This window comes from Stegodyphus dumicola, chromosome 9 (assembly GCF_044657685.1).
Source record: "Stegodyphus dumicola isolate Sdum_Otavi_A_Nest chromosome 9, ASM4465768v1".
NCBI classification, from domain to species: Eukaryota; Metazoa; Arthropoda; class Arachnida; order Araneae; family Eresidae; genus Stegodyphus; species Stegodyphus dumicola.
The window spans coordinates 181,201,197-181,267,937 of record NC_140776.1 but is presented as its reverse complement, the minus strand read 5'-3'; the positions used below and the strand labels follow the sequence as shown (position 1 = coordinate 181,267,937).

The 66,741-nt window shown below is 32.1% G+C and overlaps 1 protein-coding gene across 1 annotated transcript; it reads right to left on the bottom strand.

Annotated features, from left to right (window-relative positions):
• Nucleotides 1-9,366: 9,366 nt before the first annotated feature.
• LOC118191311 (dnaJ homolog subfamily C member 5-like) lies at nt 9,367-48,445 on the bottom strand. The gene is made up of 6 exons (XM_035362112.2): nt 48,252-48,445; nt 41,187-41,268; nt 36,880-36,936; nt 31,556-31,708; nt 30,454-30,585; nt 9,367-21,947 (listed from the first exon to the last, which is right to left on the bottom strand). Exons 1-6 carry the CDS (start codon nt 48,275-48,277, stop codon nt 21,759-21,761), a joined length of 639 nt encoding a protein of 212 aa, XP_035218003.1. The 5' UTR covers nt 48,278-48,445; the 3' UTR covers nt 9,367-21,758.
• Nucleotides 48,446-66,741: the final 18,296 nt, after the last annotated feature.

Genomic DNA, 66,741 nt, shown 5'->3' with positions numbered 1-66,741 from the left:
TAAATTTACAGACCTTTTTTTGAATATGCAATATCTAACGATATGTTCTTGAGTAAAAAGTATGCAAAAAAGTAGTTTGTATGCATAAAGTAGTTTATATATATATATATATACATATAAACTACATGGACATTTTGTTTTTAATATCCATGCATTTATTTTATTAAGACACATATTGTTTTTTGTACACACGACAGAATACAAATAAAATAAAGCATCTACAGTTAGGAAATTTGAAACCACATTTCATATTTTACAAGTTTCCTTCGTGGTATTTTTGCTGTTATCTCCTTATTCAAAATTCTTTCTCTAGATGTTATAATATTTTAAGCCACCACCAGACGGCGCCACATGACTTAAAGATCGCCAGTTTTCGGCGACGAAATAACGCGCTTCTTGTTTTCGGTGATGGACCGCGATGTAAAAGGTGACTAAAGGTCCTAGCAAAAATCCTTTTGATTGCATGCTGAAACAGAAAAGACAAACTAATTAACTGTCTTGTTATGCTATCGCTAAGGTTTTGGCCGGAGCGATAAATAAAGCTTAGGGGTGAAAAAAAAAAAAAAAAAAAAAAACTACACAGGAAAAGGGCTATTTCGCTTGAGAATAAAAATAATTTTGTAGAACTTGATACGAAATGTAAAAGGCGAAATAAAAAAAGGTGGTTTAAAAATATAGTTAGAACAGTTGTATAATAGTTGTATAAGAATAAAATTTTAGTACATGGTAAGTAGTTAAGTCATGATATAAAAGATTGCATAAGAATAAGAATGGGGAATAGAAGAATGTCCAACTGCTAAGAAGCAACAATGTAAGATAGCAGTAGTTGCAAGCTATGGCAGTTTTATGCCAAGGCACCAGATAAAGTCAGAATAAAGATAAAAAAGTACATCCATAAATCAGAAGAAATCAAGATAAAACCAAAAGGTCCATAAATGTTAATTTTAGGGACTTGGAATTCTTAAACTCGTAAAAATGTGCCACTTCGAAACAAAATTTTATAAAAAATACCAAAGCCTTTAATCAAAATATGTTTTTATCATTGAAACAAATTTTAAATGAAGAAACTTAACGTAACATGGGAAGGTTAACAATATCTTAGGTGGAGTTTGAACATATCTAAATATTACCATAAGTAATAGAACCTGGGGAATAGAGTCACTGGCATGTAGAATCTTCGTAAAGTTTATTCGGTCTCTCCATGACAAGGTCACATTCTTACAAGAATTCACTCGGCTACTGTAGTATCTACTCAACTAGTTGATTTAACCTCAATTGCAGACTCCATTCGACTTCTGGACTTGACAGAAATTCTGATAGGAAGGACTCAGCCTTTCTGGCGGTACTGGCAGCCCACCTACTTGGCTTGGAGCTGCTATGCCTTAAGCCTGTATTGCGCTGTTACAGTAGAAATTTCAACCTTTTATACTCGTGGCGGTTGCCGGTATTTGGACTGAATATTCAAACTTCTGTCCAATATTTAACAATAAATCAGATCAATATCAGATATTTCAGAAATTAAAGATACTCTAGATGCTTAGGGAATGGGAGAGGAGGATCAGAAAGCAAATTCATGATAACGAACTTAGCTACACATACTCAATGAATCATGACAATCATAATTTTTTTTAAAAGGCAGAAAGAGGAGACAAATTTTTTTTAAAAAAAGTCAAATACCATCAATGTGCAACACCTTGTTTTATCATTGCAATATGACTACTAATTTACCAATATAGACTACGAATTAATTCTTGTAAACTAATGAACTACTGCTAAATCGAAAATTACATGTTGTAGAAAACATAACAGAAAATGGAAAAATAAATTAAAATAAAAAATGGCTGACAGTACTTGAGAAAATAAATTCTATATTATTAAACACTCTCAACACTTGAATAGTCTTGCAGTGGATTCCTGCTCATTTTGGCAATGAGGGAAATGAAACAGCCGATTTCCTGGCAAAGAAAGGAAAGACTATTTTGCAAACCACTAATAATCATATGACTTTTAATTCTACAAAACTCCTAATTAAATTAGAATGCAAGAGGAGGTTTGCCTTCTACCTATCAAATGAAGCTAAGGGTAGGCCTGGGAGTGTCTCACTAGTTCAAAGCCAGTTATTCCAGATTTTGCTCGTCCTGTAGCAATGGCACTATTTCGTCTTTTGACTGACCACGATTGTTTGAATGTCCACCTTTTTAGAATTCGACTCAAAGACTCTTCTGCCTGAACTCTTTGTAAGTCTGGACAGTCCATGGATAAGGAGCATATTGACGAATGCACTACACTATTATCTTTTAATTCTACTATTCTTAACACTAGAAAGACTGAAAATTAAGTACACCTAATTGCCCAAAAGCAGTCAAAATGACTGCATTGGAAAAGAATAATTAATGTGTAAAGAAATTTGTTTAAAATTCATTTTTAATATTTTTATATTATTTACAGTTATATAACAAGTTATGAGTAAATATTAACAACAAAAAATTTACTTCACTTGGAAAAAATAATTTATCCATTATTATTTGTACATTTTTTGCAAATGAAAGTGGAAATCCTTTTATGTGTACTTCTTCCAAAAACATACTTTTGACTTTTTCACATATATTTGTTTTATTGTTGTGGCAAAGTCGTACTTGACAAATTTTGTTCAGTTCTGTATTCGGTGAAAAGCTGTTCTGCTAATTTGAAGCAAGAACTCTTTTCGTTGTATTTGTATTCTTGTCGTTTTTTTAAAGAATCGAAGCATTTATAGCAGCCAAACGTAAAATATTGAAAAATATTTTGGAGGGGCCATCTATTATTAGCTTTTACGGTATATTTTCTGGCCATTTGATCCCTCATATCAACTCCAAATTTTGTGCTGTTATAAAATTGAATAGATTCCGGTAACAGTTTTCTATTACTTTTATCAATTTTCAGAAATTTATGCTTAGAACTTAGAACAGCTACTCTTTTATTTGGTTTGCTTTTATATATTGTAAAAATACAATTCTCTGATTTATATAGCAGAGTGGAAAAACGAAGCATGTTATCCTTCGTTTGTTTGGCTGATTTGGGTAGTTCTCTTTTGTTTCCTTTAATAGTACCAACTACAGTTGTTTTTTGGCCAATATTTTTGTCGCGAGTGACATGCTAGTGGAAAGGTTATCGATCGTGATATTTCTTCCACAGCTTCTATATGGCTCGACAAGTTCCAGAAGAACGTGTTCACTGAGATTCGAATAACAAGTACTACTTTAGCTTATTGAGAAACCGCAACTTATCAAGTATACGCCCAAATCGACAGTTTTTCATGTACTTGTATGTTATCACGTGACGGTAATCGAAAAAAAAAAAAAAAATAAAAACTGTTATTTTAATACAGAGCTGAACTGGTCATAAAAGAAATTTGCTCAATTCAATAATTAGAGTCATTTGATTATTTAAATTTTCCCAAGCAGTCAAAATGACTGCTTTTGGGCAATATAGTTATAACATATATATATATATATATACCGGAAACGAAAGAAGGGGTAACTACAATTATTAATAAAAGCATTTATACGTTGTACAAAAAGTCACCAAATTCTAAGAAATTGTGTCATTATATACATAATTGTTTTTTTAATTTAAATTAAAAAGCAGTCAAAATGACTTCCTTGGGCAATCTAGTGTTAAGTATTGGGAAGCAATATCAAGACTAATAGCTTAGTGGCCAAATGCCTGGCATTTGTATAAATAAACACTAGATTAAAAAGGGAATTTGATCAGTTCAGAATCCAATCCACCAAATGACGTTTTCGCACACACTTTGATAAGTGATAAGTGACGGAGGGCGTGGTCACCATCCCTCTACCCTGATGGTCAATTGGTTTAGCGCCACCCACACACACACTTTGATACAAGATAGTGATAGTGATAGTGACGGAGGACGTGGCCACCACCTCTTTACTGTTAAGTTAATTAGCATAAAGGGCCACGTCCGCCCTTATACAAAGTAAAGCCAGAGAGGCCACATGGAAGGCTTGCACAAGGCGCCCAAACACTTTGATACAAGATGAACTCCTTGTAAGCACATCATTCACACATTGCGTCACGAATTAGAAACCACTACCTTTTACTTTGTATTGAGAAAATTCGACGGCGCATTTCCCAGGAGTCCTCACATATGTAAATCCCAATAGGACTGCCTTTATACACTTACAGCTTTATGCAAGAAGGAGCCAGTCCCCACACTACAAATACTGGTCTTGATTTCCTGTATGAGTTGTTTAATGTTACTATAATACCACATCGGTTTCCTGAACGTTACGAAAGTAAGATACAGTGGCCCACGCATAGCTCGGATATTAATCCACGTTATTTTGCTGTTCATGGGAATTTTGAAAAATAAAGTATTTGCAAGGAAGTCTGTAAATGAAGCGCAGCTCAAGACCCTTATCATCCAATTTAGGAAAACGCGGGATGGAGAGTTTTGACCGATGCAAACGTTCGCTTACAAGAGATTGTGAAAAAAAAAATTTGGATACGTCTGAATACATTCTGTACTAAATTCCATTCACCAGCTCAGTCAGTCAAGTATGCATTCATTAAGTAATATTTCGATGTTAAATAATAGTGCAATAAAATATATATATATGACACTTCATGCGCCACCCTGCAGTTATAACGCTTGTTTTATAATAGGGGGACTGGAAAGTAATGCCATTTCTGCGCATGTCGACAACAACATGCTAAGGGCAGAAGTGGAAGCAAATCCATGCTAACACTCTTAACCAACCTTGGTCGACCATCCAAGAACATTTAAAGCAGAATAGAAAAATAAGCAAAGCAGGTGTTTGAGTCTCCCCATAATCTGTCCGAAAAGAACAAAGCCAACCTATCCATCCCATGCAACGTATTGCTTCAACGGCACCCTACAGAACCGTTTTTTTGATCGTTTGATGAGTGGAGACAAAAAAATAAATCCTGTATGATAACCCAAAACTCAAAAGGCAGTTTTAATAGGGGTTATAAAGGGTTTACATCCCGAAAAGGCGCTTCTGGGTGTTTGATGGAATATTCGCGGAATTGTTCATTTTGAATTGCTGAAACCTGGAAAAACTGTTAATGTAGACCTTTATTGAGAACAATTGGATGGAGTGAACCAATCTTTAATCGAAAAATATCCGGAACCTGTCAACGGAAAAGGCGCATTCTGCAACACGACAATGCAAGACCACACTGTGTAACACGAACACTGGAAAAATATAATGAATTGGGGTGGGAGGTACTGCCTCACCCACCATATTCGCCCGATATCGCACCCTCGGATTCCCATTTATTCCGATCCCTACAACATTTTCTAAGTGACATAAAATTTGAAAATTTGGATGATGTCCAAAATGCCATCTCGAGATATTTTACTCAAAAACCAAATGATTTTTATCGGCCTGGGAATGAAATCGGCATACTAGATGGCTAAAGGTTGCTGATAACGAGGGTGATTATACGAGATTATAGATTAAAAATAAGAAATTGTTCCAAATGTATTCGTTTGAATTTAATGTAAGAAAGCGACATTACTTTCCAGTCCCCTATTATATTTGTAAATACAGTTAATGGAAACATATATCAGAAATACCCTTTACTTGACATGGCATTTTAGCATATGTAGCAAATAACAGAATATCTTGAGAAAATTCAATTTTATGAAATACCTTTGTGTATTTCATTTGTGTACTTTTATTCGTGAACTAAATTTAGGGCCCAATCCATATGCAACTTTTACTATTGCAAAAGCTATATGAAATGCAATGTAAATAGAATTTATTGAAGATATACCCCTAGCAAATTGCTACATTGTGGCCACTTTCAAGGGGCCGTAAACTCTTCACAGCAAAGATAGCCGAAAGATTTCTATTAAGTATTAGCTAAATTATATTACATTATATATTATATATGATATGTTCAATTAAATACACGATTCATTATTATTTTGAAGGAAAATATTATTTTTAATTTATTGCTCAATCTTCAAAATTGACAAAATCTTTACCTTTCTTAAACATCACTTAATATTAAGTAAAACGGATAACACACATCCAGCAATGTTCAAGAAACAGGCCAATTTACGGTAGCGCATCATAGTGACGCTGGGACATCTGTAAGATCTCTACAAGCTCATGTACAGTTACACGAATACTTCGTGCGTTCGACATTCGAATGCAATCTTGAATGGAGCTGAACTTTAAGCTACGTTTTGCAACTGCGGAAATGAGGAGTCAATAGCTTATTTTGCATTCACTTGTGAACACTTTTCGAATAAGTTCTAACATGAAAATTCCAGTCAGCAACAATAATGGCGTTAAAACAGACAGCCGCAAACAATGTGCTTACTCAAATGCACATCGGAGTTTACGTTTGAGTTAAGCAAGATGTTTATGTGAGTATCGTTTGCTTCATTTTGTTGTTGCAAACAGCGTAAAATTCTTTTGCTTTTCTTCCTTTAGTTTTGAACTTTATGTGTGGCAACAAGATAATTGATTCATAGAATTGTGTTTGTGACAGCCATGTAGAATGGCTCGCTTATTGTGTATCAATTATTTCGCATCGCTGACATATTATTTATAATTAGTGTAATGAAATAAAAGTGAAGGAATACAGTCCATGTGTTACGTATTTATTGTTTGTGAAACATATTAAGTAAAGAACAATTAATACATGATTTCTATTTCTTTCCACCTTGTAACCACCATTCTTTCTTGAATCCTTCAGCAGAAACTTAAAATAAATTCTGCCAAAAAGATTTTCCCATCCAGCTTTACAAAGGCCAAATTTCCTATTTAGCAACTCGATAATTTTACACGCATCTTCCTTCCCTAAGATTTTACATATGCCGTTAGCTTCTCCGCACGCACATTAAGTTTGCTGGAAAGCAGCATATACAGGCAAACATATAGTCCGTAACAAATACTGGTACTAACAACCTTATGTTATATTAATGTCCAGTAATGTATTGGTTGATAGCTTTCTTTAGAAACTAAGCATATAAGCTAACTCAACACACAGCTGTCGTTCCTTATTTTTTAAATTGGAGCTTCAAAAGATATGACTTTTAACAGCAAATTTTAAACATCTTAATTTTACGATATAGCAAGTGAAATCTAACTTTCACAATTACAATTTTCTGCAAAGCGTCCATTATAGTGCCAACCTGTGTTTAAAGAGCATGCCTTTAGCAGACATACGGCTCATCGCTTGAACTTTTGCTCTTTATTAGGTCAAAAAATGTTAAATTATTTTGTTGCTCGTCGCCAGTATGGTAACTTATAACAACATTTTGCCGAAATTGTAAGACTTCGTGTATGATATTTGTTTTGGGTGGGAGGAGAGTAAAATTTAAAACACTTTGTCGATTTTAAAGCTTTGTGTACAATAAATTTGGGGGGGAATAAATTTAAAACACATCTTAAATCTGTCATACTTTAAAAGATTTTTATTTTGGCGATTTTTGAATATCTTGATTCTGAAATTTAAACATGGTAATAAATGTTATGATATTTGTTTTGGGTGGGAGGGGAATAAAATTTAAAACAATTTGTCGATTTTAAGGCTTTGTGTACAATAAATTTGGGGGGAATAAAATTTAAAACACATCTTAAATTCTGTCATACTTTAAAAGATTTTTATTTTGGTGATTTTCGAATATCTTGATTCTGAAATTTAAGCATGGTAATAAATGTTATAATATTTGTTTTGGGTGGGAGGGGAATAAAATTTAAAACACTTTGTGTACAATAAATTTGGGGCGAATAAAATTTAAAACACATCTTAATTCTGTCATACTTTAAAGATTTTTATTTTGGCGATTTTTGAATATCTTGATTCTGAAATTCAAACATGGTAATGAATGTTATAATGGACAATTTCTTAATTACTTTTCAGCAAAGGATGAAAAAAAGCTACTATAAATACATTAAAATCAATTTCATTAAGCTTAATTTTCATTTCTTACTTCCTTGTACGAAGTAAAAAGGAAGTATTGTAATCGCGAAAAGTTTCAGGCAGCATATTTCAACGAAAATATCCATTTTGATCGCTTTCGAATGCAATTTAACGATGTTTTTGCGTGATATCTGTACGCAAGAACAGAATAAAAGACTCGATTACTCCAAAAAAATTATAAAACTGCTTTAAAATTAGTTCTGAAGAGAATTTTTCGTGGCGTCTGTACGAACGTATGTACGTACGTATCTCGCATAACTCAAAAACGAGTAGCCTCAGAACGTTGAAATTTTGTATATAGGACTGCTTAACATGTAGATGTGCACCTCGTATTTTGGTTGCAATTGGCCGCACCAAACGTATATAAATATATTGATATATATATCCACTCTGTTACCCGGCTCAGTAATCTCAGTTTCTTTACTCTTACATGTTTGTAAATTGTACATTTTTTTGCTTTAAAAATGATTGAATTATGTTGTTTTTATCTTCCGATTAAGGTTTTTATGCCTTTAGTAAATCTGTATGCAATGTTTTTAGAATTATCAACAATTTTAAAGTTGTTTAATTGCCGCTAAGCCTTTTTTTTTATGGCGGCAATTGATTGCTTACATTTGAAACAGCAGACTAGCGGATTTGTTGCCAATCTAGAGAAACTTAGCTTCGCAACAACAAAGATAACGCCTTCATTTATTATTGCCAATTAAATCATGCTTAATCCTTTATGGAATTTTTTCGAGGAAATAAGTGTTTAAGATTTAGTACTTCGTAATTTTTAATATAGATATTTTGAGTTTTTATGTATTTTTGCCTTCTCGCGAAGTGAGAACTGAATTAATTGAATGAGAAATACCCAATCGTCTGTGAAAAACTTTCCTTTTTTGTTTTGTTTGCTTAATTTCTTTTATACATCATTCTGGCTTTATTATAGTATTTGAATAAAACATGTGATAATGATTAGCTAATTCTATTCTTTAAATGATATAAATTTTGTGCATTATGAGTTATAATATGAACGAAATATAATACTGTTAAGTGAATCTAGTGCCAGAGTGTCGCTATGGTAAACAAATGTTAGAGTAAATTTTAAAGAATGCATTTATTCTATTATGGTTTATGCGCTGTGGGCGAAGTAGATTTAATTCAATCCAATACGTTTAAATGAAATGCTAGAAAAAATGCATATAATTTAATATTCCGTACAAGGAAGTCATGTGGTGTACACATCAGATTTTTATCATTAATATTTCCTCCTGTGTAATTGTTTCAAAATATTCAGATTATGTGTCAGTTTCCTACACAAAATTCATTTTAGGTTCTTTTTCTGATTGATTTCCAAGACGCTCCAATGTAGTGTACATGCATGTGAACTAAATCGAATAAAGAAAACACTTGATCTAAAAAATCATTATCTATTTATTATTATTATTATTATTATCAACATACAAGTGCAAAGGTGGCTGTTAGGTATATTTTTTCGCATAGGTACTAAGAAGACAATAAATTTTCATTCATCATCGTTTTTATCGCTTTACAAATTTTAAATAATTTTATATCAATTACAAGAGTAGGGTATTTCCCCATATGATTAAAATGGGTAAGATAGTTAATTGATATGCAAAGCACATGATTACAATACATTATCAGAATAAGTAAAATATCTATATACGTAAATATTATGCAATCTGAATAATAAAATATTCAAGGTTAACAAACTGTATTGCATATTAAATGAGTGAATACATGACTTCAAATATATCAAGTTTTGAAACTAATGAACTACAACAGAAATTTTACATAATTAAATTTAATACTGTATTTACATATTCACAACAATCGGCAAGTAACAATATAAAACTTATTCAATGGTATCTAATTTTATAACTACACTTTTTGAATACTGCAACCTTCATTATAATTTTATAAATGCCTTGAAATATGCTATACCATTGTCAAAAAAGCATGTCAACATTCGCAACAAATAATTAGTAAACAGACTTTTGGAACCAAAACAAATTTTTCATTTGCACATTCATGAAAGACACATTCCAATCAAACAGTTCAGAACAGCTTTACTATAACATACTATGCTATATAAGGAATTTTAAACAAACCATAAAAACAAGAATAGATGCAAATAAACAAAAACTTCTCCTAGAAACTAATAACCAAATAAAATTACCAGCATATAATGATATAGGCAATTTAATGTTATGCAACCGAGATGATCAATTTCATCTTACTTAATATCTTATTATGCAACCAATTAAGACACTTAATGGCATACCAATTAAACAGCCTAAAACAAGCTATGCAATTAAAAAAACACAAGTCACAAAACAAAACTGTTTCATAATGTTAAAATTTCTAGGAACTGCACAATCGCAGGTAGACAATGTGCATATATTATGAGTACCAATTTAAGATGCCAATCTAAGATGCAGGCCCATGAAATATTTGTTTCATCCATACTTAAAAACATATGCTGGTAATAAAAAACAAATATTTTAAGTTTTTATTTTAATTAATGCATTATTTCTTATGTTAAAATTTGCCCTGACCTTCTACTGTTTCTCCTAACGCATAGAATGTGCAAAATGAAGTGAGGTTAAAGTAAAAAGCAAGGATCTACATTTAAGAGAAAGGCAACATCAACCGGCTGTATTGACATGGAATCATTGTTTCTGTCCAAACGTTAAAAATTAAAGTAAGTTTAGTTAATTGTTTCAGTTTGTAATTTCAAGTTAAGTCCAACAAGATCCTAAGTTATTATACAATGTTGCATTTACTTACTCTTCTAGTACAGTTAGGAAAAGATGAGATAATTCCTCTGGCAGTTTAGAAGGTTAGACTTCAGTTCAGATTACGTTAAATTGAGTTTAATTTTATAAACTTGTTCTTTAAAATGTGTGTTAATAACATAGACCTTACAAAATGCTTTGTTTCAAAGGTTATTTCAATAGAATAGAAATATATATATATCAAATTATCTTTGTTAACAGTATAAGAGAAACCTAACATTACATATATCACAAATTTAAAAATAAATCTCTATATGCACTCTTTAGTAAAATATTTATGGCCTTAAATTTTAAGGCTTTAATGTTTATAATTAATTTTAAATGTGAGTTAATAAAAAAAAATCTGGAGGCCCAGAGGAAATAAGTTTACCAAAAATCTGTTTTCAGCAAAACAGGTGATACTTCAACCAAGTTTCAAAAATAATCCAAATGTGGCAAAAAAAAGTATGAATAGTCACTTTGGTAAAATCTGCAGTCATTTATAATAATAAATGTCACTGACATTACTCCATGCCAGAGGAGAAGGGTGAAGAGAAACTTTTTATTCCAATGACGCTGAAAATGCTCGTAAAAGTTATGACTTTAAGCATATTTGAAATTAAGTTGGCTTTAAATTATAAGAGTTAAATATATAATTAAAAAAAAAACAATTCTGCAACATATAACATTTGTAACATCTTTTATTACTTCTAAAAATAATGGAAACTTTCATAATATTGTTAAATATATCAATTAAACACTGTAAAATGTAGAATTCAAACTAATTACAAATGTACTTGCATATTTTAACTCAGATTGTTAAGCAAGTAGACATTGATTAAATAAAATCTGGCAGGTAAATCACAATATTTGCATTCACATAAATGGTAATACGTTTACAGTTTTTTTTTTAAAAGGCCTCTATTAATTAACTTTTTTAAAAGAAAAATCCCTCTTTGCGCAAAATGGGGAAAATAAACCGATTAATCCATAACTAAGTTCTGAATGCAGGAAAATTTTGAATCTAAGTCCTCAGATATAAATTTTGTCTTTTTAAAAGAATTATTTGCATTTAAAATTCCACAATAATGAATGATTACATTTTATTGGAGATGAATAATTATTACACACATAGAAAGAGACTATTTATTTATCTTTGAAAATATTCTAATCAATAATAATAACTTATAAATTTAAACAATTATATTTTTATTTCAGTTTTAGGATTACCATTTTGAATTCTATGATGAAAAATGTAAATTCCTCAAGTGAAAGGATATTTTTAAAGGAAGTTAACTATATTTCATTTAAATTATGGATATCAAAACATCCAAGGATTAAGGAACTTAAATTACGAACTGCTAAATTACTAAAATTTTTCAATAACGAATGATGATAACAAACAAATTTCAAACTTTAACAAAAATTTAAAATAAAATCGAATTTGCAGTTTTGGAAAAAAATGAAATTAGCAATTTGTTCCATGAATTTGGAGGAGGGGATCTATTTCAGTAGTAAATTATTTTACACATACTTTTATACATACACATTATAATTTGCTATAACATAAATATAAATGGCTTCCATGCATAATATACTGCCTTTTATGATTCCTTGCAAGACAGGAAAATATATGATGATTAAACTTTTCAAATGTGATATCTTTTATCAACTACTAATAAATGTAATGCTACATGAATCTCTAAAAATTGCAAGAGTTTAAAAAAATAGCTGCATTACAACACTTACTGCCATGTTAATAGCATCAAAGTAGTCAAAGCTATTCATAAAATAACAATAATAATTAACTAATAACAACTGAATAGAAATAAATTTCTTTTACTTCTAAAAAAATAAACTAGAACTGCACCAGTTCCTTAACATCCAAAATAATAATAACATATTAAATTACAGCTGCAAAGAGATGAAATTTATGCTTATGCTTCTAAAGAATAAGATTAAAGTAAATAACTGTAGAGACATGAAATTTACTCTTTTACTTCTTTAAAATAGTAAAGTAAATTACAACCACACAGAAACAAAATCTATGTTTTTACTTCTAAAAAGAATTATAATTTAAACTACAACTAAATAAAAATGAAATTTATTTTTTCACTACGCCCAATTTCTCTATTGCAAAAACATAGCAAAATAGATAGCTATTGTCTTTAAAATGTGCTAGATGGCAAACCATTTATTTTTATACATGCATATGCATAAAACAGAACATATGCCTCTTAAATATTGAATTTACATGTACTAGCAAATACATTGGAGAAAAGCACACAGTGAACTAAATTTCCAACAAAAAAGGCAAATTTAACTGATCAAGAAGTATTTTCCGTCCACATTTCCATTAAGATTCAACGGAAAAAAGGAAAAACCTTTGCAATGTACGCAACGATGAAATTTAGAATGCATGGAAGTTTGAAAGGCGCTAGTGCTCTTAGATTATATTTCTATTATAGTACCTGCATACAGATAAAAATATCCTTTTAAATAAAAATGTCATTAAAATGTTTCATAGTTGCATAAATATAATTATTCAATAACTCATTTCATACTAAACAATGCTTTAATCACAGATGGCTATCAAATGAATTTGATTATATTTTTTATGCAGATGTTATGAAAAAATTTTAATAAAATTGGAAGTTTAATGCAGAAATGGTTGTGATTCTGCAGAGTAAAGTAAAAATAATTGTTTTGATTTGTTACACAGTGAATCACTGAAAATATTAGCTGTAATTTTATTTATAACCTGTAAAGATATAGTAATTTTTCAATTAAACAAAATTTGGAAAAAAAAAATTTTCTTCTCAAAATGAAATTAAAAACAATAAAAATGCAATGTTTTCGAGTAAATTTCAATGTAAGTGAGAGGTTTTTATGAACAGTAAATTTAGTACACAGCTGCAAATATACTGAAACATGTTACTCTTCTATTAAATCCTAAATTAAAAGTGTTACAATAAAATAACTACTAGTGTGATATATTTTTTGCTGTTTCAATTTTTTTGTCCAAACAGAGACCCAAAGTGAATTGAGCTACTGTTCTCAACTGAGGTAATTTCAAATGCTGCCATACTTAGAAACATCATTTAATGCAGTTCCGAGTAAAATTTTGACTGAAGAACCACTTTTAAATAAAGGTACACGAATAACATAGGCTTTTTAGTTATATATAAAATGCTGTAAGTCAGTTCTAACAAAATTTTGTAAATTTCTAATGAGACAAATGATAGTGTTTTACACCTTTCATTACTTTTTTTAATTTCAGATGTTAATTTTGTAATGGAAATACGTAAAGTCTCCTTACTTAGATTTCACCCACTTATGATACAGAATTTGTATTATTTTTTCACGAACACCACAAGCATCTACTTGATGACAAGCAAGAAAAGGCCATTTTAGGACAGAATACTTAACAAAGGATGATCTATGATCTGTTGTATGCTATACTGATTTTAATAAATTTAGAAGTTATAAAATAGTTCACAAGCTGACAAATCCAGAGAAAGCAAAATTTATTTACAGAGGCATTAAAACATAGAAAAACTAACCTATGACTATTTCTCATAAACCACATAAAAATACACAACAAGATGTATGCAGCTTATAGGCTGTAGTTTGCTCGAGCCAAGTTGGTTAGCTGCTTATGGCCTTAGAAAAAATACATTCAGTTCATTTAAATAAGCCAGCAATATCTCCTAAAAATTATCCAATCAATTCACACTTTCAAAATTCAACACTAAGTGTTTACACATTTATTAATTTTTCGGTTATACTCCAAGAATTATGGGTCAGACATGCCTTTTTATTTACGTACTCTTCTTTTGCAAAAGAAGCACGTTTATTGCTAACCACTTGACACACAAGATACACAAAGAACAACTGGTCTATGTATTGTATATACTAGTTCTTTCATTAATTTTTAATGACTATGCATTTTTGAAGCATTGTTGCATCAATATTCATGTAAATTCATGTAATAGCTTCTTAAAAATGTATACAGTACTGTAGTAATCTTTTTTATATTGCTATTCAAATAAAAGCAAGGAAACAAAAACATAGATAATTTATCAAAATGCTTAATTTTACTTGGTCTAGAAGAAACAGGTTACTCTGACCTCTGAAGTATAGATAACTGAAGCATGATGCAAGGCGTAAGAAAAGAATAACTTTTTTTAAATGCAGAACAAGTAAAGGAGTAACATTACTCATGTAAGGAAGAAATAAAAGAATATTACTATTCATGCAAGCATTAAGTAAAAGATTATTATTCATGCAAGAATTAAGTAAAGGATTATTATTCATGCCAGGAGAAAGTAAAGAAATAACATTACTCATGTCGAGAATGTACAGCTAAGTCCTACTTATTACTATTCAAGAACTGAGTATATATATTCATTACAGTTTTATAGCATTTATTATATTTTGTTGCTAACTAAAACTGTAATAATCAAGTTAGTAAATTAACAAAAGATGGCTCAGATGCAAGTTATGAATTATTTTAACATGTTTTTTATTGTATATATAAGAGAGTTTATTGTACACATTTTAAGGGAAAATGTTTACAAATTCCTTAATAAGATGGCTCAATGATTATTCTGTATGAAAGTAGGAACTCAATGACTATTCAAGCTCACATTTTTATGGCAATAACTTTTATGACAACAAGGCTTGTTTCTTTTTTGGAAGGAGTGTCAAAACATCTTTGATGACATAAGGGACATACCTGGAAACAATTATTTGTAATTTTCTTTCTGATTATTCAGTACATCAATTTCATTCATTACTTTTCTTTACTTTAGCAGCTAAGGATTCAATTAATAATAACAAGGAAATGCAGTTTGTTGAATTTACCATAGAAAGCTTATAGAATTTACTGCAGATCCAAAACGTATAGCCATATTTCAAGAATATATTTCAAGGATTACCAAAATGTCACTAGAGATGTTTTGCTACCTAAAAAATTCTTGTTGCCAAAAATTTATTGCCAAGAAAATGTAAACTGGATAGACAATAAATATCCAGAAGTATACTATATGTGGCATTAGAAACATCATCTAATTACTATAATGATGGAAATTCATATAATTACTAATTAGCTAAAATTTATAAATATAATTATTGGGTTATATGTGTTATTAAATAATAAAATGAATTACACCAATTATATATATTATTAATAAACAGAATAAAGATACAAACTATTAAGAAGTGTTTCTAAATCACCTTTAGTTTGTTAAGCAGTGCATAGATTTAATTTCAGTCTGAAAATGATATTAACAATATAACACGACGTAAAAAAAACAGAAAGACTAAATTGCAGGCATTTTTAATGCCTAAAACTGAATTTACATGATATTCATTTCAAGAATAAGTAATGCTTCCTACAACATACAGACAATATTATGAAATAACCTGCACATGCAGGTATCCATTCAGAGGATAAAAACACTTTAGAACTGACATGGCACAAGATCAACACAGCTTAGTGTTGACATGAAACATAATAGACATTTGCACAGGATCAACACTGGCATGGGTTTTTGATCTGCTGTGTCAGTCTTGTGCATGCCAAGGGTCTATGCAATATTGACCTAGTGCCATAGTCAACATGAGTAACCATTTTCATCAAAGTTAAATTCAAGATATTTACAATGGGTTCACCTAAATTCCTACTTTCACATCTTCCACAATTTCACTCATATTGTAGCAGCTGGATATGAGATTAATTATAGACTAGAAGTTATCTGCTTCATAAGAGGATCACATGTGGAAGTTTCTTAATTTTTTGTAAATGAATATAGAGGTAACTGGTAAATAAAGAAAGGTTTAAAAAAATTCCAGAACACTTTCTTTCATCAGTAACACACTAAGATCAGTTACTTTTAAATGGTACACTCTGGGATATTTCAATGTAAAAATTATACATAAATGAGGAATGTCTCAAGTTCTCAATTTTAAGTGTTTTATTATACGGAAATCTATATCAATATAAAATGATCCAAAAATTAAACATAGTATTAAATACAGAAGTTTAATTCATTTCTTAAGAAAAAACCAGAATTTCAGACATTACAAATATAAATAATTGATAAGTAATGTATTCCAATCTCATGCACAAAATATGACTGAATACTTTAAGGAAGATAGGATGAGAAGAAGGTATAATAATAGATGTATCTTCTTGCATTATGTATCAATAATGATGGAAAAAACTTAATAAAAAGGGTTGGGAATGTTAAAAGTCTTTTCTCAAACTCAGCTGCATTTATTCTATACAAATCAACATTTTGCTTCAAGCAAAATACCACAACAAATGTAAAAAATAAATAAACAAAACCTTGAATTAAAATAAAATTAGTGTAATGAAATAAATATTTGTTCCAGTAATTTATTTCACTCAACCGACTCAACAGTTGGGAAAGCAATTCAGAAACAATTAATAGTAAGAACACAAAGTAACTAACATAAATTTGGCAATACTAGCTCCAAGTATTACGAAACAGCATTGAATTTGGCATAAATTTTAAGAAAATCAGTGACTGAAATGACATTGTGATTTCCTTTATTTGTTGTAAAATTAATCTGGGAAAATATCAAATACTATAATAATGTTAAATCAATAGAGCCAAAGTTTGGAGACCAAGGGCAAATCTTTTACGAATGCCTCTCTTTCATCAGTTCATTTTAATGCAATAAATACTGCTGATACGGATTTTATACTATAGTATTTCATAAAATAACCTAATAATTTATATTTTTTCCCTTTCAGAGTTATTTAAAAAATATATTTCACCTGTCTGTATATTTTTTCATTGATTCACTTAAATACTTATTACATGAAATAAATTATAAACAATGATCTTCCCCTGCCCACAGAAAAAATTTGGATATGCTGGAAAAAAACAATATACTCGAAAAAACTTTAGTTGATTTTTGTTTACATATTAAAGAGACACAAACTAAATTAAAATATAAGGTTTAAAAGTTTATTCTTGTTTTTACCTTGAATTCTTAAAATCTAGAAATGAAAACGTTTTAAAAAATTTTATATATTTTAAACATTGCAGAAGGATTTTTTTTAAGGTTTTTTTGGAGACCTCGGGTAAATGCCTCTTCTCCCATACATAAATCAGGCCCTATAAACCAAAACTTCTATTGTCATACATTTCTCTGTTCTGTGCCATTGAATAACTTTCATTTATTATTTTTCATAGAACTGAACATAAATAATGAATACAGTCCCAGGATCACTCATTTCTGCACTTATAACAGATTACATTTAGGCTGGATTGGATTGGATTATTCAATTATAGCAAAGCACACGAGGGCTATCTGCCTAAAGGGAAGGATGCCTTCATGGAGGACTTTCTAAGGGAAACCGGCTCATATACACGTTACACATGGAGAAAACCACGAAAATGCTCATGCAGCCAGACCGTTCACGGATTCGAACCTAGGACCGAACTACCAATGTTCAGCGGCTTTACCGCTCAGCCGCTGGTGGACACCATTTAGGCTGGAGTTGACACAGTTTGCTATAATGATGTGAAGATGAAGTAAATGAGAGAACAAGAAATATGTAATACTGGATATTAAAGCTATGGAGATGCAGGTTGGCACATCTCTGCCTCTTTTTCTGTTTTAAACTTCACAGTATTATTTGTGGACTGATGTACCTCCATCTTACCAATAATTTGAGCACAATCATGAATAAATGATTCCTCTTCTATGCCTACACTATTTGCCTACTCATATGATTAGTCAAATAGTAAAGTCATAGAATGTCTGACAGTTTGTCTTGACTATTTGTGACTAGTCACATGATGGGGAGAAAGATAAGAATTTTGAAGTGGTATACAAAAGATTGAAGTATAACAAGAGAACTATTTGTTTAACGTTACTAATGACAGAACTATAGTGAAATAACAATAGTAGCATGATTATTAGCTGCCCCTGTATTAAAGAAAAAAACACAAAACCTTCTAATTTTTAACAACATTCAGTTCTTGCTAAAAAAATTCAAAGCCCAGATATAAATATGCTCCCTCCCAAAAAATAGCAAAACAGTTTAACACTACTCTAGAAATAATTAAAAAGAAATCTAATTTTTGGTCAAGAAATACCATATATTCCAGTCAATAACATATACCACTAGTGTATAATGCACATCTATAATTTCAAACTATATTTTTTAATTTTTAGGTTTATTCACTGTATAACACGCACACTTTTCTTTGCAAAGAAACCTGAAAGATACATGTGCCATGGTCTTATCTTTTGGATCCATTCATTCGAAGATTTTCCCCAGGCTTTTCAACAAAGGTATACTGAATTAACATGCAACACGAGGAACAATAAAAGCTGCATTTGCTTTAGTTGAAATACAGTTGATGTAGTGTCCCTTTTAGTAGAAAATACAGCTCCTACCAAAAAAAAAAAAAAAAAAAAAAAAAATACAGTGCTTGTGTAACCCACTAGCCGGCCGAGCATTCGGTCCCAGGTTCGAATCCTGCAAACAGGCTGGCTGTATGGGCGTCTTCCCCATTTGTAACATGTATATAAGCCAGTTTCCCTTAGAAAGTCTTCCATGAAGGCATCCCTCCCCTTAGACCGATAGCCCTCAAGTGCTTTGAGATAATCGAATAAATCAACCAAACTAATAGCACTGGTGTCAAGTGCAAAGTCATTTAATCTGCAACGAAAAATGGGACTTGTGCTGCAGCAAGGAATTTGGTACTAGTGAAGGCTCTATACATGACAGGAACAAAAATGAAATTACAATAATTAATATGCGAAAGAATAAATGTGCTTTGCATAAAGGAGTAACAAAATGGCCTAGCGGAGAAGAAAGTGTTGCAATCCAGAAAATCAGCAGAATGGATTAATTGTAACAAGGAATGGATTAATCATATGTTTATTTGCCTCAACCTGGGCAAAACAGAATGCAAATAAAAGTGAAAACTTTGAAGTAACTTTTGATGGCGTAAAAATCTAATTTTTGTATACTCTTCTTTTCCTCATTTTTAAATCTATCATTTTTATATCTGGCATATAATATGCACCCATGAATTTCAATCTTTTTTTTTTTTTATTTAAAGTGCGAGTTACGCACTGGAATATATGGTATATTCAACCTAATTCAATAATTTTATTATATAACTTTATATTAGAATGAATACTAAAATTAATTTTTTACAAGTGCTGAAAGAAATAATATTTGTATAAAACTGATTTACAGCAACAGAAAAATATGTCACAAAATACTTACACATTTTACTCTCCACATTAAGCTTTCTAATTAGAACATTTCATTTTTCTCATTTTCATTAATTTTACTACAACTTTTCTACATTATTTTAGATATTAATTCTTTACCATTCAAAGATACTTGACATATCACAGATCATTAGTTTCTTAATTTTCCTCCTCAATATGCTTGAAAGAATGTCATTTATTTCACTGCTGCTATTGATACTGTAAGTTTTTGATTTTACATAGACAGTCTGCTACTAATGAGGCATAAATGCAAAGTGTTCAGAAAAATGCTCAAACTTTCAAAATTTATGCCAAATTTAACACTGTCTAATAATGTTAAAACAGAGGATGAAAATGAAAGAGAAATTTTCCCCAAACACTATCTACACTTTTTTTAACAGAAACTTATTTGAAAATATTTTTCTCAAGCTGTAAATTGACAATGCCAATTACCATTTTTAAAACTTTCTGTGTGACCACATGGTTATGTAATCTGGTGAATGCAATACATTAATCACGTGCAATGGTCTTTTCATTTCTTACCTAAATATCACTCATAAAACCTTTACTGGAATTTTGTATCACAAAAAATTAATTTGCTTGTCATTTCCTGCTGCTTGTTTTTGCTGAATTTATATACTTTTTCTCAATAACTGGGAAAACTGCTCTGTCTCAATGGATGCACATTTTATATATAACATAACATATGCACATGTGTGATGCCACACGACACAGAGCATATTCATTTATAGTGGCATATGGCTGATTAAACATTTTGTGACTTACCGTCCAGCCATTAATAATGATGCATTTTAAAGAGGAGACAACATCATATATGCCACTGTTGTGCCACAGGTATTTTACAAATTTGTGACACAATATTAGGCTTCTGTAACACATGGCACTCTTTGTACTGAAGAATATAGAATTTTCTTAATTAAGAAAAGCAGCCACCTAATCAACAGGTATACTTCATTTCAATCTAAATTAGCAAAGAAAATAAAAATTCGCAAAGAAAATAAGTTCATTTGATCAGAAACCAGCTGATCATCAAGAAAACATTATAGCTACCTATCCAGCTTGCATGATTTGGTGACACAATTCCAGTAATTTTCTAAAGTAGCTTTAGAAAAAGGTAAAAATGAACTTTTGTACATAAATTTTAAATATTCAATTTTAGTAGTTATAATATTAAATTATACATATATATATATGTGTGTGTGTGTGTGTGTGTGTGTATGTGTTTATATATACATTTAATAATAAATAAAGAGATATATCTAATTATTAATATTTTTAAAAAAAATTCACACTTTTTCAAATAATCATCAAACTTCTTTATAACTTCTTTTTACCACAAGATTAAAAAATTGCATGCAATGTTTCATTACTGCACTGCAAAAATTTGATTTTTATCCCCCATTTTTCGTAACAAATGTATATAACTTTAGCTGGGAAAATTTCAGTCTTCAAAAATGTGTGAAAGAAATTAACCTCAAATTTAAAACAATTTGTAAATTTCACACTGACAAGATCTGAAGACACACATGCAAAAATCAAAACAATTTCACATACTTTTTTTTATCAATACGATAGCGAGCATTAAAGAATCAAGAAGACATGTACATCATATATGCTCACACTGACTCCAAATTATCCATCATGAAACCCTAACCATGATACAGGACATCCATCAAATACTTTCTACATTAAGAGGAAGCTAAAATAAATAGCTATAAGTTACTGGCTTTGTAACGTAGCATCGTGACCTGTCATGTATGTAACAGTCTGTGCACTTTTTAGTCCAGTCATTTCTGTGGCATTTTCTCCTGGTGCAGGCATTGCCATTGGAATTTTAGAAGGATCAGAGCTCTGGGGCTGTGTACGGACAGGCGAAGGTGGATTACTGCCGCCGCTTTCGTAATCCTCCTGGAAAAGAATTGATAACAAATTATAAATATTTAAAATCAAGAATAGATCTATCAGTCTTGTTCAATTAAAATAGAAAAGGGTTAATTTCATTTATAGATACAAGTTCAGAAACGTTTAACAAAATAATTAGGCAAAATTAAAAAAAAGAAAGTTAATTAGATTATAACTGCTAGTTTCATACTGAATGAAAAAAAAAAAAAAAAAAAAAAAAAAACCTATCAAAAATCACCTGCATCTGAGAAAGAATGTGTAGACTTCAAGCATTAGCAAACCTTTGTTGTTCTACTATAATATGTTATGAAATACTAAAATTTGTTCAGTACACTTAAAAAGATCAAATAAATAAATGCACAACTAAATAAAATACATATTAAAAATATTTCTAGTTCTTTAGTTATGTACACTGAAAAGTTGGCAAAATAATTTGTTTAGCAATTATTAATAATGAATAATTTGTTTAGCAATTATAGCATTTTTGGTCTGCTGCTTCCTAAAATTTTGTTAATGCGACAATTCAGAGTCAACACTGAAATTCAGTGTTTATTATAATTTCCCTGCCCTTCTGTAACCAGTTTCCCTGATGAAGAAGAACATATTAATTAAGTATAAGTAACTGAAAACTTTTATATATTTACTACAGAATTTAGAGAAATAACTAAGTTCTCGTGCCGGTTCAACTATACACTGCTTGCTTCAATAATGCTATGAAGAATTATCCCTACACAAAAATTATTACCAGTCATTAAGTATCAAGCATTTTCTTCTTCAACAGCACCACTCTACATTAGGGTGTGCCGGAAAAAAAATTTCGTATTTTTCTTTCACTATACCCTGGAAAAGTTGCCTATTGCCTATGCAAAATGCAATAGAAAGTTTTTATGTAAAGATATATCTTCCATTCATGCAGTGCACTTAAAATTTTGAAAAATAGTGAAATATTTCTGTTTTTCACCAATTTGCTATAATTACTGAACTCACTACTTTTGGAATGCAGTTGTTCCTAACGTTAATGTGAAGGCACTAGTTTAAAAACTGTAATTTCATACCATTTATTCCTTGTACAAAAAGCTAACAAAAATTGTAAAAATAGCAATACTTTGCAACTTCTGATGATTCTGATCTTTCATTTTTGTAAACAAACGAACATATTTATCATTTTTAATTTTATTGTTAAAAAAGAGTGCACCTTAAAGTTAGTTTTCTTGAGAGAAGTGTCATCATAATCAAGCTCTCTCTTGTGACAGAACCACACAACTTTTTAGGTGCTTCAGTCACAAAATTGATGCCAGTCTACAACCTGTTTCTGACAAAAGAAGCTTTGCAAATCCAACTACAGCAATGTACCATTCTTTAACTGCTTGCCTGATTATCCCGAGTTATCTCGAGTTCATATATATTGCAGTTAATTATCATCATCAGGGTTTTATTCGGCCTGGAGGAAATGAAGCGAAATATTCAGCTTTGATTGGCAGTTTGCCAAGTTTTGTTGGTTTCATGGTTCTTTTGGCCGGACTGGTCACGTGTTTTCCCTATTGTATAGTATACGTCAGCTTGTGGGCTAATAATGTATAAAGAAGGATAGTTGCATTGAACAAAGGTAAAATAATGGCGATGACGCAAGATAGCGAAAGCGATGATTTTTCAGATAGTGATTATGAAGAGGTGGATACTAAAAACAGTGGAAGTGATTCTTCTGTATATAGCCTTTTTGAAGACTTCAAATGACAACGAGAGATTGTACGCTGTGCTCCCACAAAAGAGATTCTAGAGGTAAGCTAGTAAGGAAAAGAGACCAGATACTAGTGTACAAAATGTAGGGTATCCACTTTGTATTGTATCTTATTTCAAAAACTATTATACAATGATTAATATTTAACTTTTTTTTATTTGCCCGAGATAACTCGGGATAGTAAAGTAATAATAAAATTAAATGCTTTTACACCTGTAAAAAATTAAAAATTCAACTTGAAACGTACATATTTTGTTTTGTTTCCTTGTATTTAATAATAAAATAAAATAAGGTGAAGATTTTTTTGTAATTTTTTTTCAAAAAAATTTGTAAGGGAAGCGGTTAATAGATTTTAAAGAAGGAAAGCTACTGCAACTATCCCACCAAAGCATGTTGACATAGTTCGTTGTTTCAAAGTTGAGTTTTGGCATGGTGAGGATTCAAGTAGTTTTTTTTTTTTTTTTTTTTTTTTTTCTCTCCTCTCCCCTTGGAAAGTGGACGAGCATTCAATAATCGGTGCAACCTTATTCCTCTGATATGATTTTTCAGATTTTTCATCCGTAACATTTGCAAGAATCAGATTTTCGAGATGAGCAAAGAAAGAATTAATTACTGGGAAAGAAAAAATAAATTCTGCTGAATTACTGAATTGATGACTTGAAGTAAATTTTGGGTTAGATATAATGTTTTTGATAGTTTCAAAATCTGTCTTTCGACCATATGTGAAATTTTCGCTGGTTTTGATTTTGAACCAGAGAAGCAGGTAAGAATTTAAAATAAAATGTATCAACTGCTAATTTCATCAGTGTTTTTCTAAGCTCATGTAAAGTCTGGAAACTCAGTTTATAGAGACATTAGGTATTTTTTGGAAGCAGGCAAGATGAAAAATTAACGATGCCTTCACCGGGAATCAAACTGCAGACCTCTGGAATACCGGCCGAGTGTGCAGACCATCACGCCACGAAGGCACGCCAAGAAGGTGGAACAACCTGTATTTTCAAGGATTTCATATAGTGCTTTGGTTATTTGATTATTATGGCAAAGCACACTATGGCTATCTGCCTTGTGGAGACATTAGGTTAATTTGGAAGCATGAAAGATGAAAAATGAGCAACCGCCTTCACCAGGAATCGAACTATGGACCTATGGAATACTAGCCCAGCATGCGGAACCACTACACCATGAAGGCATGCCAAGAAGGTGGGGAAAATACCTTATATACTCTCCCTTTTTAAAGTGCAACTGGGGTTTTTAGAGGACCCAATCACTAAATCCTGGGTGAGGAGAATCATTCATCCAACACCCTTTTTGTTCGGACACCACTGTAGAGACATTAGGTATTTTTTGGAAGCAGGCAAGATGAAAAATTAACAAAGCCTTTGCCGGGAATCTAACCGCGGACCTCTGGAATACCGGCCCAGTGTGCAGACTACCACACCACGAAAGCAGACCAAGAAGGTGCGAGAAATACCTTATAAATTTGCTGTCATTTTTGTAAAAGTGGACCATGATCATGAGCTGCTGAATCATTAAAAAATTGTACCTGAATTTATGGCAGCAGAAATACCAAGTAAAACTGATCCCTGCTATACTTTTCTGTCAATTTTCAGAATGGAGAATACAACAAGTTTAAGGTGAACCACTAAAATTTTTTTACAGCCAGGGGAGTTTTTCCTGTTTGGTCAACTGAAGGATTTGAACCCTGTGGTAACACCATCAAGAGGTAAAACATGTGAACTGCAGTTCATTGAAGCGTATGATACATATCTTTCAAACCAGAATTACTTACATATCCATCACTTTCTATCATATGAAGTTCTTCAAAATGAAGCTCATGTGTAGTCAAATGGTAAATTATGACAGAAGCTACATCTTTAACAAGGTCCTGTAAAGGAGGAAACATGGCCAATAAATTCTAAATTCTGGTTCTTATATGAAGAAATAATGGTCCTCTTTCTCAGTTCTTGAAAATGCTTTTATTTTAATTACCATTGGGATGCCTTTTCTTCCATCAAAGAACAGACCACTTAGCGTTTCCTTAACAGATTGATTCTGCAAATCATTTTTGTTATTAAGAGTTTTTCCTCCTCTTATTTTGCTTTTGTCAACTACTTAATTATCTGAATCAGTTATTGCTTATAATACACAAAATATTTATAATTACACAATATATTTACATAATATTTCATAAATGCAGTCACCATTTCAAATTGTTCGCAGCAAAAATTATGAAATGCCGCTATTTTTACAAAATATGTTCTTTGAGGTTTTTGCACAAACAATAAATAATTTGAAATTACAGCTTTTAAACTTTTTTCATATTTCTCATGCCCCAAAATTTACATTAAGACCTGCAATGCTTTAATAGCAATGAGTTTAGTAACTATAAAGAATTGACGAAAAACATCAAAATTTCACAATTTTTCAAAACTTTTGAGTGCGATTTGTGAATGAAAGGTTTTTCTTAGCTGGGTGATAGGTGCAACTTTTCCAAGGTATAATGACAGAAAAGGGGAAAAAAATGGTTTTCTGACCTACACTATTTTACATTTCTTTTAGTATGTATAATTTATTGTTTATCGTATTTATTATAAACAAAGACTTTTGCTCAAAATATCACTTTTGCCATTATGTACAACGCATGCAACATATGCATTATATAAGTATCATAACAGGATTTATTTTTGAAGTAGTTCAAAAAGATTTCTAATAAGTATTTTACAGATTTTAGGACAGAAAAGATATAATCATATTAAAAAGGAGATTTAAGAATGTATTACTAAAATCAGAATTTTATTTCACTTATTCCTTATTTTACCCCCACATATATACATATATATTTTCACAAACAGTTTTACCTACAGTTACTTGCACATGCAATCTAGTATTAACAAGCTCAAACTTCCAAAACAATCTGGACAATGATTACATATATTCTATAACTTTTCATCTTGCAATGCTTGCATTAACAAACCCTCAAATTTTTTCATACAAACAAAATCTTACTACAAATAATACATTATTGCTATCACATCCATCAGCAAGAATTTATATCTGTTACACTAGCACCAAAATCTCAGTCACAAGTTCTACATCAGTATTTAACACTAGAAAGACTGAAACTCAGTATATACCTATATTGCCCACAAGCAAACAAAATGACTGCATTGTGAAAGAATAACTAATGTGTAAAGAAATTTATTTAAAATTCATTTTTAATATTTTTTATATTATTTACAGTTATATAACAAGTTATTAGTAAATATTAACAATAAAAAAAGTACTTCACTTGGAAAAAAATAATTTATGCATTATTATTTGTACATTTTTTGCAAATGAAAGTGGAAATCTTTTTTTTGCAAATGCAAGTGGAAATCTTTTTATGTGTACATCTTCCACAAACATACTTTTGACATTTTTCACAAATATTATTTGTTTTGTTATTGTGGCAAAGTCACACTTGACAAAGCGCAAATTTTGCGTTTATTAGAATGGGTTGAATTTGATAATGTTGCAATTGATCTTTGTGGGTCTTCATGTTCTGATGACTTTTTCTGACTTGCAGCGATGTGTTCGGTGGAAAGCTGTTCTGCTAATTGAAGCACGAACTCTTTTCGCTGTATTTGTATTCCTGTCGTTTCTTTGTAAATGATCCAGGCATTTATAGCAGCCAAATCTAAAATATTGAAAAATATTTTGGAGGGGCCATCTATTATTAGCTTTTACTGTATATTTTCTAGTCATTTGATCCGTCATATCAACTCCAAATTTTGTGCTGTTATAAAATTAAATACATTCCGGTAACAGTTTTTTTTATTACTTTTATCAATTTTCAGAAATTTATGCTTAGAACTTAGAACAGCTACTCTTTTATTTAGTTTGCTTTTATATATAGTAAGAACACAATTGTGTGTGTGATTTATATAGCAGAGTGGGAAAACGAGGCATTTTATCCTTCGTTTGTTTGGCTGATTTGGGTAGTTCTCTTTTGTTTCCTCTAATAGTAGCAAGTATAGTTGTTTTTTTGGCCAATATTTTTGTCGCGAGTGACATGCTAGTGGAAAATTATTGGTCGTGATATTTCTTCCACAGCTTGTATATGGCTCGACAAGTTCCAGAAGAACGTGTTCGCTGAGATTCGAATAAAAAGTACTACTTTAGCTTATTGAGAAACTGCAACTTATCAAGTATATGCCCAAATCTGCAAATTATCGCGCACTTGTATGTTATCATGTGATGATAATCGAAAAAAATGAAAACTTATTTCAATACACAGCCGAACTGGTCATATAAGAAATTTACTCAATTCAATAATAAGAGTCATTTGATTATTTAAAACTTCCCAAGCAGTTAAAATGACTGCTTTTGGGCAATATAGGTATAACACACAAACGCATATATATATATTGAAAATGAAAGAAGGGGGTAACTACAATTGTTAATAAACGCATTTATATGTTGTAGTGTCATTATATACATAATTGTTTTTCTAATTGAAATTTAAAAGCAGTCAAAATGACTTCCTTGGGCAATCTAATGTTAAAACGATGTGACTGCATGGAAGTACTAATGTATGTATAACTATAACTTATTTTATGCTAGGGTATTCACCTGCATCCCTCAACAAATTTGCAAGCAATCAAATGATGCCTTTTGCTGATGAAACAGATTTTAAGCCTTGGGAGGTCAATATAACGACTTTTTTTCATTTCTTGTTTGATAACTGCATTTAAGATCGCAGCAAACAGAATACCGCTCTCTAATGCTCATATCTGTCACCACATGTATTCTACTAATTTAAGATAGTTTCCCAATGAGCCAATTTTCAGATTTTATTCAAGCACAGTTGCCAACATCACAATTGTGTCTTCTGGTATGGACAGTTTGATTGCAAGAGTACTGGAACACACACAATTTTTTTTTAATAAAATACCACATATCTGAAAAGAAAGAACTGCATCTGTTTCATTTCTTGGCAAAGCTAGCCAAACACACAACATAAGTTAACAAGTTACTTGTGTTGTTGTGTAGTAACATGATAAAGACAGTTAACATGAGATGAATTAATTCTATCTTAAGAATTTTCTGCAGGAGAAGAATTACCAAAAAAAGAAAAATTTCAGACAATACCTCCTATCACACTGTCCAGGACACATTTCTGGAAATGTAGGTCTATAAATCTTGCCTTTAAATTCTCCTAAACCTTCTGAAAGACTAGGACTAAAATCCCTACCAACTCTTTAAAATCAAAAAGCAACAAAGATTATTTTTGAAAAAAAAGTTCAGAAAAGAAAAGTGAATTTCCCAGAGAAAACTGATACACATTTAAATATTCTGACACAATTACATGGGAAAAAACTCTTATCATGAAAAAATATAAAAGAAGCCAAATGAAATTAATTTTAAAGTAATTATAATAGCTTTTTTGTTTTGTTATAAAAAATGTTTCAGAAATTGTGCTTTATATTTATAGCATTTATTTAGTTTATTTTCCAAAATCAAAATATTCCTGAGCAACAAAAATGAAAAGTAATCTCACTCAAGACAGGAGAAAATAAAAATATTTTATTTTAACCTTATTTCTTTAATATAACTTCAATATATTATCATTATTTTTATGATAATGTTCAATGTTATGTTTGTAAAAAAAAAAAAAAATCATCCGAAAATTCAGAAATCTCTGAATAAAAATTTTTTTTAATACAAACTGATACAGAAATAGTCAAAATGATAGTAAGTTGCCAAATTCTGCACCCTATAATAAATATTTTATGAAATCTTTTCTCATGCCCAAAAAAGAAATAATTTCAAAATGTTTATGTTTCAGTGGAGGCAGCGTCTCAGGCTTAAAACTCAAGTATGTAGTATATTAAGTAAAGAATTCAAACATTAACCCATCAAAAAATATTACTCAAAATGTTCTAAAAAAACAGACAGAATTGTCAAATAAGTAAAATTAAGGAATTTTTGCAGATTATGGCTGAAATTAAGGACCAAAAATCTCTTCCATGAAATCTTTTCAGGACCATACAACCCTGAGTTAGTTAAAAATGATGAACAGCATATCAAATTACCAAAAACTAATTTTTTATTTAATTAAATCTGTGCTCTTTAAAGGTCGTGGAAATAAAGAAAAAAGGAAATGGAAAAATTCTCTACTGCATTGACAACCACCCTATTCCATAAACAAACTAGTGTTTTGGGCTCATGTTCATGGCTGCAGTGGTCAAACTATATCTCTTAATTATATTTTTGTTTAGACAGACTGCAAATGGCAATTTTCTTCATTGCATTATTTAAAAATATAAAAAAGTTAAAGCTACATCATGAATTACAACAAACTGATGAACTACAGGCCATAGTCTGCCTTACACAATTGTGCTTTTCTTTAAAACTTCCATGTTTTGATACTTCTCAAAACTGTTATGCAGACTACTTTATAAATAACTGATTTCACTTCAGTGACAGACTAGGAAATTAAAAAAAATTATATGGGAAAAAAACTGAAAGGTTTCAAATTTTAAATTACGTCCAAAGGGGTGTTTTTTTAATGCTTTGTGTGTTACTTTTATTTATTAAATATCCTGTGCTTCGCACTTAAACCATAAATTTCAGTTCAATAGCAATGTCGCAAAATGATTTTTAAATAAACCTATCGTTACAATTTCCAATACACAGTTCTGCATGCTGGAGATAAAAAGGGACAAAGGATTCAGGGACAAAGCCCCTTTGGACTAAAAATGCATTTCATGAAAAACAATACATAATAGTTACCTTTAAGTTACAGTAATCTCCAGTTTCTTCAGGAGCTCTTGGTTTACATTTTCCACAGCAGAAGTTACAGCAACAGCAGAAACAACAACATAAGTAACATCCAGTAATAATACCACAGAAGACAAACAGGGCCTGAAAATAACAAGAAATTTTCTTTTTTTCATAATGAAATCAATAAAAAGTAATTTGATTGGTTAAAACAGTGCTTCAAAACAATACTGGATTAATCATTATAATCTTCTACCTTGAATTAATTAGAACTTATGTCATACATCTTATTTTTCACTGTACCCATTTGATCTCCCCCCTTAACTGTATTTCTTTTAGTTGCTTATGCTTATTTTATTGCACTAGTTTTATATGAATGAGTTTAAGATGACTTTTGCGACTTGTTTTTTAGTGCTTACTGTTACATTTAAAAAAAAATTAAAATCTATAACTTATCCTTTTTTTTTCTTCTCAGTTTATTAGCTTATTTTATAACACCAAGTTCATGTACATATGTTTCAGATCATTTCTGTGATTTGTCTTCCAATGTTTATTGCAATACAAATTAAATTACTTGCCTTTAATTACAATACATTCTTGTGCCGGTTTGATTTTCAGTCTCTCAAGATGTTTAGTTCTTAACCCTGTTACTGCATAAATGCTATCTTAATATATAATAATGACAATATAATAGATTAATTTCAATGGGTAACAAGTTTTATCCTATTCAGTTATGAATCTCAGCCTTGCTATAGCACTGCCTGTTGTGTTGCCAGTGCACAAATGGTCACAAAAAGCCATTAAGGGACTTAATAAATTTAATTGCAGTCATTAAAATGTAAAGCTTTTAAATAATTTTTTTAAATGTGGGGAAAAACATTTCCATCCCGATTAATCAATTACTGGTACTTTCTTGTTAAGGTTCTATTGTGCTTAGTCATCAAAACTGACAAATTTAATTACCTATTCTGTGAAATACATATTTCAAGTGTGGACAAGGGCTTTTTGTGGTGGCCACTTTGTGAGGACAACAAAGAAGTACACAATTATTTAATGCATTACAAGTGTCATAAGCAGAAACTGTGTTTCAACTTAAATATTAATAACAACATACCTTGCACCAACCACTTGTGAGTACAAAATAAGTGTTTACATTTTCTTCTCCAAATTGTTCAGCAATGTAAAGCCCGAGCGAGCCATAGTTATCATATATGTTCCTTTTAGTTAAGTCACTGAGGATGCTGTGAGCTCTGTTAATATCCTTAAACTAGAAAGTCAGAAAAGATCAATTAATCACAATTACAAAAATCAAATTACAAGAGATATCGAAAACAGAATATAGCTATATATGACAATAAAAAGTAAATAATAGATAAACACTGAATCTCTAGTTTGAAGAAAGAAAGGGTAGAAATTGCATTTTTCTTGAGGGGAAAAAAGAAGACCATTTTGATCTCCTACTTCAGTTCTTTTAGAGCAGTATTTTTAATTTATGAATCTCAAAGCTCCTTTCATATAATGTACATTTTATATGCTCCCTAACAACTGAAATTACATTATTTAAACCTACACTGTGAGTGTATATTGCTAGTATGCAACAGGCTTGAAATATTATTTAATAGCTGTCGGGAATACTACGGCATCGTTTTACTGTTTCTGTGTGCATGTAATGGGAACGTAAATAAGTATCTCTGAAACAAAATTGCTCATCCAGAGTTCCTGACCTACTAATGTTAGTACTTACGAAAAGTGGAAGAAAGGTAAAGAGATGACCATACCTGGTGAATATAAACACTAGAGACTGTCTTGTTTGTTGAAAGCAATAGGTGGTTCAAATGAACAGCAGAATATGATACAACTCAAAATACAAGTGTACATAAGCTCACAGTTCATCAAACTTTGTTGGACATGGGTCTCTGCAGCAGTTACCCTTTTCATATGCCTCTTAACCAGGATGAAGTATAGCAGGCCTCCTCGTGGTGCAACCTGGGTTACGCTAAATCTGCTGAGTAAAACCATATGCATTCAGCAGTGTCAGGAAGTCATAAAAGAACTTCCCACACGATATCTTTTCAACGGGTACTTTCACACTGCAGTATTTATGGGAATGAGATGGCTGATATGCTTGCGAAAATTTTTCCTCTTGGGCTTGTAATGGCTTGGAGTGTTCTCTCAACAAGCCCAGCTTCTGTTCCTGACCACCCACGAACAGTTGCATCTTTTAGACCACTGATGGGGCATGACTGTCTACAGAATCATTTATTTCGCATTGGATTAGTTGATTCACTGTTGTGTGTTTTATGTAATAGTGGATGACCAATGACAACAAAACATTCGAACGAGTGTGAAGCACTGACAAATTTTTCTTGTAGATTTCAGCGCTATTGGCAAGCAAGGAGTTTAATGGCCTAACGTCCAATGTAACTGCCATTTGACAAATCTAGCATCAAAAACATTTACAACATTTCCATCATGACTGCAAAAATGTAATACTAGATCAAATTAATCACAACTTCTTTTACATCATGTCACAGTATACTGCATCTTTCAGATGAACACTTGGTCAACACATGTATCCAGATCATAATAGATCAGTGATGGATATTAAGCTTTGAGGAATGTTTTCAGGGTATCCCTGGAATTTGTGTACATTATTACAGATTGCATCACAACAATTGCAAACTATATGAACATCCTTGTTGATGAATTACATCCTTTCATGGCTTTGCCTTTCTTAACAGGAAAAGACTTTTCTAGCAGAAAAACACTTCTTTATGTGAACTGGAATGTGCTACTGTAATTTGAGGAACATCCTGATGAATTCCAGTATATGTCCTGCAGTTTTAAATTGCCAAATATTAATACTGTTGAGCACATCTAGAACGTGCTGGTTCATAGCTCACTAATCATGTCCTTTAATTTATGGGCACTGCACAAATTCTGGTTGTAAATTTAAGACAATGGTCTTCCATATACCTCCCATGGGCATGTAGAATCCATGCCACAATGGCCTGCACATGTTTTGCATGTCAAAAGTACAGCAGCTCAGTACAGTCAAAAGTCATTAATTCGGACACCCATAATTCGGAATGATCTATAATCCGGACCTCAAAACTAAAAACTTTCTGCACATGCGCATAGGCGTTTACGCGTGCGCGTAAGACCTTTTACGACTGCGCATATGAGTGTGCGCAAGTGCAGAATACGTTTTCGCGTGCGTTTTATGTATAATGGACGTATAAGCTAAAATTATCTATTTCAGTTAATGTTGATGATTGCGTTGTTCCTTAATTTTCGAATTGGATCCGGCCTATTATTTTTTGCAGACTGTAAGAGCAATTTTATAAAAGTGAGCTTAAACTTTCGATTATATCAAATAGAATTTCCGATATATATTTGCTAATATGTAAAGGATCTAAAGTGAAACTATGTTTTGAAATCCGAAATCTGTTTATCAATTTCACGCTGCTCGGCGGGGGGAATGCCGCGGCGGGCGTGTAATGAATTGGAAGTTGATCTGTCAGCACTATCCTTATCTTCAGCGCAGATGTTTTTATTTTATTTGGCTTATAATTCCTTACCAAATGTAGTATTTCATCTCGATATGCTCCGTCTTTGATATGATTTAAAACAAGTTCCTCGTCATTATAATTCGCTTCCGATAGCGAAGAAAGTGAGAGAGGTTATTGAAAACGAAAAAATTTCGATTGACAAATTAGTCGGTGTTCTCGACACAGCAATTATAGGACTTGAACAGCGGAACTTTGTAACTGAACAAAAAATTATGTCTGTTTAATAGAATTAAAGAGAAAGTATTATCACATGAAACGAAGCAAAACTTAAACAACTTACATTAAAAGAAATGTTTAATAAAGTAAACAAATAAATATTAAGCTTTTTCTTTTTGCAAATTTTGATACCCTTTAGATCATAATTGTTCTTTATTTCATAAATTACAGTTTCATATTTTTAATTTTAGAATTTCTGCATGCCATCTTACGAGATTTAAACTGATGATCTATAATCCGGAAAAATCGATAATCCGGAATCGCCAAAGTCCCGACGAGTCCGGATTAACGACTTTTGACTGTATTAGATCAATTTAAATCTGGTAAGATGGCATGCAGAAATTATACAATCAAAAATATGAAAAGGTGGTTTATGAAATAAAGAGCAATTACGATCTAAAAGGTATCAAAATTTACAAAAAAAAAAAAAGCGCTTAATAATTATTTGTTTATTTCATTAAACATTTCTTTCAATGTAAGTTGTTTAAGTTGCTTCATTTTTCGTGCTAATACTTTCTCTTTAATTCTATAGACAGACATAATTTCTTGTTCAATTACAAAGTTCAATTGTTCAAGTCCTGTAATTGCTGTGTCGAGAATACCGACTAACTTATCAATCGAAATTTTTTCGTTTTCAATAACCTCTCTGTCATTTTCTTCACTATTGGAAGCGGTATTTTCTAAATCTAGAAACATACCACAGATTTCGCTGTAAGTTAATTGATTGATGATTGGAGCATTGTTGTTGCAATGAAAAACATGCTATATGCTATATCATCTTCATTTATTACCACTTCTCCTCATTTCTTTACAAAATCCAATAACTGAAAAATTTCGCCTTTAGTTTGCAAGGTCCGAAAACCTTCAAATTCGCGACTGTCATCTTCATCATCCTCACCATGAAATATAGTAACTGGCCATAAATCATGCCAAGCATTTTTTAACATATCTGGAGACACATCCTCCCACAATCTTGCGATGCTCCACACAGCAGATTTTACGCTAAAAATTTTTTTAAAGTTTTGAATAGTCTTGCTATTGTTCAAGAAATTTAATATAGATTTTTAAAATGCTACTTTACACTTGCATTTCAGCATATGCACTATTCACATATCCATAGGCTGAATGATAGACATATAATTTGGAGGGAAGAATAATACGGATACATTATCTTTCACTAAAATTTTACGTGAAGTATGCGCCAAACAGTTGTCAACAATCAGGACTATTTTTGAGTCATCAGGTAAACCAACCAAGTTCAAATGTCGCCAAGCATCGGGTATAAAATGATTTTCAAACCAATCATTCATTAACGCTTGTCTCATCTATGCTCTTTTATTTGAGAGATATATATAATGGGGAAACTGTTACTCCTTTAAATGCTCGAGGACGTGCAAGTTTTCCAATTACGAAAAGTTTGAAAGTTTGCACTAGGGCGTTCCTGCAGCATTTGCGCACGCTAAAATTGTTAGTCTCGCTTTGGAATCTTTGACACCAGCTGGAGCCTTTTCTGTAGAGGTTACCATGGTATTTCACGACACATATTGCCAGAAAAGACCAGTTTCATCAGCACTGTAAATTTGTTCTGGAGATAATTGTTCACTAGTAATGAGTTCAATGAATTCATCTGCAAATTATTGAGCAGCTTCAATATCAGCTGAAGCTTTTTCACCTGAAATGTTTAATTGTCTTATACCATGGCAATTTTTAAATTTGGTTAACCAACCTGTCGAATATCTGCTTTCAGTGTTTAAGTTAATTTCTTCGTGAAATATTTTGGCTTGAGCCATTAGCATTGGACCCATCAATGGCACGCCCTCGCTGCGATGCTTTCCGACCCATTCAATCATCACTTTGTCATCATGATAGTCACTTTTAGCGTAACAAACCCTTTTTCTGTTATTCATTGCCAGTGGGGTGTTGGAATCCACAAAAAATTAAAAAAGTTCCTTTTTCTTTCTGCTTATGTCATATACAGCTAACTTTTCAATATCATACTCTTCGCATAATTTTGATATGGATATGCCTTTATTCATTTTTTGCAGCAATTCCACTTTTTGTTTAATGGACATCGAAACATGCTTTCGCTTTGTAGATCCTTTGCAGCTCCAGAATTGGACGCTCTTTTAGACATAATCGAAAGTTCAAGCTTAATTTTTATAAAATTGCTCTAACAGTCTGCATAAAATAATAAGCTGGATCCAATTAGAAGATTAAGGAACAGTGCAATCTGCAACATTAACTGAAATGCCTTAGAATCAGTTAAGATAATTTCAGCCTAGCTTACATCGTCCATTATACATTAAACGCACAAGCGTAAAGCACACCAGAAAAAAAAAAAAGTTTGCTACTTTGAGGTCCGGATTATGGATTTTGTACTGCATTACATTAAGTTTATTATTAATTGAATTATGATTGTATATAATTATTATATTATTATAATTATTATATTGATTTTACTGTTATTTGAATTATGATTATTACATTGATTTCATTGTTAATTGAATTACTATCAATACAATAATTTTATTATTAATTGAATTACATTATCATGCTAATCTTTATTAATGATCTCAGAAAGATTAATATTTCTAGATAAATATTTTTATTACTCTAAATTTTACCGATTTTAAGAAGTTAAAACTCTTACCTTTTCAGAGGCTGCAGGATCATTAGGATTTTTGTCGGGATGATATTTCAAGGCAAGCTGAAATATTAAAAGTATGCTGTATGTATACAGATTAAATTAAATTAGTAATTTTGAATTTATGCCTATATTAATGAAAAAAAAATTATGAAAATAAAAAAGTTTAACAACATAGTAACAAAATCATTGACAATAAAATACATTACGAAGAAGGGGAAATTAAAAGCATTTCAGTAGTTTTTCCTCTAAATAAATTATAATTAATGTAATAGAAAGAAATTACAATCTTGAGCTCAACAAGATATCGACTGAACAGCTGTGATACTGCAATTGTTTTAAAAAAGTACTTTATGTATTATCCATTTACATACAAAAAAGCACTCAAAAACATCTGTAATTAATTCTCAGGCATCTAGAGTACGAATCAGAATAAAAATTGAAATATTGGTTTAGAAACCAAGTTCCCGCCATTTTTTTTAATTTGAAAAATCTGTATGATATTAAATACTTTTGGCACGAAGTTGTACATCATTCAAAAGAGAATACATTGTTCTACCTAAATATATGTTTCATTGTTACTAAAATACATTTTCTTGTTATTTACAGATCATTAACATGGAATGTCAAGTTGAGAAGAATGAGCATTTTCGACACCTCCTTCTTTTTGCCTTTAATAAAGGTTCTAAGGCCATAGAAGCTGCTCGCAACATTTGTGTTGTGTATGGAGTGGGTGCTATACCTGAAAGAACTGCCTGTGATTGGTATGCAAAGTTCAAAAAAGGAAATTTTAACCTCAAAGACGCACCTTGTTCTGGCCATCCAGCTGAGTTCGATTGAGAGCGATTGAATCACCTTTTGCATTAAAATCCACGTTAAACAACCAGGGAACTGACAAATTCACACTTTATGTATCACCAAGAAAAATCAATGAGCCATAATCTCCGCTGGTAGTATTGGATTGGTGGCATTGGTGATATTGGAATACTTCACCTCTTTCGATCTCTTTCAAATGCTATGCGGGGAGTTTCTTTCAATACTGATACAGAAATTAGAGCTTGGTTGGATGACTTTTTCATGTCTCAAACAGGTGATTTCTACCAACGAGGTATTGAAAAACTTCTTAAACGTTGAGAAAACATTGTAGACAACAAAGGAGAATGCATTTTTAATTAACTACTTGCATATGTTTATTGAAAAATAACCGTTCAACAAACATTTTTAAAAACAACGGGAACTTAGTTGCCAACCCAATAAATAAAAATAAATGCAACAAAATGTTTCTTCAAATAACTATCTTCTGCTCCTTCCAAAAAAACCTGAAATTTCAATTGAGAAACAAGTCTTGATACTCTGTACTAAAATTTTTTAAAGAATTTACGTTACTGAAAAATAGCTCTATTGGAATTCAGCATTTAGAAATCTTGTGCAAAAAAAAATATTATGATAATTCTAAACAGTCAAAAGTCTTTAATCCAGAATTGTCGGGACTTCGGCGATTCCGGATTATCGGTTTTTCCAGATTATAGATCATCAATTTAAATCTGGTAAGATGGCATGCAGAAATTATAAAATTAAAAATATAAAACCGTAATTTATGAAATAAAGAGCAATTATGATCTAAAGGGTATGAAAATTTACAAATAAAAAAAAGCTTAATATTTATTTGTTTACTTTATTAAACATTTCTTTCAACGCGCACATGTGTAAAGCATACATTACGCATAGTCGAAATTAGAAAATTGCAACCAGAAAATTATTTGATGTGTATTCGTGATATTTATAATGACAAGGAATTTGATTTAAATCATATCAAAGAGAGTACATCGAGATGAAATACTACATTTAGTAAGGAATTATAAGCCGAATAAAATAAAAACATCTGCCCTGAAGATAAGAATAGTGCCGACAGATCAACTTCCAGTTCATTGTGCGCCACGATGTTTTAAAAAGTTTCTACCATAATGTACTCAAGTCTCAAGCAAAATTTGATCACACAAAGACTGATGTCACTAATTTTCAGAACTGATCAAAACTGATGCCACTAATTTTCAGAACACACTAGGGGGGGAATCTAAGGGCAACTACATGACTCATACCACAGTTCAAACTCATACAAGTTGTGCTTAGAATGTACCCTCACCCTTCCCCTCTAACGGGAAGTCCAGAGTTTTATGAGATCAAATGCTATGATTCCAGTCTAATTATTTTATTTATATACTTTGCATGACTTAATATTTCTTCCTAGACATGAGCAATATTCTGTAGTGTCAATTCATTAACTATTAAGCAAAATAAACACAAGTTTAGGACATCAAGGAAAAAACCACCACAAAATGTCCTCAAGAAAGAGGATACCACAAAATTCCTGACTGTCAATTTTACCATGAAATTTATGGTGCAGGTAAACCAAGATTGAGAAACAAACAATGGGGGGGGAAGGTATAAATTTATGCAAGGTCACTAAAGTTTTTAACTGCTTAGGGCCTCTAAAAGTCTTCCATCTGGCCCTGCATCAATACCTCCGATGGTTTACCATCGCAAGAATTATTGGTGAATCTTCGGATTATGGTAACTTGGTGATTTTTTGGTGAAACTTTGGCGACCAGCCCTGCTATAGCAACCTGCTAGTTTTTTTTTTTTTTTTTTTTTTTTTTTTGGACGCCATTTTGTTTTCACAAAACAAAGGCAATTTTTTAACTCAACATTTTTTCTAACAATCTGCTAGCCAAATTACGCTTATGCTAGAACTTTTATGGAACAAAAGTGCTTAATCATGACGAAGATCAGGTGTGAAATTGGGAGAAAGTGTAAAATCGCCCACTGCTTGCCTCGTTTTTAAGAATTGCATATACACGGTATCCATGTACACGTCGACCTATTTTCACTTTAAAAAAATATCCCAGAATTGCACAAAAATGGCATTGAGCACACTCTTGACTTTATCCATGTACACATCGACCCATTTTCATTTAAAAAGTCAAAGACAAAAATCCAATTCTTGTAAAAAGCACCAAACAAATAAGTGGGCAATTCTGCACTTTAGCAGCGAAATTGTTTCTAAGTGCTTATTAGCTAAAATCCTGATTGGAATTTTCCGGAAAATGTCACATTACATGTCTCCTGATCTCTCATTTCTCTGAGACAAAATAATCTGTGATTCGAACTGTGTACTTCTCAGATTATTGCTTAAGTCCTAGCTAGTAACCTTTATTGCCTTACCAAAATGTCGCCAAAGTACCTGTTACCATATTCCAAAGATTAGCCGAATTATCTTCTATGGATTCTCAACCCACAAGAAATTGTTTTACCCATTCCTTCCCAGTAAAATAGGAATCAGATTATGTAACATACACATGCATTATTTTACTTCTTAAGCATTATTTTTGAAGCATTATTTTATTTTTTAACATATAATACCTTCTTTAATCAAAAATTTAATAACAGAATAATATTCAGTTTTAAACTTTTTGGAGCAAACTAGAACATGATTTTATTCAGTCAACATTCCAAAAAGAAGAAAAAAAAATTTCTAATGAATCTTTCAGATTTATTCACCTAGCATTAACATAAAATATTTTTATTATAAAAACTTACAACAGGACCATTATCTTGCATGCTTATTCAGCAATATTGTTAAGTTATTGTCTATTTCTAATTTTAAAGCAGATACAGCAAGTTTCTCTTCCATGGTGTAAAAATGGGCTATCAGAAAGATTTCTTTAATGAAGGGAGAAAACATGATTTATTTAAACTTACACTTTTATATAATTATACAGAAAATTGAATAATAATTCAGTCTTTTATTGGTAATTTAACTAAGGTCTGTATTTAGTAAAAATACAAGATCCTAGTTTAGAAATGCACAATCCTATGTTTTATACATAGTATTGTGCATTTCTACACTAGGATCTTGTATTTTTACTACTTGTATTTTTATATACTTTACTTTTATAGTTTCCATAATAAATGGAAACTACAAAAGTATATAAAAAATTATATATTTTGTAATGAAAAACACTGAATTCAGTTACTTCAAAAAAGGCATTATATAATTTGTATGCGTCATTTAATAGATTGAAAAAATTAGTGGAATGAAACTTAAAAAGTTTTCTCCAGACCTCAAGTTTTATAAATCCATCCATGCTGCTTGCCAATATATTTGACAACACCAGCTCTACAATAAAACAATATGTGGTACATGTACTAAAACATAGTATTACTTTTCTATTATTTTTATAATTTGGGTGATCCAAAACTAATTTTTATATTAACTGTAACATCTTATTAAAAAGTACCATTAATTTGCTTACCTTTCTGTATGTTTTTTTAATATCATCAGCGGTAGCAGTTTTTGGTAGGCCGAGGGTTAAATACAAAGAATCTCCCGAGGTGCTGTGAAAAAAATAATGAGTAAAGATATTTAGAGAATAAAAATATATATCAGCCATCCTATTCAATAAATTAAAAATACGAGTAATAAAACACTTCAGGAGTGTCACACAAAATGGCATCTGAATTCAATTTCTTATGTATTAAATGTATATGCACAGCTGACATACTGAATTATATATCCATTGCATTGTATTTTTCCTCCTCACTCTCCAAATAAATATACTGTAAAATGTTCTGGAGATTTGTGTTGATTTCAGAAGGTTACAAATTAACAGACAGATCCTACAGTTCACAAACATCATTAACTAAGTAATATGTATATAAATATTTGGTTAGGCATTGCCAATTTAACATTTCTTTAATCTTGACAAATATTCCTCAATATAAAATATGCAGGTCAATTGGTGAAAAATACACACTTGTTTCTTCAATGTTAATATTCATATTATTTTTCACTTTTTTATAATACAGTAAAATCCTTATTAACTGACAACTAAAACTTGCTGATTCTGGATTAGAACTTACAGGGGTTGGACAAAAATATGGAAACACCTTTAAAAAAAACATGTTTCTTTGCTTAATATGGTGTAGGAAACCCATTGGCATCCAAAACAGCTTGCAGTCTTCTCGGAATGGATCGCATCGGTAACACAACATTCATTTCAGCAGTCACTTTTGCAGCTGTGGTCTTCTTATTTTTCGTCACGATTGCCCTTAATGATCATCTGTCACGATCACTCAGGACACACTTTTGTCCGCGCTGTGATTTAGCAGATGATGTTTTTCCGCTTTTCAAATATGCGGAATAAATCTTCGATACAGTACCTCTTGAAACACTAAACACCTCGGCTACCTTGCTTACGGAAGCACCCACCATACGTGCTCCAACAACTTGCCCATGTTCGAAGTCTGTTAACTCTGACATAATGCAATGACAACCTCACATAACAGTACTCCGACAACAACTGAACTGTTTAGCACATTTATGAAGTTGTATAGGTGGCGTCAGTAGTCAAAAATGCCAGCGCCACCTACATATTTCATTAAAATCAATCTTTCTTTTCAAACATACATTTCACAAGGTGTTTCCATATTTTTATCCATCCACTGTACTTGCTTGTGTTTTCTGATATTAAATGTAGAAATTATAGCCTCTGAAGTCCATAGGTTGTGTTTTTTTTTATCTATCCACTATAAATGAATTTATTCATGACATTTTGAAGAACTTCTAAAATTTCAGGGCTAAGCTCATAACACTTGGGGTTTAAATCTTTAGATTTAAACCCCGAGTTTAGCCTTTAGCCCATTTATATATATACAGAGTTAACCTTTAGCCCATTTTATATATATACAGAGAGAGATTCTACTCTTGGGCCTAAATTTCAGATTTAAATTTAGACCTTCAAACATTCCATTGTTTTGATGTTGTCAGTTAATTGAGTGAAAGTAATGGATGGCAGCAGCACACAGATGCTGAAATAAAATGTGGCAGCTTCAATACAGATGTTAGTTAAGTTATAGTTCTAATTTATTTATATTGGCTAACTATGGCTTTGTTAGCAGATTTTAACATTACTAGCTAAAACATTACTTGTATGTTGCAAACCGCTAGGTCATGGGCCATCACATAAGAATTCATATGACTGAGATTAATTTCAATATACAGCAGCTCAGAAGGATTTATCATAAAGCATATTCTGTTTTTAGGATAAAAAAGAAAAAAAAATATAAAGTTTTAAAGAAGTTAAAATTTCCTAAAATATTACAAAAAAAAAAAAAAAAAAAAAAAAAAAAAAAAGATAATATTTTGCTAATAACTGAAGTTTTCAGGTAAAAAATCCTTTCAAGAAGTAATTATCATCACAAAAATTGTTGGCATTACCAGAGAAATGAGGTATACGAGTTGAAAACACATAAAAAATTATCTTTATCTAACAATATAAAAGTGCCATTGATGCCTTCTACCCAGTGTATGAAAATATCTTCATCTGGCCCTAGTTATAAAGATAGATTTTTTCATACTATGGAATATTAAAACATAGCAGAATCTTTATGCATTTTTATGATTTTTTATTACTCTTAATGCAAAGCAATTTTTAATCAACAGATTCCTTCAATAGAGATACCTGACAGATGCCTTTTAACTAGATATTCAACAAAATAGGAAGCAATGTTACAAAATAGATACATCACTGATAAATACATTTCCCATATGTTAATTTCCATTATTATAAAATTAACTTTTATGGCAAGAAGTTGAAGAAACGTTTACTATTTTAATGATACTGACTTTAATGTTACATTTCTCTGCCATTAATAACAAATATCAAAACTCTTCAGAAAATCTAAAAGTATAGCTAATTAATTTACACTGTGATGCAAATCTTACTCAAAGATTTAATAAATATATATATATATATTTTTTTTTTTTCACTTGTCAAAAGTTAAATACTCTCAGTAATGAATTTCACTTTGTTTAGGAATGCATTTATACATGAATAGTTTTCTTCCACAGTAGAAAATTAATAAATCTAAGAAAATAATCAGACTGGCCAACGAGAATATAAGTTGTGATGGATTTAGTCATTTTTCTTCAAGTTTAAAAGCTTCATCAAAACTGAAATGCCATGCGATACTGAAAGTTGTAGTAAGAAATAAAGAAGTTTATAATTATTTACCTACAAATATACTTGTGCCATTATTTTTACTGTTTCTGAATATGTAATAAATAAAATTTAGTTTAAAAATTTTTCTCTGGTGAATTTTTTTTTTTTTTTTTTTTTTTTTTTTTTGTGTTAAGAAAAAAATTTTTTTCACCAGTTGATTTCTGATCTCTCATCATGCATTCATGCATTTGGCCTGGATACAAATTAAATTCGAGAATTCGATATAAGCTATTTTATAATTAATTCTATTGAAGAATTTGAAGAAACGTGGGATACTGACTTTCAACATTATATATTCACAGAGTTTTGTTTGTATAGTGTTTGTCTTATTCTTTGCCATTGGAATTTTTAAAAAATAATTAAGAAAACCATGGCAAATTAGAACATTAAATCTATGTGAAATTTAATACTACACTGGTATTAATTTTACGGAAAGTACTATGTATTTCAAGAAAATATAATACGTTTTTTTTTTTTTTTTTTTTTCAAGTACCAAAATTATTTTGGGCTAATCTTTGGAATATGGTAACAGGTAGTTTGGCGACATTTTGGAGGCAATAAAGGTTACTACCTAGGACTTTGGGAATAATGTGAGAATTACTCAGTTCCGATTACGCATTATTTTGTGTGAGGGAAATGAGAGATCATGATATATGTCATGTGACATTAATGGACGAATCACTGTTCTTTAATCGGAAAAGGGGGTAAATTTGTAAAAATATCTGCTGTACTTTATAGCAGTAGTTTCATTCTATGTTCTGTGAAACAGTGTTGTTTAATATTTGGATCCCATGGCCCTATATAAAGTAAATCCAAAATTTTTATCGTGTTTATGTGTAATTGAAAAGAATTGCTTAATTGTGGATAAGTATGAATGTCCAATATGTGGGAATGAAATGAGATTGTGTGAAAGGAAGGATATTACAGATAAGTTTGAATGGCGGTGCAAGAAACCTGGTGAAAATGGACATTTTGTGATCCGCCATGCACTCAAGATTCTGTAGAAGATTAGGTAAGTTAGTATTTTTAATTATTTGAGGATATTATTTTTATGCATTGTTCTAAATGTAAGGAGTAAATAAATTAATATGGTATTGTTGGAAAATTGTTATTAGCAATGATTTAGTTTAAAGTAATTAGGATTGTAAGCTAATTTTTATTAATTTAATGTATGTGCTTATCAATATTTTAAGTAGTGTTTTTTAATTTATTTATATTTTAATTTAATGATCGTGATTTTGAGAGTTATATGTTTGTAGTATTTTGGAATACGTTTGAGTAGAAGTAAATGTGCATGGAAAGAATTTAAGTATTTGACACTAAGTATTTGTAATCATTTTTAATGTTTTGTTATAAATTCGTTGGTGACATTTATAATATATAATTTAGAGGTAAAAGTTTTTGGATATTTTATTTATTTTATACGTGCAAATGTCCATCCTTGGAAAGGGTATATACTTTTTCACGATCAGGTAACTTCATATATGTCCTTTTTACCGAATTTAAAGATTCACAAAATTTTCATGCATTTTCGTGAAATTTTTCTAATCTATGAGAAAAAAGCAGTGTACATGGATATAGTGAAGAGTGTGCGCAATGCCATTTTTGTTCAATTCTGGGATGTGTTTTTAAGTAAAAATAAGTTGATGTGTACATGGTTTAATTATATTTTAATTAAATGATAGTTATTTTGTGAATTATATGTTTGTAGCAATTTGGTATACGTTTCAGTGGAAGTAAACGTGCATGGAAATAATTTAAATATTTGAGACTAAGTATTTGTAATGTTTTTTAATGTTTTGTTATAAATTCGTTGGTGACGTTTATAATATATAATTTAGAGGTAAAAGTTTTTGGATATTTTATTTATATTATACGTGGAAATGTTCATCCTTGGATAGGGTATATACTTTTTCGCGATCAGATAATTTCATATATGTGCTTTTTACTGAATTTAAAGATTCACAAAATTTTCATGCATTTTCATGAAATTTTTCTAATTTATGAGAAAAAAGCACTGTACATGGATATAGTGAAGAGTGTGCGCAATGCCATTTTTGTGCAATTCTGGAATGTGTTTTTAAGTAAAAATAAGTCGACGTGTACATGGTTACTGTGTATGTGCGATTTTGAAAAACGCGGCAAGAAGTTTGCGATTCTGCACTTTTTCCCAATTTTGCAGTTAATAATTGTCATGATTAAGCAGTTTTGTTCCATAAAATTTCTAGCATAAGTGTAATTCGGCTAGCAGATTGTTGGAAAAAGTGTTGAGTAAATAAAAAGAAAAGAAACATGTCTTTACTTCGTGAAGACAAAATGGCGGCGAAAAAAAAAATAGAGGGTTGCTGTAGCAGAGTTGGTCACCAAATTTTCGCCAAAAAATCACCAAGTTTCCATAATCCAAAGATCAACCTTATTTTGCATCATTCAGTCAAACTTTAATATGTAACAAAGCTATGTATATGTTACGGTGAAACACCGAAACCTAGAGAATGTCGACTTTCACCGTTGAATGTTAACATTCACATAGTCTCTTGGTGTATGTCCGAAATATTTTCCAAATACTCTTATTTCTGACTTACACCGGTCAATGTCGACATTCATCATGTCCTAATGGTGAATGTTGAACATATAACAATATTATATTTTCTTCTCCATAATTTAGTCTCGAATAAACGCACTTGAGACTTGAAATAAGAACTTAAGAACATGAGAACCTAAAACACACAATACATTCAAAATGAGAAAGGAAAATAATAGAAGTTAAAAATGTACTTAATTATACAGTACGTTCTAAATGAGAAAATAAAATAACACTAATAAAAAACTTACTAAATTATGTGATTCAAATCTTATTGATTGCAACAACTTAAACTATTATGGCACTTGATGACCTCTCTTTTCGACTTTCACCAGAGCACTTATCTGTGATTGTCGACATACACCGGTGAGGGTCTGAATATACAAGAATGTAGTGAAATATTCGGTCTTTCACCAACGTATTTGGTGAATGTTGATATTCTCTGGTGAAAGTTGTCATTCTCCAATTTCGGTCTTTCACGGTAACATATACATTCTTTCAATATACATGAAATATGTATCTAAGATTAATACCATTTAAAATTGAATTTTGCTTAATTTATAAATTTGGCATCAAATATTTGCTGATATTTTTTGATATTTTAATATAGTAAGTTAAATGTTTAAATAAGAATAATGGTCAATCTCTTTGGTTTTTTTTCATTTTAATTTGCCATCTTTTGGGGTTTTTATTTTAATTTAGCAATCTTAGATATTTCATTATAATAGAGAAAGAATATCATTTTTTATATAACTTGCGAAAGAATACTAAATGAAGTTCTTGAGTACGTAAAATATGAACACTGTAATGTCAGCAATATCTCATATTTACGGTAACAACTGAAACTCCAGTCATTTGATTGCCTAATTAAATTACTAGCATGAATAATGTTGATTTCTCTCCTCTGTCAGAGGAAGCAATAATAAAATAAAGTTTACTTATTAGATATTTAGAAAAATTAAAACAGAAATTTAGAAAATTAGAACAGGCATTCAACATGAAGTAACCCAAATTACTATTTTATATCATTCCATCCTTTATAATATTTGTAATTATCTCCCCATAACAAAACAAACACATACCATATAAATAACTTCATTTTCTTATAATTTTCGAGGAAATAAAAGAAACAATATAACAATTTACAATCAGCAGCATAATATTTTTAATGTATTTAAGTATAATGGATTACAAATTTCTACATAGATAGATCCTGCAAGTGTCAATAATAAGAAATTACAAATTTACACGATTTACTCAGCTTCAAAAGTAGTTTAATTTCAAGTTTGAATGCTAATCAGAAAGCTATCTTCTCCTACAGCTTTTAAATATGAGATAAAAAAAAAAAAAAAAAAAAAAAAGAGTTTAAAATGAAAAAAAAATTTTTTTTTACTTATCAATTTCTCACACATATTTATACGAAACTCACATATGGCTTCCAGCTTTCGTGATACAGAAATTAATTTTTATACCCCAAAACAATTCCCCCCCCCTATCTTTTTTTTTTTTTTTTTTTTTAAGAAAAAGAGGAAAGACAAAATAAGAGAAATAACATTGAATTCAATAAATTTTTATACGAATACCACGAATTTTCTACGGATTAAAAGAACGGTTCCAGTAACCCATTCTACGCCCACGCAGTGTATTGTTCTCTACTATTAAAATATTTCACAATTTATATTAAAAAATTTTTAATTTAATGGATTAAAAATTTATTAATATTTGACTACACTTACGAAAGTTTACGAGCAGACGCAGCCATAGTTATGTAAAGGTACAGAGAAAAACGGCAATAATTAACAGTTTTCCAAAACTGCTAAGGTATAATTATATTTAAGTTAAAAACTGGTATAAACATTAATCTGTCAGTTCACTGCAGAATGCGGTAGCGAAATTTCGGAGACATTACTTTGACGTCAGTAAAGCAGAAGCCAGAACACAGCTGTTGCCATTTTAAGGAAGAGTTTTATTGAAAATAATGCAGTTTATGCATGAGTGTGTTGCAATGCAAAGTTACGGTAATTTTAAATCAGAATGAAAAAAACATGGTTGAACAAAACATATTTTTTGTGGATCTTATAATCAAGAAGAAATGAAAAGCTCTTTTGGCCTTGAGGATCATCAATGATATAAGTTAGAATAAGAGTTTTATCGATTGAAAAGATTTATTTTCTTAGCCAATGAACTGTTGCTACGAATTTCTACATAGATAGATGATTTTAATGCAATTGTGGCGACATAATTCGCGTTAATGAAGCGCCATCTGTGAAACTTCTCGCATGCACTTTTCTTTTTCGCCAGAATGGCAACGTAAAGAAGAGCGAAGAAAAGAACGATGACTGATTTTTTTTGTCTGTGTGATTCTATATCTAAAAAAATGTAAATAAATATTAATCGTATTGGAGTAAGAGCAATGTTTAACATTTCATATGGTTAAGACATCCACACTGGTTTACCCGGATGCGACTGAATTCAACTTATAAAGTGTCTGATGAAAAAAAGAACGTACGATGTTTCTGTAATTTTACGAGATGTCACTGACATTATAAGCACTTTATAAATAGTCACCTGTTACAGAATAAATGTTATGGACAGCGTTGTAAGAAGCTACTTACCCATTTTTAAAGTTCCGCAATTTTTTTCCTGAGTTTGACAGTGGATTGAGTGATAGTTTCGATTTCGAAGTGCTTCTGGTGCGCATGGATTACATCAAGAATTGATGAATCGATTGTTTTAGTGCGTCTGTGAAATGTAAATTCCGAGCGTACGTGGGACTGAAATACTTCTAAAATGGTAAGTCAACTTTAAAAATTTTAATTTTGTTCTATATTGCAATATAACTTCAGCGGTAATGAATGCAGTTAGAATTTTCAGAATGCATGCGAGAAGTTTCACAGATGGCGCTTCATTAACACGAATGATGTTGCCACACACGCCCTTCCCAGTGATAGCTTTATACCTCGTAATCTTTCAGGTATGCAGGAAATCTCACCCTTCGTCCAGCTTTTGTGTTTCTAGGATGAATATCTTGGGAAGAATCATTGTCTCTAGGAGGTGGAGGTGAGATTTTGGAGTTATCAGCTTCATGTGTCGGGAGATTTGTTGTCGTTTCATTCTTGAGGCTGAAACCTTTCCTGCATACCTGAAAGATTACGAGATATAACGCTATCACTGGGAAGGGGGTGTGTGTCGACATCATTCGCGTTAATGAAGCGCCATCTGTGAAACTTCTCGCATGCACTTTTCTTTTCTCCAGAATGGCAACATAAAGAAGAGAGAAGAAAAAGAACGATGACTGATTTTTTGTCTGTGTGATTCTATATCTAAAAAAATGTAAATAACTATTAATCTTATTGGAGTAACAGCAATGTTTAACATTTCATATGGTTAAGACATCCACAGCAATTATACGTGAAATTGCTATATTTTTATGTAACATGTAACGCGAAAAAAAATTTTAGGAGACAAACTATGTCTGAAAGTAAGAATACAGGGGCAAGTCCATTTAACTTTAAGTATTTGTATCTCGGTAATTTCGAGAGAAATGGCCGAAAGTCTCCATGACTTTATGAGTTATCATGATTTTTATTCAGAAGTTAATTCTGGATTAATTATTTAAGAACATAATCACTGTATCGCAGCTGACTAATACAACTAATACATCTGAGGGGCAAAAGTCACTAATAGAAAAATACCAGTTTATTGAAATTTATGTTTTGTTACTTTAATTTGAAGAGAATCTTACGTTACTTAACCATTTATTAATAATTTCAGTCTTTACTGTAAGTTCTCCTTTCTGTATTTCTCATGAGAATGCAAATGAATAGCGAATATTTAAACTGAGGTTTGTTATTTTGAGCCACGGCGAGCTTTCCGGCACAGCGCTAAATTATTGCTCTGACAGCAGCAATTATTTCGCTTTGCGCTCTCTCATTGCCGCCGCTTTAATTCTGATGTTCCGGTCTACTCGTATTTAACTGTGTAGCCCTTGACTACCGTTTAACGTTTGATTTAATTTGGACTGTTCTAGTTTATTTTGTATCACTACGAGTTGTGGAAATTGTAACACATGAGATTGCCTTTGTGTTCTATATCTTGTTTAAATAAAAATGTTATTTCAACCTTCTCAGGACTCTGTTATTGTTGTCAGACATAACGATAATTCGCTTCGCATCTGTTAGCGCTGCTACTAGACTAAAACAGCATTACCAGTTCAAGTATCCGTACAAATGGCGCCCAAACAAATTACGGATCATATTGCAACAGAAAGTGGCATTTACTCTGCCCCTCCTAAGACTGCAGGTTCCACCAATACCAGGAAATCCAACGGAAGGCTTCTGGTGCATTCTAGATACTTCGGTAAAACTTGCTATTATGTCCAAAGGTGGAAGTTCGGTAGTGACGTTCTTGGAACAGTTAAAGATGCATTTTCTACATTACCCGGCTACAATATTACAGATGATCATAATAACAATTGACGCGGTTCGAAGACAAGCTCTTCGAAAACTGGTACAAAGGTCTTAGTAAATTTTTGTTGGGTTAACTAATCAGAAAAGATTACAAGTTAAAAATATTCAAAACCGGTCTTGTGAAAGAATTCTCAGTGGTGAAAGAATTCTCAGTGGTGAAAGACAGGGCGAAATTAGAAGCAAAAAGGTTTGTGGATATCAGACTAAGTGGAAGAAATGAGTGATTTTATATCGAGGAAAATACAAACAGTGAACTTATAGTGCCGAAAAAAGCAAGATGCATAAGTTATACAAATAAAATTGTCTAGTTTGAAGTTTTTTTTTTTTTTTAATAACGAAACTTGATAACTTTAGAAGAGTTATTCGAGAGAAGGCGAGTATCAATAAGCACACGCACAGCGGGCTATGAGCAATGGTCAGCGGATATTTTCATAGATCTATAACGGAAGGGACCTAATAGTTTGATGATAGTAGACGGTTTGATAAGCGGAAGAAATTTTCACCCAATAATAGCGATTGCCAAAATAAGTATCAGAAGAAGAAATTGAGGAGCGATATTAAGACTTTTAACTAATCAGTGGGACTGAAATACAGAGGATACAGTTACCCCACAGAACAAAAAATCCCTCTCAGATTAAATTAAATACATTGTTGATAAAACATTTGCTTCTTCCAGTGATCCAGATTCATTTAAACAATGTACGAGTATATGCATTGCAAGGGCGCAAAGTAGTTTTTTGGCAGAATTTTTTTAGAAAAAATTTTAGAGTGCAGAGTGTTTCGCATTGCAGGAACAAAAATGAATTTTTAAAGGCTATGAGGGCGAAAATTAATTAACAGGAATCCACTGTGCAGTTAGAAATGAGTACGCTGGTGGAAAAGAAGCTCCAGCTTTGGACTTGAAGGAACTGAACGGGGACGAGAAAGCGAAGCTGTAGCATCTACTAAGAAAATTTTCAGATTTATTTGATGAGGCCCCAGCGTTGACTCAGGTGGTAAATCGCACAATAGAAACTGGAAATAACTCACCCCCCGCCAAGCAAAACCGTACCGCTAATTATGTTCAAGGGAGAAATAATAGAACAACATATTTCAGGAATGCTAAAGAATAAAATTATAATTTCCATAAGTAGCCCTTATGCCCAAGTAGCCTTATAGTACTATGCCGAAAGAAAAATAATCTCTCACCTATGGATTTTAAAGCATGGCGTTTTGCTATCGATCATTGAAAACTAAATAACACAACAAAATATTCGGTTTACCCCTTACCAGAAATTTAGGTCGAAAAATCAAATCCACAAAATACATAATGACGCTAGATCTCATCTCTCGATACTTTCAGATATGTGTGAAACCAGAGGATGAGCGAAAACCAACATTTATTACCAAATCAGGAATTTACCTCTTTTTCAGAATGCCGTTTGGCTTACACGGAACACCCGCTACATTTCAAAGAACTATGGATATTATCCTGAGATCTGTCCTCGGAAAATCTACGTTTATTTATTTAGATAATATAATGGTTATTATGTAGACAATAGATTAGCGTATTTAGGATTTATGCGTGTTTTTTCGTTCATAAAAGAAGCAAGTTTAAGCGCGGCAAAAGAACTTCGATACCTGGATTATAAGATATCTCAAACAGGAATAGAAATGGAAGGTTCTAAAATCGTAGCAATAAAAAAATAACTACCGCTTTATACGGAAAATAAGTTAGCCTTATTTGGGAGCTTGTGTACCTATTATAAATCTTTATCAAAGATTTTGCTTATATAGTAAAGCCACTATTACACTTAAAGAGAAAAAAGCCTGATTCACCTGGTCGGCAGAAACATTTAAAACACTTAAAGCGGCATTAATTCATGCTCCCGTCTTGAAATTTTCTGAAGCGGTCGGTAAATTAGAAATCTTCGCAGATTCGTCGAATTTTGAGCTGTACTTACCCAAAAAAGACAGCTAGTTGCATATTTAAGTAAGACACTGAAAACAGCTCAAGGAAATTATGCCGCTATCGAGAGGAAAACGTTAGCAATCTTTCTGGCTGTATAGAAGTTTCCAGTGCAGCTTGGGAAGACCGCAGTTACTCTTTATGCAGAGCTGAAAGAATAAAGCTTAACACTGAAATGTACTCCTGGCAGAGGAAATGGGGTAGCGGATGCTTTTTCAAGCATTAAATTACATGATGAGGGAAATGAAGTGAAATGTGTAATGTTAACTTCAAAAATTTTAGATTCTCCAGCAACAGTTATTTCAGTTCTACAAACAGACGTGGAATTTTAAAGTATTGTTACGAAATTTTAAGCTGCACTAAGATAGCTTCTCCCCAGAGCGGGTTTAGAATTTCCAGAAAATGACAAGAGAAGGCAAGATTGCCAAATTTGGCTACAGAATTGGCGATATGCCATAGACGGATGGAGAACATTCAAGAACGAATTCTTATCGGTTTGACACAGAATGTTCTCGAAGGCAGTTATATAAACCAAAAGCTATATAAAACCTACCTGTACGCGGTGTTAGCAGTGCATCCCAAGAGAGTATGTCGTAGTGCATCGTGAGAGTTTATCGTGAGTGCATCGTCGAGTGTGTTGAGCTCCGAGAGCAATCGACCGAGTCAGGAGCTGTCCTTTAGTGTTTTGCGATGAAGCTGTCTTCATCATCGCGCTATATAGTCAACATCAATCACTTTTTAAGAAAAGGAGAAAGTCGGGTTACGTCGATTGTATTCGAAGATGTATTTTCGCTAGTTATCACAACTCCACAAGTAATACTCCTGCAAATGTACTTGTTACAGTTTAGACTATTTTCTCTTAAGTGCTTTTGTGATTACAGAAAGAATTTCAAGCAAAATAAATTGTAATAATTTCAACTTGATTTTGTACTACAGACTAGTATATGGCTGTTAAAACAAGTATCATCATGTTCACAAACAAGCAAGAAGATCTCACTAGAACAAAAATTTAATCTCCTGTATCAGCATCGCAACATTGTCTTCTCAATCGCTCAAAGCCCTTGTTCAGATGGCAAAAAACACGAGAAGCTAGCGGACGTAGTGCCTATGTGGAAAACCTAAAAAGGGAAAATGATTCGCTATCAACCACATTCCTTTTACGATCTTCTGCAAATAATGTTATTTGCACAAAACTTAGATTTCAAAGTGGAACATTGTAAATACATTTTACATGATGATATCAAAACAGACAAAAAGTAGTAAAACTTGTTTAATTGACCTCCATTCAATCGGAATCTCCTTTAGACGAAAGAATGAAGTAAATTAAAATTGAATGAATGGTTTTAAAAAATCAGTTATTTTAAAACGTTTTAATAGAAATGTTTTTCGTTTATCATTGGTTGTTATTCAGAAGTACATACATATTTTATAGTGTAAACCAGTAGTCGTTTCATATTTAATACAAAAACATGGAATTTAATTTTAATAAATTTAATAATTTTAATTTTAATAAAATTGTGAAATCTCTGTCCTGAAAATGGTCTTTAAGTCTATTCTCATTGACAGTTCATGTAAATTACAGTTTGTATGATTTAAAAAAGCAATTCTGAAAATGAATGAGCCACACCATGCATAAAAAGTTAAAAAATTTTTTTAAAATGGCACAGTTGTGTAATTTCCGTTCTACTAGGCCGAGTAACGAGACTAATCTTGCGTTTTTCATGTCTCGAAAGCGCGACTCAGGATACATATTAGATTTATATGGAGACATTCTTCTAACTTAGGTTTTCTGAACAAACTCGAATTTTTTTTGAAATGACATACCTATTTTTTTCCATATTTAGATTTTACGTCTCAAATTATGCCAAACTGCTAAGTTTTATAAAAATCACACGAATAGTTTTCTAAAAATTAGCTCTCAAAATTTCAGCTCTCCAATGGTATTGGTATATATTTATGATATCTCTGTTTTTATTAAACTTAATTGATTCCTTCTTTCACAGTTAGAAATTTAGGTTTAATCCAAATAAAATTTGCAAATATTTTTTTACTTATTTTTTTGTATTTTTTTTTAGTAATTTTTATAAATTTTTCGAAAATCTTATTTAATTATAACCTATATAATTTTTACCATCACATTAACGAAATATATGCAGAACTGCAAAAAATTAGTCTTTTATTCAAAATTTCCCAAGATATACGTGAATTTTTATAATGGCGAGTTTTGAAATTTGGTATATTTGTTGTAAGCGATAATAACACCAAATGTATTTACGTATATTGTTAAAATTATTTTAAAAAATGGACGATGCACCTTTTTTCCCCGCTCATGTGTAGCGAAAGGAAAAGGAAAATAGGTTATCATAAATTAAGAATTTCGCCAAGTGAATCATTTATGGCGCAAACTGAAAAAAAAAAAAAAAAAAAAAAAGGCGCCAAGATCAATTTCTGAATTTTTTTTTCAATGGCGGACACTTGCCTATAATAGCATTGGCCATTCCTAAGGCCAGATGTAGTGACCATTTTATTGCGGAGGCCATTTTATTCTAATAGGCGGCCGCCGTTACCTCCTATGAAGGGACAGACAACTTCACATCCATAGCATTTCTGGGATTCGAAATCGGGCCCTTCGGTATCGCTGTCAGACCTTCCCTAACCACTATGCCGTCTGAGAGGCTCAATTTTTGAATTTCTTGATAAGTTTCTTACCAAATTTTACAAAATTTAGTTAGGCATAATTTCAGCCGTAGAATCGAAATATGGAAAAAAATAAATATGTCCTTCCAAGAAAAAGTCCAATTTTATGTCAGAATACCTAAATTATAACACTGCTATATATAAATATAATATATATCCTATGTCGCGCTTTCGAGACACGAAAAGCATAAGTTAAATTTCCTCAATCGACGCAGTAGAACGGAAGATCTAGAACTGTCCCATTCTTTTATTGTGCTGATTGTACGGAAGTGAACGGAAGTTCCAAGGATCTAATTAAGGTCATGAAAGAAATGTTGCAATGCAAACAAATGAATTTTTCTCATTCCGTGAGGAATGGCATTACTTTGTCATACATAATGGTATAAGAAAATACACATTTGGTTATGTCACCATAATTTGGCTGAGGAACTGGAAGGACAACTCATTTCTGCAATATTCTTCCCAACAATATTCGTTGAAATAATTCGTTGTTCACCCAGGAAAATAAAGATAATTGTAGTTTTTCCGGAACTTTTGGATTATGCAAGTAAGGACGAAGGTTTCTGGAAAGGAATAAATACTGATGATGAGACGTGGGCTTACGGCTGTGATATTGAAAGAGAAGCCCAATCTTTATAATGGAATTAATAAAGTTCCCAGGCGAAGGAAATGTTCGACAGGTGCGATCAAAGTCATAATGGCTGCCTTTTGGATGTCGAAGATGTTGTCCACACCATGCATTTTTGACAGGATAAACACAAAGTAGAAAAACTGCGGAATGAGGCCATATCAAAAATCAAAGTTATCTTAACTGTCTTTTATCACATGAGTGATATTATTGATGATTTTGAAAGAAGATGTAACAATGAATCGTTCGCCTTATCTTTAAATTTTGAGAGGGCCAAGAGATAGTATTTAGAAAAAAGAAAAAGACTGCATTTTTGTACAAGAAAATCACAATTCCTCTATCTCGCATCACGTACTGCATTAAAAATAATTTCTTACAATACATTACCTTTGGCGCAAATATTTTTCTAAAAAATTTAAGCTCGCCTCCACGAATTTTGATTCTAAAATATTATACGAATTGTAATACGAATTGTAACCAGAATAGAAATCCAAAAATTCTTTGATAGGTTGCTCTTTTTGTGGATCACGTGAGTGTGTTGAAGCGTATGTTTAAAGCGTACAGCTATTTAGTTGTTGAATTTATATTTTGACAGCCCCCCCCCCAGTTTCTCAAATGCTGTCATACAACAGCACTAGCAAAATCCATGACGACCATTTTCTAAATCAGGAAATATTCCATAGAAATGCGAGTATTTTTCGGGATATACCTTGACATTGCAGTCAAAACCTAGAAAACGCGGTATCATCCAGGACATCTTCTCATATTATCCAAAACGCTACTGTAACAAATGTAGTAATGTTGAGTTTTATTTCCATGAGAGTAGGCTACATGAGCTTCGCCGCTCTTCATAATGAATCTGCGATCGCTAAAATACTCATTAAGAAAGTAAATAAGAAATTTTATTGGCGTTCCTGTAGGCCTTAAATATTTCTGAATAATATACGATTAAAATTAAAGTATACTGTTAATGTAAAACAAACAAATCATGTTAGCTGCAGTTCGGCGGAAAATCATCAAGTTTTCTGCTATTAAAACTATTTACCTTTGAGTCCAAGCTCCAGAAAGCTGGGTTTTTTTAAATAAAGAGACATTGCACACCAAAGATTCGCAAAAAAAGATTTTTTTAGAATAAGAGTAAACTGAAATTAAATATTTTTGCCATTCATAAGTTATATTAACAAAATATCATTAAAATTTACGTAAAGATAACGTACTTATATTAAAATAAATAAGTACTTTATAAGGTATTTCTTCCACTTTCGTGTCTTCGTGGTGTAGTGGTTCTGCACGCTAGACCGGAATTCCAGAGGTCCGCGGTTCGATTCCCGGCGAAGGCGTTTGCTAATTTTTCATCCTGCCTGCTTCCAAAAGTACCTAATGTCTCTACGGTATCGCTTGAACTAAAAGGGTTGCGGATGATGATTCTCCGCACACAGGATTTGGCGACTAGGTCCCCTAAAACCCTAGTCGCCCTTTAAAACGGGGAGTATATAAGGTATTTCTCTCACTTTCCTAGCGTGCCTTCGTGGTGTAACGGTAGCACGCTGGGCCGGTATTCCAGAGATCCGCGGTTCGATTCCCGGCGAAGGCGGTTTTCATCTCTCTGGCTTCCAAAAATTCCTACTGTCTCTACAACTTAAAAGATAACTTCAGCAGTTTATAAGTAGCTGGGACGGAAGGGACTATTGCATGAACAGACTCAGAATAGTTATACAGTATTTATTATGTTTTTCAATATTCACGACTGATTATCAAATCAGATTCTATGATTTAAAATATGGGCTGAATCCAATTTCTTATTGGGTCATATAAAACGTCTCCGCGCATTTTTGGTACATTTTCGAACAAAAATTTTCTTTATTGAAAATCAATTTTAATCAACTACATATTGACCATTATTATCTATAATCTATGGCCATATTTCGAGTAGTTTCGTAATTCCATCGGAGTGTAACTTCTGTAGTTTATCGTCGAAAAACTTGGTCAAGCGATTTTCAGGGGTGCTTCGGTCGGCCAATTTTTTACCATCAACAGAGTTTTCCGTATCATCCAAGATGTGTTTGGCCGCGCATTGTCATGATGAAACACAACTCTCTTTCCGTTGGCCAATTCTAGTCGCTCTTTCTGTATTGCTTCGTTCAAACGGTCGAGTTGTGCCAAAGCCGCCTGGATTATCTTCAGGGGACTTTGGTTGTGCACACTACAGGGCTGATGGTTTCGCCAGGGTGCAATTCATGCGGCACACAAACATTGAGCTTCTTTTTGTAACCTGCTCTTTTCAAATGAATTTAATCTATCATGTGGTTTATATTTAGTGCCTCTGTTATTTCCTGAAAAATTGCGTGCTGGTCTTGCTCCACCAGTTGCAAAATTTCATTGACGTTTTCAGTGACTGGCCGATTAGAGCGAGGTGCATTTTTGATATCGAAATTTCCGGAATGGAATCAAGCAAACCACTCCTGGGTCCTTCGCTCACTCACAGCATTCTCACCGTACTCTTCACAAAATTTTCGGCATGTTTTTGAAGCGTTTTTATCTTTTTTTATAGTAAAAAAGCATCACATACCATATTTCTTCAGATATTTCACTCATTTTCAAACAATATAACTTTTGATACGAGCAACATATTAGAAAACTATTTTCACAAACAATGGAAGCTGAATGTCACCTTTTAAGCACACGCTCGTTTGAGACAATCGGGTGAGTGCTGCTGGATATAATGGCATAAATGCCATCTAGTGGCAAAAAAAGCACGGAGACTTTTTATATGACCCAATATTCATAGCTTTAGCAGTGACATCAGCATCTTGGTTTACATAATTCAGAAAGACGAAGAGAAAAAAGCGACAAAGAAAACAGAGAAACGAAGCTAGAAAAATGCGTGTGGCGTAGATGTACTCAGCTGATCGAAGTTTATAGTCACAAGCAATGCTTTCTAAAATATAATCAAAATACAGTCTGAGAGAGATCACCAAGCAGTCAGAAAAATTTTAGTTCTATCTGTGAGTGGTCGAGAAGTTAATATCAACACTGAGCAGTCAAACTAGTTTAGCTCTCTCTGTGCTCTTGACGAGTTAACATCAAAATCAACGCATCAAAAATTTACTGCGTCAGATCATTGGGGATTATAAACGAGGGTTGAACATTAGATAGGCCACAAACATGTTGGTTGGTCATTTTAATCTAAAGTATATATAAACAAGCTTAGGCTATTCTCTGATTTCACACTACTCAAATGTTAGCATCTAGGGTATGGGATTTGATATTAGACGAAATCTTATTTACCTCGATAATACTTATCCCAAAGATTAGTAACTAGGGCAGTGATCTCCAAACGTTTATGACTGCGCACCCCTAAGACGAAAGTAATCTTAAGTTGTACCCCACGTAATATAATTATAACACACATGATCATACGCTTATAATGCATTTTCTGCCTCCTTTCTGCATGTCTTCGTGGTGTAACGATAGCACACTCGGCGCGTCTTTCACGTCTCCCTCATCAAAAAATATCTAATGACTCTACAAGTGGCGCCCGAGCTAAAAGGTGGTAGATGATGATTTTTCGCCACCATGTTTTGGCGACTGGTCTTCCTAATCCCTATTTGCCCTTTAAAGTTGGGAGTATATTAGATATTTTCTTCCTCTTCTCTGCATGGCTTCGTGGTGTAACGGTAGCACATTCAGAGCATATTCGAGATGTCCAGGTTCGAGAGCATTGCTCCTTTTTCACGTTTCCAGCATCAAAAAATCCTAATGACTCTACACGCTCACAAGTGAGAGTGAGCTTATTTCCTTTCGCGTAGTTCCAAGTATTGCTTTGCGTATTCCACTTTGGAGACCATTGAACTAGGATATGGAAAACGATTTTCGTCAGAATTTATTTTACTTATTTCAAAGTTTAGTAACTAGGGGCGGTAAAATAATTTGAGGTAAAATCGTATGTTAGTCTCAAAATGTATATGCAGTTTTAATGTTGCATTTACCGTCTCTCATTCTCACTCGCATGCAGTTCATGCCGTGGCGAGTTTCACATGGACGCTTATTCGATTCCTTAAAGAATTGGTCTCTTACTAGTAAATAGATAAATGCAAATTTATCTATTATTTAATGAAGCAGAATATTTAAAAGTCATCAAATTTAATTTCTGAAGCACATCATTAGCTTTTTATTTACTACAAGAAAAGTACTACAAATGTCGTATTATATATGGTTTGAGGACCAAGGATTAATTTTTAAGGAATGTCTTTGGTTTTTCTCTTTCTTGAATTTCTGCAACTTTATCTTCACCCGTGTCTATTCTGTCTTCCATAGCCTCGAATTTATTTCATGTTATGGGAGAAATTCGTATTTTCATTTCCTTTTGACCCGCTTTTATCTTTCTTGGAGAGCTTCCATCTCTTCTTTACCGGAATATGCGGCCACTTGCATTTCTCTTGGAATGCAGCAAAGGCTATCACCAGCTGTTATTTGCATCTCCATCGTTCTTGTCACCGGCATTCAATCCCACTTCTGACATCAGAGATTGTTACGTGTGTAGGGGTTCAGAAAGGATTCAATGCACACATAACCGATGATAGCTTGATAGAATTTCTTTTACCAAAAGAAACAGTTTACATTTCAGTACAGCTCTTCTCAGCATCACAACGTACAATCAGTAGTTACGCTTAAAACTACCGAGAACGTTAAACACAGTGCAATGCAAAGTGCATCTAAAAGATGAAGCTCTCACGGAGATCTCTCAGTACTCCTTTGAACTAAACAACTGAGATCCGATGCTCTCTTGGATCTTACATAGTTATCACATACAGTTTCACTAAAATTAGTTACACATATACAAAAGTGGTAACAATATTGTTGCGTAATTTTCTTCCTTTACTTCACGTTCGAATTCGTGCGGATTTGGAGTGAATAACGAAGACAGCACTTGATGAAGCAGCAAAACACACTTTATTGGCCAGTGTTAATCAGGATAGCTCCAAAATCACGTTTCAGTCGTCGAAGAACTACTACAAACACGCTGACACAATCAGCGACACAGCTTTCAAGTTATCAGGCTATCACGGTGGAGACAGCTTCACTGCAAAGCACCAGAGAACAGCTCCCGACTCTGCTCGGTCGTTCTCGGAGCTCCACGTACTCTCGAGACTTTCCACGCTACAACTCGCGATCCACTCGACGACACACAGAGCACGGCTCCCGACTCTTCGGTTCAGTCGTTCCCGGAGCTCAACATACTCTCTCGACGAAGCACTAACCGCGATACACTAAGAGACTCTTTCGTTGCACTCGACGACCCACTCGGCACTCGCTGGCCGGTTGTCAACTCGATGGACTCTGACTGACTCGATACTAACTGCAGGGTTTAAATCGCTTTTGGCTTGTTTTCGAGAACACTCTGGGCTAAACCAGTAGAAATTCGTTCTAGAAAGTCTATGGCATATCGCCAATTTTGTCGCCAAATGGGCTATTTCTCGCCAAATGTGGCACCCGTTCCTTCTCTTGCCATTTTATGGCAATTCTAAACCTGCTTTGCGGGGAAGCCATCTTACCGCGCCTGATTTCGTAACAATACATTACATCAATATGAGCTGCATTAAAGTCCCTGGCCCCTTTAAAAGTGAATATGAGTGTAAAACCTGGATTCAGAAATATTTTATCACCAATGTTTTGCCAATCCATGTACATTCATGTACTCCAATTTTTTACAGTTAAATTTCTTAACATTGATCACAGCTCTGTGAAAATAATCAGCGCTTTAAATGCACTTCAGATTTTTATTTCAAGATCGTTGGCATCTCCAATGCGTGTATATACGTAGGTAATATGTGGCTGTATAGAAATATCTTTTGTCAATTACAACACCCCTATAAATGCTTAAAAAGATTTCAACGGAAAATTATATATTAAACGTATTTTAATAAAATCAAATTGAAATCAAAATCAAATAAAGCAAAATTATATATTAAACGTATTTTAATAAAATCAAATTGAAATCAAAATCAAATAGAACAAAATTATATATTAAATATATCTTTAATTCGTATCAATTACTGAAAATTAAATAAAGATTTAAATTTGTTTGAAATACATGCATTTCAATCGTTCAATCTTTTAGGCAGTTACGAATTGATTATACATGAAAGATGAATTCAAAAGTTTATATTTTTCTGAATGGCAGAGCTACTAAAATTGTCTTTGCTCGACGTCATTCAGCACATGCGTCATTAGTTACTAATTAGTTGATTAAATGCTTAATTTCCCACGCAATGCAAAGCTTACGAAGGCGGGTAGATGATCGCAGTTAGCGTAATAATCCAAGTAATTTGGGGGAAACATGGTAAAGGCATTTCTAACATCAAACCAATCAATAAATTAATGATAATCTGAATTTTAAATGGCTTTGTAAGAATGAAATTCGATTCGGGCAGTTGATTGTCATGATAATAAGAGTTCTAGTTCAATTTGATGAAGTTAATTAGGCGTTATGGATCCCTTTAACATCACAAGCAACTTTAACCGTCTCTCCAAACATTTTTGCCGGTTATATCATGCTATCTAGCACGTATCATTCAACTGTTTCCCGCAGTGCTGTATTATGCAAAATATATGTTAGAAATTATCCGATTTTTTGTGAGTGTTCTCGAGGTTTTAACCGGCAGTTGGAAGTTTCGGGGTTTTAATCCGGAGGATAGCATAGTCAATTCCTCAAGCTACCTGAAGTCGTGCTTTTGGAAATCTCAGGTATTCAAAGTTGCCCTTAAAACGAGGAAGAAAGAAAAAAACTATTGCATTCCCCCATACGTGCTCTCAGGAAGTAAATGGTTAGCACATCGTACTGGCATGTGGAAAATCCGTGGTTGGAATCCAGGTGAGGGCACACCTAATATTTGAAAAATCTAATAGCCTGAATACATGAGGCCCTCAATTTATCTTACACTCAGATTCGCGTAAACTTCGCATAATCAGTTACGGTCATTAGGTAAAATGTAAGGTATTTAATTTATTCCTTGAAAAGTAATCAGTCTCTGTAATTTCTTAAGGTATGTGCCTACATACGGAGCCCTTTTTTTTAAATACATAAAATTTTAATTAAACACACATGTTTTTGAGTAAGATGGGATATAAAACTATGAATTTAAATGGAATTTTATAGAACGTTTCATTAATTTTTCAAATATAGGGAATATTTAGTAAAAATTTTCATTTACGCCAGATCTCCTAAAATAAATTCTAATGAATATACTGCATTAATCTTTACACAGTATATAATTAACATACTTATCTGTGTTCTGTAGCAAACGATTTCCAGTATTTATAAAATGTTTTGAAATATTCAAAACTTGGTGCAAAAACTCAAAATTTAAACAAAAAAAAATCCTCTTTTCTTTCAAATACTGTCAATAAAATCAATCAGTAAATACAAAGAGGTCAGATTTTGATATAGAACACAGATAAAGATGAATAAAACATTTTGGCAAAATTTCATTTCAATATTCTAAATACATTTTGAGAAATTAATGTAATCGCAATCAAAAGTAGTGAAAAACACAATTTCTCAGAAAATGCATTTAAAGATTTTAATACAGCACAAAAAATTTTGTAGTCACTTTAGACCTTTAAAACTCACCGTATTTGTATGTTAGGCCCTCTTTTACTTCATTCTTAACTAATTTTGACTTTCTTTTAGCATTTTACTGGTTAAGCTTGCTGCTTGTAGAGATTGCCCTTTCTATTTCGCTGTTTGTCTATTCTCATGTAGCTTTTAAGCATAATGGGATTAATTTCTATTTCTATATACCTGAAAATAGGTAAAAGTCCTAAATATCTTGAATTAAATAATAATACAGCAATATCTGCACCTAAAAGCAATGTTTTCAGTTGGACAGAAGTTTCTTTAGGTAAAATATACCTCAAAAGGTTATTAAAACACTCATTATTGTTTTGAGTCTTCCCATGTAGGCATTTTATCAGCAAAGTGTCACACCGGGAAAGATGTGTTGTTTTTACAACTTTTATACTGTTTAATAATTAGAAAATAGTTGTTTAAACTTATTGTTTACATTTTTACGACCATATAAATGCCAACTTCCGGCATCCAAAAATTCACTTCCGGTTTATTTTTTATACTATAACTTTTCTTCTACTTATCGTAAACATAAAAATAAAGCATTTTTGGAAACCTAAATATATGGCCTATAAAATGAATAAATAAAAAAAATTTCGAAAATTTTCACCAAAACGACGAATTTAGGGTAAGCACATACCTTAAGAGGAGTGATTTAAAAGTCGTAAAAACATTTCTTAGTGATTTAAACTTCATTTTTAATCCTTAATAATATATCTAATCGAAGTGTATTAAATATATTTTACGTTTAAGCACACGCTTGCTTTTGCAAAAAATTAGTGCAAGCGATTTTGATATATTTAACTCAAACTAGATATTGTTACGGATTTTGTATTCAGTTTGCTATTTTTAGTAGAATTATAATTAAAATTGTTTTATATTCCCGTGGAATGCAGAACGAGACATATCTGAAGAGAAAGCTACGCCGAAAAAGTAAAAATACAAAAGCACGCGCGTTTAATACTTAATAAATAGATATCTCGAAATTCTATTCTTTTGTTTCCAGAAACCTAGAGAAAAGAGAAATTACCAGAACCTTCTCGTGACTGATTAAAAAGCTTCAAAAAGCCGGAAAGAAACATCTCAGTTCAGTTGCTGATTATAGCGAATTCGCGGTGAGATCGAATTGGCTTTCTCTGCGTTTCGGATTGCGTTTTATTTACCGTTTTAGTAGTTTAAAATATAGCTACTGATTATATTGCGTGATACTGTGCTATTATACGAATATCTCTGAGGAAACATCCAACATTTTATTGTATTTCTTGTGATAAGAATAAATTTTCTTAACTTTTTATCGGACTTGTGCATTCAATCTCTAACGAACCCGTACGCAAGCAACAATATCATCAAAATCCCAAAATAAGTAACTTTTGGGGTATGATAGGACAATGGCCGATTTATTCATATGCGTTTCGGACTCTCATTCGTCGACATAAATAGGGGACACTTTAAAAATTGTATTAAAATGCCGATTTAAATGTCTTATTTGTTTTCAAAATATTCTTTATTGTGAATATTTACATGTATAATTATTTATTATTTCGAATTTACATTTATTGCAAGCGTAAAAACGTTTATTGCAGACGGCGTAAAGAAGCTTTTGAGATATCAGGGGAATTTATTTCAGTATTTAAACTGAATTAACTCACTAGTGGTTTTCTATGAATTGCTCAAATTATAATTTATAAAATTAATACTGAGTACAGGGTGAAAATTGCTTCCGCATCATTAAATAGCCACAGAAAAGGCGGCTCTTAAGTGTTTCTTGTATACTATAAGGTATTTCTCTCACTTCCCTAGCTTGCCTTCGTGGTGTAACGGTAGCACACTGGGCCGGTATTCCAGAGGTCCGGGGTTTGATTCCCGGCGAAGGCGGTTGCATATTTTTCATCTTTACTGCTTCCAATTATCCTAATGTCTCTATGGTGGCGCCCGAACTAAAAGGGTTGTGGATGATGATTCTCCGCACCCAGAATTTGGCGAATAGGTGCCCTAAAACCCTAGTCGCCCTTTAAAAAGGGGAGTATATAAGGTATTTCTCCCACTTCCCTAGCGTGCCTTCGTGGTGTAACGGTAGCACGCTGGGCCGGTATTCCAGAGGTCCGGGGTTTGATTCCCGGCGAAGGCGGTTGCATATTTTTCATCTTTTCTGCTTCCAATTATCCTAATGTCTCTATAGTGGCGCCCGAATTAAAAGGGTTGTGGATGATGATTCTCCGCACCCAGGATTTGGCGAATAGGTGCCCTAAAACCCTAGTTGCCCTTTAAAAAGGGGAGTATATAAGGTATTTCTCCCACTTCCCTAGCGTGCCTTCGTGGTGTAACGGTAGCACGCTGGGCCGGTATTCCAGAGGTCCGGGGTTTGATTCCCGGCGAAGGCGGTTGCATATTTTTCATCTTTTCTGCTTCCAATTATCCTAATGTCTCTATAGTGGCGCCCGAATTAAAAGGGTTGTGGATGATGATTCTCCGCACCCAGGATTTGGCGAATAGGTGCCCTAAAACCCTAGTTGCCCTTTAAAAAGGGGAGTATATAAGGTATTTCTCCCACTTCCCTAGCGTACCTTCGTTGTGTAACGGTAGCACGCTGGGCCGGTATTCCAGAGGTCCGGTGTTCGATTCCCGGCGAAGGCGTTTGCTATTTTTCATCTTGCCTGCTTCCAAAAATATGCTAATGACTCTACAATACCATCTGGCATTTGACCTGGAAAGATATATTGATATAATGTGTTCATTTGCTGACCCGAAATTCTCGCCGTCTGCATAGCTTTATCCCAGTGCCTTTATTTACAAAATAGCAATATTTAACCCTTGACTGAATTTTTAAAAAAATCCTTTTATTATTTTATAGGAA

Coding starts and splice junctions, on each gene's coding strand:
- LOC118191311 (XM_035362112.2), bottom strand. CDS start 48,277: ATGGCTGCGTCTGCTCGTAAACTTTC. Junction 31,709..36,879: donor ATCCTGCAGCCTCTGAAAAG/GTAAGAGTTTTA, acceptor CTGACTTTCTAG/TTTAAGGATATTAACAGAGC. Junction 30,586..31,555: donor TCACAAGTGGTTGGTGCAAG/GTATGTTGTTAT, acceptor TGTTATTTTCAG/GCCCTGTTTGTCTTCTGTGG.